The sequence below is a fragment of the Bos mutus genome, chromosome 11, assembly GCF_027580195.1.
Source record: "Bos mutus isolate GX-2022 chromosome 11, NWIPB_WYAK_1.1, whole genome shotgun sequence".
Lineage (NCBI taxonomy): Eukaryota > Metazoa > Chordata > Mammalia > Artiodactyla > Bovidae > Bos > Bos mutus.
Window position 1 is genome coordinate 1,362,263 of NC_091627.1, and position 69,344 is coordinate 1,431,606.

Here is a 69,344-nt window from a genome sequence, read left to right on the forward strand (position 1 = left end):
GTTTTATTTGCTCTCTGGATGAAACCATTTTTCTTGCGTATTTAATATCCTGGAGGAATATTTTTCCCGGCAAATACTCAGAGGGAGACAGCAAATCCATTCTGAAGCCATCAGGTCGTCAGTGTCTCCTGGTGACTCAGAGCACGCATTTGTAGATTTGTTGTCTCCTGCGTCATTAGGAGAAATTAGGATGAGATCGGCCCGTAATTGCAGCTGTAATCACCTAACAATCCTGGTCTGATTGTCCCCGCGCAGATTCCCGCCAAGGAATAAAGTCGGTGGCCTCTTAGGCTGTCTCACTGAAGCTGGGATTTTTCTACGACGAGCCAGCCCCAGGCTCTCTGGCAGAGGACTCTGCACGGCTCCCCCAGAGGTGACTTTGGAGCATGAATGGAGAAGGGCCTCCCACTTCTAAACGATTTAATTGCAGCTCGTCCTGCGGTGGCGGAGGACGTCCAGCTAATGAGGCTGTAATTCAGCTTAGGCATCTCCTACCCGCCCCACCTCGTCAGGGGTCAGGGCATCTGATGAAGGAAACCCAGTCACAGCAACAAGAAAGCAAGAAAGGATTTTTTGGATTATTTTGTCTTGGGCTTGATGAATAAAAACGCCCAAATCTCACAAACATCAGATTTCATTTTCTTGGGCTCCAAAATCAATGCAGACAGACTGCAGCCGCAAAATTAAAAGACGCTTGCTCCTTGGAAGAAAAGATATGACAAAACTAGACAGCATATTAAAAAAGGCAGAGACATTACTTTGCCAGCAAAGGTCTGTGTAGTCAAAGCTATGGTTTCTCCAGTATCATGTACGAATGTGAGAGTTGGACCATAAAGAAGGCTGTGCGCTCAAGAATTGATGCTTTCGAACTGTGGCGCTGGAGAAGACTCTTGAGAGTCCCTTGGACTGCAAGGAGATCCAACCAGTCCATCCTAAAGGAGATCAGTCCTGAATATTCATTGGAAGGACTGATGCTGAAGCTGAAGCTCCAATACTTTGGCCACCAGATGCGAAGAGCTGACTCACTGGAAAAGACCCTGATGTTGGGAAAGATTGAAGGCGGGAGGAGAAGGGGACGACAGATGATGGGATGGTTCGATGGCATCACCAACTCAATGGACATGAGTTTGAGTAAGCTCCAGGAGATCGTGACAGACAGGGAGGCCGGGCGTGCTGCAGTCCATGGGGCTGTGCGGAGTCAGATGCGACTTCACAACTGAACAACGGCAAACCTCACAGAATGTGTTGGGCGTAAGGGACTCAGATGCCGGAAGGAAGCGCAGCCCGGAGTACGGGACGAAGGAAGGACTTAAAGGAACACAGGAGAAGCAATACCCCGTCTGGGGATGGGGAGTGAGAAGCTTCTGGAAGGCGGAACCCTGAGCTGGGGAGGCGAGGACGGATGTGGGGGGCACAGGCGAGGGTGTTGAGGTTAGCCTGGAGGTGGCCTGCTGCGTGGGTCTCACGGGTGGCAGAGGGGGAGGCTGGGGGTGCTGGGGTCAGAGGGGGCCTGAGCCAGGAGGAGGAGGCCTGTCCACCCACAGTGCAGTGTGTGGTCGGGAGCTGAGGGCCCGGTGTGCGCGGAGACCTGGTGCCGGGGCGGGGAGGGTGAAGCGGCCCTGGACCGTTCGAGGCTCCACCCCTCCCCCAGGCTGCCCTGCTGGCCAGCACCCCCACCCTGCACTTTTCCTGGGTCCTCTGACTCTGTCTCTCCCCTCCCCATGGTCCAGGGCCCACCCGATTTCTCACCGGGGTGCTGACCGTGATCCAGGGAAATGCCCAGGAGACCCCGCCAGCAGGTGAGCCCTGGCCAGGGGTCATGCCTGTCCTCCTCGGCGTGTCCCTCACCAGCGGGCTCAGGGGTCGAGCAGTGTGCCTCTGCCCTCCGTCTCATCCCACATTCTCCCGACCACGGACCGGAGCCCAAGGGCATTGCTGTGACCGGCAGGAACTGGCCCCACACCCCTGTGGCCTCCTCGCCCAACCGGCTCCCCGGCTCATCTTGGCGGCTCCAGACTCTGAGGGGCCTTGCAGACAGAGCTGGCCATTCTTGGACACCCTCGTGCCAACTCCGAGGGCACGTCAGCTCCTCCGCTCTCTGGCTCGGGTGCGGTGCCAGCTGGGCCCAGCTTGCGGGGGGCACTGGCTCTTCCCCAGGCCCACACCACTGGCCTGCCGTCCACCCTGCCAAGGAGGCCACGGCTTCGAGCAGAGCAGAGGGCGGGGGCCAGGATGGAAGGCCACCCCTACCTTGACCTCTAGTGCGAAGGCCGCCCTGAACTCCATCTTGTGAAAGGGAGTTCCTTTGACCCATGTCTTCTGTGGACCGTTCAGGTGGCCTGCCAGTGCAGGAGATGTAAGAGACCTGGGTTCCATCCCTGGGTCGGAAGATCCCCTGGAGGAGGGCATGGCAACCCCCTCCAGTGTTTTTGCCTGGAGCATCCCAGGGATGGAGGAGCTACAGTCTGTGGGGTTGCAGAGTCAGACACGCCTGAAGCGGCTCGGCACGCAGGCAGCACGTGCCTCCTCTGGCCACGCGAATCCCCAGGGCACTGCAGAACGCCCCTGTCCTGTGCAGACCTCAGGGTCCCCTCAGAAACGGGGCCCGACCTGGCAGCTACAGGCCTGGCCACGTGACCTGGGCTCCCCTGAGGCGTGAGGGTCTCTGTCTCAGGGGAGTGCAGGTGGGGCTGGCCACTCGTCTCCTGGACCCCCCATCCTCCTAGCAAGCTAACTGGCCAGAGAGGGCCTGGCTTCACCTTTGCCCACTTCTCGGCAGGGTCTTTGCAGACGCCCCCCGCCACATTGGAAGTGGGTGTCTGTCCCAAGTTCCTTCTAGTGGCGGCTTGGAAGAGCCTGTCTGGATGGAGTGGGTGGGACTCCCAGTGGGGCTGTCCTTGGACTGAGACAGGGGTCAGGGGCAGGGACCTCCAGGGCGATTCTTGAATTCCGACCTCTAGCGGGGGCCAGATGCCGAGAGATCCCGTGGGCCTTGTGTCCCAGCCACGCCCTGACCTCCTCCCCCGAGAGGGACACTCGTACTGGAACCCGGCCTCAAAACCCTTCCGAAATGACAAATGAAGCAAACACATCTCCTAATATTTTTATTGTTCCTTAATCGGATGGTACAAAGTTTCCCTCTTTTTTACTTAAAAAATGTACTTTCCGCACACTGCTGCCCACAGGAGCATTTCTTTCCCTTTGGAAACCAGAGTTTCCCGAGAGGAGCCCTTCTCCGTGGTTACACTATTTAAGATAATTTAACGAGAAGAGGGTATTTCCTTTAATGATTATCAACCTCGATCATCTCTACTAGGGAGAACACTGATGTGTGTTTTTTTTTTCTTTTGAGAAACAAAAAACCATCCACTTATTAATCCAAACTACGGCACTGCATTTACAACATTCATGGCATCAGCTAAAGAGATACGTCACCACCTCAAGGGAGCAACAGACGGACACTGCACGATGGGGCTACGGGGTTCGGGGTCCGGACAGCGGGGGTCCACGCGCGCCGGCCGCCGCTCTGGGGCACTAGGCGTGGGTCCACGGGCTTCTCGGAGTCTCAGCACGGTTCATCTAAGACACGACACACGGCTGAGGACGGCGGTGGTGATGAGATGCAGCTACACGAGCCTACGTTGCCCCGCTGTCGCCGAGCACAGCCCGGACGGGGGTGGGGGGCGCTTCAATGAGACACGACACTCACGTCCATCAGGCTGACCACAATCTACGGACAAGTCCATGCTATCCTAACAGTAGGTTGTTCTCGGTGAGAGCTGGCCAACAGTCATCGCCTTATGTCTTGAGTATATTGACCAGAAAGGGGGACCGGGTGGGGCAACCGGGGAGCCCTGGGGCTGTGGTTCCAGCCGTCAATATGGGGGCTTCTTCCCACATCGGGCGCCCTCCGGCTGGAGCTGGAGAAATGTGGGGGCAACGCCTCCCCAGCCCCTCCCCACCCCCGAGACGCAGAGTCCACACTGCTGATGAGTTTTCAAAACGAGCCTTGTTCATCTCACCCACGTTACCCTGGCAGCTGTTCCACAGGAGTTTCCAGGCGGGTGAGGATGCAGAGCCTGGCCCCCCGGGGGCCGGGGCGGGCACTACAGCTCGTCAGACCGGATGACGTGGAAGAGGGTGACGTTGTAGAGGATCTGGTGGCCGTTGTTCCAGGCGTACAGCGCGCGGTCCTTGGGGTTGTAGTCCAGCATGGAGATGTGCGAGTACTTGTTCTGGAAGGGGATGTCGATGTACTCGTAGGTGGAGGCGTTGGTCTGGTAGGCGTAGTGAACCTTGGTGCCGCCCGAGTAGCCGTTGGTGACGTAGAGCGTCCCGCAGATGATGAAGGCCTCGCCGGCGCTGCGCTTTGGGTAGCTGGTGTTCCAGGTCTGCAGGACCTGCAGGGACACCGGGTCCAGCCTGCTGATGACGATGTTGCCGGCGTTCTGGTTGGTGGCGTAGACGGCCCACAGCCCGTTCTCGTCCACCATGAGGTCGATGTCCGAGTGGCCGCCCCAGGCGTAGTGGTACATGTTGTTGTAGCCGGCGTAGTCCAGGCTGCGCGTCTTGAGGATGGTCTCCGTCTTCAGGTCGAACCGGATGACGATGTGACTCTGGAACTTGTTGAAGTAGATGGAGCCGTTGTACACCACCTGCCCTGTGCCGGACCAGGGGTGTGGGAGGCGGTGGGACGTGAAGTTGTCCGTGGTCATGAAGTCCAGCATGGATTTGTACTCGCGGACGAAGCGGTTGTTGTGGTAGCCATCCATGTACCAGACCTGCGGGGACAGCGGACCCGTCAGTGGTGCTGAAGGAGGGGGTCCCCCCACCCCGGGAAGGCACCGCCTCCCAGACTGGGGCTCTGGCGACTCGGCGCCCAGGGCGGGAGTTGGAAGAGAGAGAGCAGACTAAACGAGGTCACGTCCCTCCTCCACACCCACGGGGTCCTTTCGCAGGGGCCGCCTCCCCATAGGGAAGGAGCGTCCAGTCTGGGGAAGGACACTGTGAGTATGGATGTGGGACCCACAGCCTGGCTGTGTGCATGGCCGGCAGGCATCCTCTGCTGTTCCTATTAGGTGGGTGGTGGCAGAACCCACTACAGGCCCCCGAGAGCGTCCATCTGGGTGCCCCCAGGCTGTGGGTTAGCGGGCCATCTGCCTGCTCCCTGCTCTCCCGGGCAAGGGTGCACAGCAGGTGGTCTGCCTCCTCTGGGAAGGCTGGCCCCCATCAGCGCAGGACATCGCCCTCCACAGGATGCTGGGCCGAGGGCACAGCCGCCTGGGCCCGCACGAGGACGCGTGCCCGCAGCACCGGCCAGTCGGTGAGGCTGACCACTCTCAAGGTCACCAGGAAGGGCGACGCTGGGCACCCTGGGGGCACGTGCGTCAGGCCTCTCCTTCCGTGCCGGCCCTCACAGCGGGCCGGACTGACTCACCGGCCCGGTGGGGGGACGTCATTAATTTGGCAGAAGGGATGCTGTGCGTATAGTCACGCCCAGTCCCAGGCAAGTGCCTCTCCCTGAGGAATCTGGGCTTCCCTGGGCTCTGAACGCAATCCAACCACGACAGCACCCCAACGAGGCCCAAGTTAGGGGTTACAGAGGAAGAGCTCTCCCATGATTGCTTAAACGCCAGTTGACTCGAAAAATGTCTAGACTTTGTACAAAACGCTTTAGTCATTTTCAACCAATCTGGGAGCAAATTAGAAAGCAATGCAGTTAGTCAGAGGAAAATCTGCCAGGCTAATGCCATTCCCGGTGCATCTGTCTGGCAATAAGACAGCTGCTTTATCCGTCAAGGGCTCTGCTGGCTGCAGCAGAGATTAAGGATGGGGGAGCTTTCAGACGTGGTTTTACACATGCGTTAAAAATTTAAAAAAACAACAAAAAAACACACCCTTGCTCCTGAGACACCCATTCAACGCTTAGAGACAGATGTGCTTTCTGTTTTTATCAAGATTCAAATACACACAGAGCTGGGTCTCCTCTGAGGCTGTTCATTGTCTTTGGTCTGTAGGAGCAGCCCTCAGTGCTGTGGGTTAGAGGGCACGCGGGGCTGGGTGGGGGTCTGAGAGGGCGCCAGAATTGCACAGATGACAGGTGGGCGCTCCTCTCACACCGCACCTCCTCTTGGTTGCCTCTCAGATGGGGAGCTCACTGCTTCTCTCAAGACTGAGCTCCAGTGACAGCCCCCTCTGCACCTTCTCCTAGCCCCCCTTCACAGCTCTTTGAAGATGCTCCCTTCTCTGCTGCCCCCATGAGTGGTGTGGGACCTGATTGGGTTCATGCGTCCCTGGACCTCTGTCCTGTGGGCAGAGCTGGGTGAAGTCAGCATCCAAGTTTTAAGGACTTTTAAACTATAAAGAAAGCTGAGTGCCAAAGAATTGATGCTTTTGAACTGTGGTGTTGGAGAAGACTCTTGAGAGTCCCTTGGACTGCAAGGAGATCCAACTGGTCCATCTTAAAGGAGATCAGTCCTGAATATTCATTGGAAGGACTGATGCTGAAGCTGAAACTCCAGTACTTTGGCCACCTGATGCGAAGAACTGACTCGTTTGAAAAGACCCTAATGCTGGGAAAGACTGAGGGCAGGAGGAGAAGGGGACGACAGAGGATGAGATGGTTGGATGGCATCACCGACTCAATGGATACGAGTCTGAGTAAACTCTGGGAGTTGGTGGTGGACAGGGAGGCCTGGCGTGTTGCAGTCCACGGGGTCACAAAGAGTCAGACATGACTGAGGACTGAACTGACTGAAAGGCCCTTTCCTCCAATCAGCTGGCCCTCTGGACACAGGGCCCAGGACTGGGCAGATGCAGCTGAGGGCGGGAGGGAGAGTTAGCACAGGCGCCAGATGCTTGCCAGCTAGCTCTCGGCCTGATGGTCTGAAGCCACTGTGAGCCCCTCTGTGTGGAAAGAGAAGCTCATCACGGCCCCCAAAGGCCCTGATGGCAGCAGGTGCCCCACTCCAGTCCTCTGCGTTCACTGCGGTCTCACCTCAGATGCCTTGTCCTCCTCTGCCCGTCCTGCGTCCCCCCGCCCGTCCCGCGTCCCCCGGCCTGTCCTGCATCCCCGCCTGTCCTGCATCCCCACCCATCCCTCATCCCTGCACGTCCTGCATCCCTGCCTGTCCTGTGTCCCCCCGCCCGTCCCGCATCCCTGCACGTCCTGCATCCCTGCCTGTCCTGCGTCCCCCGGCCCGTCCTGCATCCCCACCTGTCCTGCATCCCCGCCTGTCCTGCGTCCCCCCGCCCGTCCCACATCCCCGCCTGTCCTGCATCCCTGCCTGTCCTGCGTCCCCCCGCCCGTCCCGCATCCCCGCCTGTCCCGTCCCCTCCGGGATGCTGCCCAGAACCGCTGAGGCCTGGAACCAGTGTCCTGCACCTGGCTGTGGCCCCTGGGAGCTTTCACACCTGGAACAACCACACAGACCTTGTGGGTGGAGCCGGGTGTGGGCTGGTTACAGCCTCCAGGGGATTCTAACATTTGCAGGGTCCCTGAGACCACCCCTTCCAAACGCCCAGTTTGGAGAGGCCCAGAGGGAAGGGTCTCACCCAGGGTCAGAGGTCAGTCCACCGCACTCGCTGCCCGCCTTCGCTGGGCCACCTCCTCCCAGACCCCCGAGGCCGCCCTCTGAAATGCCCACGTGACCCCACAAATCAGGTTCCGTTTGCAGGCTCCGGTGGGGGGAGACAGCAACCTCCCAGCAGCTCGCTCCCGGGTGTGACCACAGCGCCCGCAGGGTGAACCACCACCACCCAGCAGGATGGCTCGGGCGGACCTGGGGGCTGAGAGCCTCTGGTTCTCCGGGCGCTGGTGACCTCAGGGCCATGCTCCACACAGGCGGAAGCCCCCTGTGCGTGTTGTCCTGCAGGAAGGATGGTGGGGCCCGGGCGAGGAGGCGAGAGCTGAGGGCACACAGGGGTAAGCAGCCAGGGCGACCCCAGGCAAGGGGCACCCAGGGCGGCACTGCAGACAGAAGGGAGGTCCCGGGCGAGTGGGAGGAGGAGCCCCCTCACTGAGGAGTGAGGGGCCCCCTCATTGAGTCTGAGGCCAGCGTGCCCCTCCAGAAGCGCCCCCATCCACGAGGGTCTTCTCTCCAGAAAAAACAAAGCAACCTGCGGATTCTTCCTCGGTAAACACCACGCCTAGAGCAGAGATGCCACACCTAGAGTGGAGGTGGCAACCAGCCCACTTAAAAGATGCTTACTCCTCGGAAGGAAAGCTATGACCAATCTAGACAGCACGTTAAAAAGCAGAGACATCACTTTGTCTAGGAAGGTCCATCTAATCAAAGCTATGGCTTTTCTAGTAGTCATGTATGGACGTGAGAGTTGGGCCATAAAGAAAGCTGAACGTTGAAGAATTGATGCTTTTGAACTGTAGTGCTAGAGAAGACTCTTGAGAGTCCCTTGGTTCTGCAAGGAGATCCAAGCAGTCCATCCTAAAGGAAATCAACACTGAATATCCATTGGGAGGACTGATGCTGAAAGAGAAGCTCCAATACTCTGGCCACCTGATGCGAAGAGCGGACTCTGATGCTGGGAAAGATCGAAGGCGGGAGAAGGGGGTGACAGAGCATGAGATGGTTGGATGGCATCACCGATTCAATGGACATGAATTTGAGCAAACTCCAGAAGATAGTGAAGGACAGGGAAGCCCGGCATGCTGTAGTCCATGGGGTCACAAAGAGTCGGACATGACTTAGTGACTGAACAACAACAACTCTTTTAGTTTTGATACTTAATTCCCATCAGACTGGTTGGTGTATAATTGTTTTGGTAATTAATGATAAGCACAATATCTTTTGACATTTTAAACTGTTTTGAATTATTTCTATAACATTAACTATTCAAGTAATTGTTTTGTTTCCATATCTTAATTTTAAATATTTTGAGATCAAGAATGATGTCTATTTTCTTTCAGTTTCACTGATTGTGATTAATAAATTGACTAATTGATAACTTAAATATATTCTTAAAATGTATAAAGGTAGTATTCAGATGGAAGGCAAGAGATCACATGAAAAGTTTATAGGACGATACTAACCCGCTTGCATTTTTCTTTACATTTAGAACCACAAAAAATAAAAGGTCATGAAACTTACTGGCTGTGACCATAGTTGAAAAAATAAAAAGAAGTATATGGGCCGGTCACTGCTGAGAAAATGGCTGCTTCTGGGCTGGGTGAGGACCACGGGAGCCCAGCACCCGACTGGCACTTAGTAAATGAGCTAACGTGCTTCTAACAGCTCAGCACAAAGGCAGGGGGCAGGAAAGCCCCCTCGAGGGCCCCTGGACAGGGGTCCCAAGGCAATTCCCCACCCCACTGTTAGCCACAGTCTCTCTTATCTCACCCCTGTGGCCTCCTGCACTGAAGCTGACACTGATTTATTTTTTTGGAGTGAGTTATTGGTCTCCTGTGTGTGTGTTTGTGTGTGTGTATGTGTGTGATCAAAATCAGACAGAGAAGGAAAAGATCAAAACACAACGGTGTCCTCCGGATCAATGGCCAGACCTGGGGACGTGTTGCTGTGCGCTGGCGGCTGTGCTGAGCTTACAGCTTGAGGCAGGGCTGCCAACTGCCCAGCGTCATGGAGGGCCCCAGGGCGCCCTGCCAGGAGCTGGTCCCCTCCCTAAGGAGCCGGCTCCCACCAAGGCCTCTTCCCACCTTCCTGCTTGCCCTCCGTCCATCACCAGGGCCCCCCTTCCTGGAGGGTAATCAAACTCATCAAGCAGAAAAGAGATATCTAATTTCCAAAAGCCTCCCTCACCACATTGATGGCTTTGAGAACTGATGTCTTCACGATAAGGGGGCTTCTAGAAGCCTGTGTACTCGCTACCTGAGACAAGATAATTTGACAAGTGCTCACTACAAAAAGAGCCCACTCATGGAAAAAGATCTTGATTGCAGGGAAAGATTGAAGGCAGGAGGAAAAGGGGACGACAGAGGATGAGATGGTTGGATGGCATCACTGACTCAATGGACATGAATTTGAACAAACTCCGGGAGACACTGGAGGACAGAGGAGCCTGGCATGCTGTGGTCCATGGGGTCGAAAGAGTCCGACACAACTGAGCGACTGAACACCACCACAAAAAATAAAACTGACATTGACCTGGGGACCAAGAGGCACATCTGTGGTGTCAGTTGGGGTGGAATCCTCCAGCCTGGGGTTCATCGTCCTCTGCAGCACCAAGGTCATTGGTTCTGGCTCGCGGATCCCAACAAGTCTGCTGGGTCACAGGGTGTGTGTGACCCAGCAGGAGGTGGGGACAGGGCCTTGGAGAGGAGGGTGAGTTGGGAGACAGCCTGAACCTCAGAGGTTAATAAATGGTTGATAAAACCACTAACCAGCCTTTTCTGAGACCTTGGGCAACTCATGTGAGGCTTCTGGCTCTGGTTTTGCCATCAGCAAAGGGGAGACAGATGATATCTGGCTGGAGGGCAGATGCGGGACTCAGCGAGGCCAGGCACGGGAGCGCAGCTGAGGGCTGGGCACAGCTGTCGCTCCGTCCGGGAAGCACTGCTTCCTCTCGCTATTCCAACATGTGCACACGATGTGCTCTGTCGGCCCCTGGCACATGGGACCTGCTCCCGGGGTCTGCCGCCATCACCTATTTTCATGTCGGCATTACTGATATTTCCACGCACATCTGTGACAAGAGCACACTCCTAACCGAATTCAGAACCAAAGTGGCATTTTCGGGGAGGCGGGGGAGGGGAAGAGGATGAAATTGAAGAATAGGGTAACATTCGGCCAATTAAATCGTTTCCTGGTAATTAACTGGTAATTCATTGGCCAATTAAGCTGTTAGAAAACATCCAAGCACCAGCTCCCTGTCACGACTCAGAAAATAAAATGAAAACGAACATCACCCCCAGAATCCCCGACTCGGTCGTTTCCCAGGTTTGCAGCCTGTAGACGGCCCTACCCCCCAGAGCCCCGCGCCTTTGCCCCCAAGGATGAGGTGTGGGAAGGGGCTGCTGGGGAGGTGGTGGGGAAGGTAGAGGTTGTTGAATAAAGAAGATGCACAGGCCACTAGGAAGCGGGAAACGGTCCCTCAGGCGTCTCCCCCAGAAGGAGGACTGTGCCAGAGGCACCGTGCAGATTCTTGACTGAAACAGAAGCCATCACGCCCTCTAAAGGGGGCGGGGTTGTACAGAATCGAAAGGAGCTGGGCCGGGGAGGTAGAGCGTCTAAAGGGGCGGGGCCGGGGAGGTAGAGCGAGTGAAGGGGGCGGGGCCGGGGAGGTAGAGCGTCTAAAGGGGCGGGGCCGGGGAGGTAGCGCGTCTAAAGGGGGAGGGGCCGGGGAGGTAGAGCGTCTAAAGGGGGAGGGGCCGGGGAGGTAGAGCGTCTAAAGGGGCGGGCCGGGAGGTAGAGCGTCTAAAGGGGCGGGGCCGGGGAGGTAGAGCGAGTAAAGGGGAGGGCGGGAGGTAGAGCGTCTATAGGGGGAGGGGCCGGGGAGGTAGAGCGTCTAAAGGGGCGGGGCCGGGGAGGTAGAGCGTCTAAAGGGGCGGGGCCGGGGAGGTAGAGCAAGTAAAGGGGGCGGGGCCAGAGAGGTAGAGCGTCTAAAGGAGGAGGGGCCGGGGAGGTAGAGCGTCCAAAGGGGCCGGGGCCGGGGAGGTACAAAGACCAAGTCTCAAGATTCCTTCCCTTTAAAAATCCTCCAGACCAGGCTCAGGAGCTCACATTTCTAACCTTTCTCAGTCTGCCTGCGGAGACTTGAGGTTTTTTTTAAGTGCTTCTTTTCTAAACGTCTTTTAGGCAAGGGGCTAGATAAGAAAGGCCCCGGGCTGATGGCCGGTTCACTCTGGGTGTCAGCGGTCAGGCTGGTGGACCACCAAAGGACAGGGAAGCCACAGCGCCTCCCCTGCCCTGAGAACCAGAGCCCTGGGCGTGCGGGAGCTCCCTTCGGTGGAAGGCTCCCACACGCTGCGGTTAGGGTCGCCATCCGGGCTGAGCCGGCTGGCGCCACCCTCCCAGCCACCCTTCTGCTCCCCACACCCCGAAGGGACGCCAACCACAGAACTCGGCTGCCCTCCCCCCACCCCCCACACCCCCGCATCCCCATCAAGACAGATGTGGCGCTTGCTCGCCTCTTTCCTTTTATGAGGTTTTTACCCAGGGGGAAGAGTCTAGGAAAAAAAGAGCACGGCTTTTTCCCTAAATCAAAGGAGAACATGAGTTTCTATCAGCCATGAAAGGAATGGCAAATGAAACACAAATGAGGAGTCATTAAAACAAGAAGGCCTGACCACTCTCTTCTCAAGGAGCGTGGGGGCAGGGCTGGGAGTGTGGGAGGTTTCAGCCCAGAGGGCCCCCTTGGCTCCCAGGGGCAGAGCCGCGCCTGCGGAGGGGGTCGCAGGCCTCCCCGTCCCACGCCGTCCCGGCCACGGTCATCCTCACATAGGACCCGCCCTGCAGTCTTTGACTCGGGGTTAGCACTGGGACCTTAGCAAGGGACCCGGGCGGCTCCCTCAAGCCCCCGGAACCCCTGCCCCCTTCCTAAGGGGGCTCATCCACAGATTCCACAGACCCAGGCCCGATGGAGGAGTCACTTACCCTGTTATCACCTTCTGGGGCCAGGGGGTCAGTCATCCAGGAACCAAACCTGGAGCCGGAGGTCTTGATGGTCACAGGGTCACTTATGCCGGTCAGCTTGCCACAGGCTGGAAGAGAGGGCCCAGTGCGGGACGGTGAGTGCCTCGCCCAACGCCCACGCCACCCCGCCCTCGGCTGCGACCAGGTTTGCCTGCCCTGCTCTTCCCAGGACAACCTCAGCCCCAAAGGGCAAAGAGGCCATCCCCTCCCTAAGGCAGAGAGCACCCGAGGCCAGGGCGGGTGGGGAGAGGCAAGTGCAGCCCTCCAGGCCTCAGGCAGGGGTGGGATGCCAGAACTACATCTCTGGGGTGGGGGTTGGCCTTGCTCAGGCGCCGTCTTCTCCTCTGGGAAGTGGGGGCAGCAGCACCTGCACCTCCTAAGGCTGTTGGAGAAAGTCTACCCAAGCCTGGGTGCCAAGTGAAAGGGCCGGACAGTCAGAACCAGACCAGGAGAAGGCTGCTCCTTCCTGCTGGAGGGCCTGTGAGCTTCCCCGCAGGGCTACGGCTCCTTACTGCCTGGAAGAGGCGTCCGGGGCCAGGGGGCTGGAGTGTGAAGGCATTGCCATGACACATGGGGGAGACAGCGCCCTGGGTGTGCCCTGGGCGCCTTCCCGTCACACAGATGGAGGCTGGAGGCTGACCGACTGGCTGGGATGTCCTCGGGGTCACCCTGAAGCTCGGGCAAGGCTGAGCTGAAAGCCCGCACTCCCAGGTGTCCAGCAGAAATACCCCTCCTGCCACCTGGATGCCAACCTGTGCACATGGCCCTGAAGTCTTCAGGAAAAAGTGAACTCAGCTGGCCTCACAAGGACAGAAGGCTCCTGAGCCACCAAAGCCCAGTGGCCCCTGGGCGCAGGCAGCGGCAGGCGCTGCCTGTGGGGTCGTTGCCATTTGCAATGGCCTCCCTTTCCTCCAGGCCCGGCCTGCGTGTGTCCCTGGCTCTGCCCACTCTGCTACACTGCCGCCGTATTAGCAGACGCATAGGTTGGTCTGCCAAGCTCAGAGAACACCCGCGCGTTTTCCGATCGCCTGTGACTTAACCCGGGGGACTGTGGTTTAGCTGGGGGTCGTCCCACCAGGCGAGGCGGGCCCAGCTTCGGGAGCTGGTCCCAGGGAGAGGCCCACGCCCATTGCTGCAGTGTCTGGGGCGCCTCCCACTTTCTCCCTAAAATAAAGCTGGGTGAGTACAGCCATAAACATCACTGAACAAGACTGGAGAGATGGCCCCCCCGCCACCAACACCCCGTCTTGGTGTTGTCCTGACAGCTTGCATCCGGGCGCTGCAGAGGCTGTGGCAGGGATCAGGGGCCGACTGCAAGCAGAAGAAACGCGGCTCTACCCCCAAATTCCGTCAAGTCACGCGGCCCCACTCCCCGGGCTGCTGCCTCTGGCCCAGATTTGAGAAAGGAACTCAACTATTTTTACTTGTCCATCCCTTCCCAGGATCTATTTTGCCTGTTCCCCTTTCAGGAGTAATTCCGAATTTTCCTTTTTAAATACTGTCCTCTCAGGGCCCCGGCCCTCACTGGTGCGGCAGGGAGGCGAGTCTGCAGACAGGCTGGGGTCACTGCAGAGAGCAAGTCGGCCCAGCCCTGTCCACACCCCCATCAGCGGAGTACAGATGGATGTTACATCCAGGTTAGCCCGCGTCTACGGCGCCCAGAAGTGAGGAGAAAGTAAGTGGGTCCTTGGAAGTCTCGAGAGCGAGCGTGGTCTTCCCTGAGAGCCCCAAAGGTCTGGAGTCCTCCCCACTGCTGAGCTGGGACGGTGGTCCCATCGGCCCCTGGAAGAAGTCTCAAGGCACCATGACCGACCCCAGGGCACCACGGTTCTGCCCCGGGGGGATGCCCGCTGGCACTCATTACAGCACGCCTCCCAGCGAGATGTCCCTCTCACCAATGCTCTGCCCCACCTTCACCGGCCACACCCAGCCTGGGACGCGCTCCCCGGAAGGGGACAGACTCCCCCGAAGGGGACGGACAGCCATCCTCTACCACACACTCGGAGGGCGAGCACGGCGGGTGGACACCCAGCACGACTCGTTGCTGGCCCAGGTCTCCGCTCCCCCGCGACTATGCCTGGGCTGAGCCCCCAGCAGGACAGCCAGACCACCCCCTCTTCTTCTGTGGTCACCTACACTGATGCTGCTGCAGGGCCTGCCTCCTTCTGGACCGTACCCACCCTGCCTCCCGACCCAGGTGGGGCCTGCACACCCTGGGGCGTAGACCTGGATGTCTGGGTTTCACCAGCCCGACAGGACACCCCGGGATGCCCGTCCCCCGCAAGGCTCAGCCTGGAGCTGTCCAAAATGAATGAATGAATGAATGAATGACTCGCCTCTCAGGAGCTGAGAGGGATAACTGTGCGCCTGCCAGAGCCCCCCACCTCCCCTGCTTTGCCACTGACCCGGCAGAGGGACGGGTGGACGGGCATAAAGGTAGGCCGCTTCCGAGTGCACCCTCCTTATCTGTCAGGAGGACACCCTCCTCAGAGGCAGGCGTGGGATGAGCCCAGGAACCAGCGGGAGCTCCTAGGAGGATGCCTGTCACGAGTCACGTGCCAAGGACTGCCGTGGCCACAGGCTCACACTGAGACGGCGGCTGAGTCCAGGAGGGGCTGCCCTGGGCGGTCCCGCCGGTCCGGCCCCCGTGGCTGCGGAGAGGGGGAGCCGGCGGTGAGGGCGTCCGTGGCAGCGCAAGCCCCGCTCCGCCCTAGGCAAGGTCTCCCCCGGCCCCTGTGAGGGAGCCTTATAGTCAAGGAGGTGGACGGGCGGAGCAGGGCCCCACTGCCTAGGGGGCCCCGCTTGCCCAGCTCCTGGTTACAGGCTGGCTCTGCTCTCCTCCGGGGCTGCAGGCCGCCGGCCCTGCTTGAGTCACAGAGTTATTTTTGGTTCTCTGTCCAGACTGGTTCTGCCAAGACCTGGGGAACTGACAGGATCTAAAAAAGCCCCACGGCAGAGCCGTGAGGCCGAGCCTTGGCACATTCAGTTCACCGAAGTGTCCCTCACCTGTCAGGAGCGCTCGGGCTTCGGGCAGGGGGTGGGGGGTTGGGAAGGGGACAGGCCTGGGAAGCCAGGGAGGGGCAGCAGGTGCGTCTCAGAGGAGGCTGGTGCAGGGGGCACAGCACCCCCAGCTGGGGCCCCTGAGAGCCAGGATGGTCTGGGGGAGGGGGGTGCCTGTCCCCAGCAGCCCCTCTGCTGAAACCCTCGGGCGCCCACTCTTCCTAGAAGGAGGTCACTTCTGAATATGCGCACGGTCTCTGATGGGCGCCTGAGCAGGCCCAGGGCGCCGTGCCCACCCAGGAGTCGGGCCAGAGGCGAGACTGAGGGGCTGATGGCCGAGAGGCAGGCGGACAGGTCCCCAGACTGCCCACTGGGTCTGTCTCCCCCGGTCCCAGCTTTTATCCCGTCCAGACTGGGAAGAGTGGAGCTGGCCATGCTGGGCCCTCAGACAGACAGGTCCCTGCAGACAGACCACCTGGGCGGGGCCGCCTCCCTGCACAGTGAGACACCCTGAAGTCCCCTCTCAAAGCTCAATGTAAATCCTCGTGTGCTCATTTATCCACTGTCCGTGGCTCCGTCCAGGCCCCTGGGGAGGAGGTAAGGGCCCTCCTTCCCTGCCTCCTTGACTTTTGACTCAGAGGCCTTGAGCACTGGAGGTCCAGGACGGATGGTCTGACTTGGGGGAGCCCTAAAATTAGCTAGTTCCTGTCTTATTTTGGGATTCCCAGGTGGTGCTGGTGGTGAAGAGCCCGCCTGCCAATGCAGGAGATGTAAGAAACTCAGGTTCCATCTCTGGGTCAGGAAGATCCCCTGGAGAAGGGCATGGCACCCACTCCAGTACTCTTGCCTGGAGAATCCCCACGGACAGAGGAGCCTGGCGGGCTACAGTCTAAGGGGTCACAAACAGTTGTACATGACTGAGTGCACATACACGCACCTCTTATCTTACAGACAGGAAAATTCTGGTGCTAACGGGACATGTGGACGAGTGGCTCTGCGATGGATCTCTGCAGCTGGTTTAGCCCCTGAGGCTGCTGACTGCAGGGGCCGGGGTGGCGGGAGGGGGCATGCAGTGAAAGCTCGGGGGCGGGGCTGCCGGGCAGTCCTGCCTCCCCTGCCTGGGAGCCAAAGGACTCCTGAGAGACGCCGAGCCCAGGGTCCAGTTCCTGAAATCAGAGTTTCAGATTCAAGTTCTGGCTGGGCCATTAGGAAAAACACACAGTCCCACTGAGAGAACGATTTAAAAATGGAAACAGAAACCGATGGAACCAGCAGCTCTGGTTTGTTTTTTCCTCCCCTGTGCATGTTCTGGGCTCAGGAATTGTCAGCAACGTGGATGTGAAAAGGAGACACCTAATTAAGAGGACTTTGGGGAAATCGAAGGGGGACCCTCGTCCCCAGTCTCACAGCAGGAGGGTCACCGAGATGCTCTTCACTAGAGCAAGGGGCCTGCAGGCAGAATGAGACCCGGGACAAAGGGCGAGGTGGAGGGGGGCGGGGCGTGGGGTGGGCAGGGGCTGGGGAAGAACTGCTGGCCCCTGAGACGCTGTGTCTCCAGGAGTCCTGCCCGCCCAAGACGGCACTGGTGGGCGGCTGGCTTCCTTGTGCTATGCTCCTAGGCCGGCTCCCAGCAAGGCAGACAGCCTGCTAAGAGGGTACCTACTTGTACCTAAAACAAAGACTAAATGAAGCAGCCACGGGTAGTAGCTGGGCTTTAAGTTGCCGAGCTTGAGTGAAAGCCTAGGGTGTGGCCGAGGTGGCAGCAGAACCTGTGGTCTGTGGTCTGCCCTCCGCCTGCCTCGCTGCCTGTCATCTGTCTCGTTGTCTGTCCCTTGCGACCTCCTCACCTGCCTGTGAGTGCTCCCGCCACCTCCTCCATGCGGGCTCGCGGCACAACCTGTGACGTGAACTGACACAGTGACCCCAGGGCACAGGGACTCCCCTGCTTTTGTTGTACAGATGGAGAGGAGGTTGAAACCAGAAGTGGTCAGTGCCTGGTTGAGCCTCGCAGCCACTGAGTGGCACTTCCTGCCTCAGGACGCCAACAGGCGGGGTCCTCGGTTGCTGCTTCCCTGAATCGCCTGCCAAGCGCTGGTTAGAGGCAGATCCCCACCCCCGCCCCCACTGCCACTGGCTCAGCAGGTCCATCTCCGGGTCAAGGTCTTTCTGAAGAAGGAATTAAGCACAGAAGCGGCCGCACTCCGTGGTGGAGAGCAGGGCTCCCGGGGCCTCTTTGTCCTCTCTCCTCACTCCCAAGAGGGCCATTTCAGCGGCCCGAGGGCAGCCACGTGAAAGCCCCAAGATTGCTAGCCTGAAAAATGAATTCAGCCGGCTTCTAAAAATAGGCCGAGTTTGGAGGGGAAGGCCGCCCGCCTGGGACAGGCAGCCTTCTCCTGGAAAGGCTCCTAGAGTCTCATCAGCGCTCACTTCTCTCTCTGAATTTCCACCTTACTGCTTGATCCGTTCATCAGAAAATGTGGAGGTTTAATCTTGGTTTCTCCCTGGTCTACATGGTCTGTCTACCAGGGAATAAAAACAGTGCTGTGCAGAAATGAGTAACAAGAGAGCCCTCGGGGGAGCGTTTGGAGGGTCTGGAGAGCGGGATGGGAGCGGAGTGCCTTTATAGGTAGGAACCAAAGACACTGTCCACCAGAAGTCATCACACAGCCCTTAACCACTGATAAGCCCGACACCCAGCAACACTTCAAACATTCCTGCTGACTCCTGGACGCTGATATGGGAAGGGCGGGTGCAGACTGTCCAGCCCAGACCCATCCTGAAACTGTCCCAGGCCACCCAGCCCCGGACACACCAGGACTTGGGCATCAGGCACCACATGTGAAAAACGGTAGCACACAATCCCTCACATGACGCAGACGAGTGTACACACCACAGCAGATTCCTCCTAAGGCTCCAGCATCGCTCACCGCCCTCGCTGGGCCTGGGGGACTTTACGAGGGCACCTAGAACAGCCTTAAAAATAACCCAGACGTGGGAACCTGTTCAAACAAAAGGTTGACTCTGTCTCCTTGCCCTTTGAACGTTTTCTGTCTCCGACCTAATAGCACTGGGGTTTGTTTTTTAAAGTACTTGTTCTTTTGGGATGTTTTAAGCTTAAAATAAGGCATTTGCAGTGTGTAGGGGGTAGGGGATGAAAAGAGAATCAAGTGAAAACACCAGATAAAACCTAAAGGAAACTTGTGCATAAAGCAGAATCACGCTGCTGCTGCTGCTAAGTCGCTTCAGTCGTGTCCGACTCTCTGCGACCCCATAGACGGCAGCCCACCAGGCTCCCCTGTCCCTGGGATGCTCCAGGCAAGAACACTGGAGTGGGTTGCCATTGCCTTCTCCAAGAATTATGCTAAATTACTCTAAAAAGTAAACAATAAGAAAATGAACAACCTTTGCGTTAGGAAACAGTGAGTGAGAAGGGCCAGCCGATCTTTCCTAAGAAAACCTAAAAATAGAACTGGGATTTAAAATGTGCTATTTCAGAATGGACTCCGACGTGGACATGTTAAGATTTGCTAAATTAACCAGAAAGTTGATAAGGTGATGGGTTATCCACCACAAACAAGACTCGGAAGGAGCCCAGGGGCCACTGGCTCCCAGCCCCGCCCCCTCCAGTTGCTAGAGGGACTCCCTTGCTTGTTATGAATGGCAAGCCTTCCGCCTTGACGTGATGGAATTTTCCACATGGTTTGGTTTCTCAGGGAGCTTTGTCAGCCCTCTCCTGAAAGCTGGAGGGGATGAGATGTGCTTCCAGCTCTATGAAACTCGTGTCTTAAAAAGCCACCCAATACACAGGGACACAAGCGCACACGCACGCGTGCACACACACACACACACACACTCACTCTTCAGATGCTATGTAACATCTAATACCAATTTTCCAGATGTGCAACTCAGTGGGGTCTGTGAGGTGGCCTCTGCACGGGATTGGACAAGGCCCTAGGGCGGGCGCGGCCTACACTCCTCAGCTACCTGTCCAGGCAACCCTACCCAGGAGCCCTAGTCCAGCCGTCGCTCAGGAAGCCAGGCGGGCGCTGTGTAGTTCAGCACCACTGCTTGAGCCTGAGTGCGCCAGCGGCAGGTGGGCGGTGCGGCAACCCTACCCAGGAGCCCTAGTCCAGCCGTCGCTCGGGAAAGCCGGGCGGGCGCTGTGTAGTTCAGCACCACTGCTTGAGCCTGAGTGCGCCAGCGGCAGGTGGGCGGTGCGGCAACCCTACCCAGGAGCCCTAGTCCAGCCGTCGCTCGGGAAGCCGGGCGGGCGCTGTCCAGTTCAGCACCACTGCCTGAGCCTGAGTGCGCCAGCGGCAGGTGGGCGGTGCAGCGCCCGCCCGCAGGGTTCTGGGCCTACCTAGTTTTTGCATGCACGCACGGAGCCTTTCTTCAAGATTGGACACTCTGCTCTGCAGTTCATCGTAGTCATAGGCGCCAATTTCCTCTTGCAGCTCGTTAAGCACTGCCGTCAGATTCTGGACCTCCTCCTTAAACTGCAATACCAATTTGGCATCGGCCTTGTACTCCTCCAACACAGGTATCAAAGGCCTAAGTTCATCCATTTTCGCTTTTATCGCCTGCAAGGTTAAAATAAGCTGGGTTCAGTGCGATGCGTGCAAAAACTTCTAACACCCTGCCTTGGCCTGGCTTCTCCCTAGGTGAGGGAAAATGTCCACACTCCCGCTTTCTTTATAGTTTGATTTATTCTGGTCCACAGGAGTTAGAAGAGTATATTAAACAGTCTTCAGAACACCAACATATTTGGGAAAGGTCTTTATTGTCAGTTTAGAATGCAACATCTTAAGGTTACATGCTTTAAGTCACATACACAAAGTATCTCTTTTTTTGTTTGTTTTTGTTTTTTCAAAAAATGCATTGACAAGGGTTCAAACTATTCATGAAATGCATCTACAGTCACATGCAAAAGAGATCCTGGTTGTGTTCAAGGTTCCTTAGGGGCATGGTGCTAAGTAACGGGAAATAATAGTAAAAATGCAGGGTGCAAAAAAGCTCTCTGGCCCTCTGTCATGGTTACATGGGAGTGGACTGCTTCTTCAGTCTGCAGCATTGAAAAAACTCTTTTAAGTTAGCCCTGCAAGCAAGAAAATGAAAACTGTTGAAGAACTAGCTTACTAGCCTGCCTGAAACAGATAGCCATTAACAGACAAATATTTTCACCCTTACTTAAAAAAAAATCACGCTTCAAGGCTAGAGTCAGTCCAGACAAACTGCTTTCACAGTCATGTAAGTACCCTCACAGCAATTGCTGCCGCAAGTGTTCAAGGCAATTGAAGTGTGGTCAGAAGCAAGGGCAGCCTGTCTCCCCGCCAGAGCCATAGGATTCAGTATCTGGGAACCAGGAGAGCACGCTTGCAAAGAGGAGCCAGCCCATGGATGCTGAAGACATCCCTAGAGGAATCTGAGTCTACCCCCGGGAAGAGAGTGCTGGCCTTATGAGGAGAGACACAAGCTCTTTTGGGTCAGGCAGGTCAAAATTTCTTTCTGAGATAATTCATGGTGACATGTCAGAAGCAAGGACAGGTCCACCTGAGTCCAGCAAGAGAGACTGGCTCATTTCGCCTCAACAGGATAAAGCTGCTATTATTTCATTTATCATATAGATTTATAACTTCATTAGCTTGCCATTTCGTCTATATAATGTATGGCTTTTACAAGAGAATTAGTTCTTGCTGCACACAGGGAGAGCATCAAAGGAAAACATTAGCATAAAAAGGCCGGAAGACCCAGAGCATCAGCAGTTTGCAGTCCAGCGGGGCTGTGTAATTTGACCCGTTCATTTACATCTGGGCTTGGTTTCTAATTAACATGCATGTATGCCTTAATTAAGGTGCATATCATTTGTCAATTTAATGATTTTGAAGCTGAGTAAACTCTAGGTGTATATATACATATTTGTACATATGTATATATAATTTTAGGTCAAACCAACTCTGGCTTTAACAGTGGAGTTATGTGGAGAAAACAAAGACTAACCGGGAGGTGAGAAAGATGCTGGTGTCTCTCTGCCTTCCTGCACATCTACAGTGAGCCTGGTTGCCGCTAAATTAGGTCAGATGTGAAGAACTGCCCTGAGCAATCCCTGCTCAGAAATGGCTCTAATCAATTAAGCTAATCCTTGGCTAATGTGATTCACCTGCAGCAGCTGTGGGTCGGGAAGGACCAATCACGTCCCTTCCCAGCTAATCTGTGACTTGGCTGGAGAAGCTGGGGCCTGGGGTCCTGGCCTGGGAAGCTAATAGGTGTGAAAACCACATCTCAACTCTGCCCCTTTCAAGGTGAATTTCCGCCAAACCAGGGCAAGGGCAGGTGGCCTCTCTACTTCCAAGGAAGGCTGCCATTGGCAAGAAAAAGAGCAATCCTTGCTGGGCTCCTCCCTGGCTTCAAACTGCTATTCTGGAGGGAAAGTGGGAGCAGGAGCGGGAATCACAGTCTCAGAGGAGGGGAGTGGGGGAAGGAGAAGGGGAGGGGAGAAAAGGCGGGAGGGTAGAGATGGGGGAGGGGAGAGATGGAGGGAGGGAGAGATGGAGGAGGGGAGAGATGGAGGGAGGGGAGAGATGGAGGGAGGGGAGAGACGGGGAGGGAGAGATGGGGGAGGGGAGAGATGGAAGGGGGGAGGGGAGAGATGGAAGGGGGAGAGAAGGGGGGAGGGGAGGAATGGGGGAGGGGAGAGATGGAAGGGGGAGGGGAGAGATGGAAGGGGGAGGGGAGAGATGGAAGGGGGAGGGGAGAGATGGAAGGAGGAGAGAAGGGGGGAGGGGAGGAATGGGGAGGGGAGACGGAAGGGGAGGGAGAGATGGAAGGGGAGGAGAGACGGAAGGGGAGAAGGGGGAGGGGAGAGATGGGGAGGGGGAGGGGTGGAAGAGGGAGGAGAAGGGGGGAGGGGAAGGAGGGGGGAGGGGAGGCGCAGGAGCCACACACGTACCTTGAACTGCCTGGCCAGGTGCTGCTTGTGGCTCTCCTCCACCTGTCTGAACTTGGACTCCAGCCCTTTCATCTGGTTCTCCATCTTCTCCACGTACTGCAAGTCCCTCTGGGTCCGCCGGTCCAGGACCTCTATGGACTGCGACATGTTCTGCACCTGTCAAAAAGGCAACAAGCAGGTTCAGGGAAGGAGCGAGCGGCAGGTGCCCGGAGATTGTGTTTGCCTCCTAACAGAGACAGCACCGGGAGCCAGAGGCGGCCTGTGCGTGACTTACTAGTTTATCACCAGTGTCGGGCTGTTATGAGCAAGAACCCTTGAACAGAGCAAACAGTCTGGTCAACGTTTCCTCTGCCATCTTCCAGGATGTGTTCTTACAACCAGGCTGCAGGGACCTCTGGCTCCCTGTTGGTCAAAGCTCCAGGCTTATGGCTTTGGGTGGCCTTTTCCTTCGGGGGGGACAGGCAATTCCGTCTATTCTGAGGGATGAATTGCATCACGCACAAACGCCAAGAAACATGAACGGCGTGGCGGGGCTCCTCTACCTCCGGGCACAGCTCCCTCCCCTAAACCTCGCCGGGTGTCTCGCTGAGAGGGCTGAGGGCACAGAGCGGTGCTCGGGGAGCAGGGGACGGGCTCCCTGCTTCCGCATCTCACACGCCGTCCATCACACCCCACAGTATCACAGGCAGATGACTGCTCTGCAAACATGCACGTTCAGAACACAGTCAGGAATCAATCACTCAGCAAATGAAGAATTGCTGTTCTACATCTTTACAGGCAGATCTGAATTGAGTCTAGTCTCAAGATGAAACTTTAATATTCAACAGGGTTCCAGAGAGCTCAAAAGAAAAACAGTTTTAGAGCAGCTACCTGCCAGTGCGTTCTATTTTCAGGAAACGGGCTTGCCCTTCTGTGCCCAGGCATTCAGGGTGGTGGGGAGGAGGAAAGAGGTGCACAGTGGCTGTCTGGGTCACCTCCTCAGAATTGAATCCAATCACTAGCGGGAAGATAACTCCATAATCGCAAATCTTTATTTCTGATTTTCTTTTTTTTCCTGAATTTGCAGATACCCTCCCTTTTTGGAACAAAATTGTTTTGGGTGTGAGGCTCAGCTTTGCCTGGTCAGTAAAAGAAGAGATGATACTGCAGTCCCCCCACCAAATAAAAGACCAAGAGGCTTCTCAGTAGGAAAAACTGATGCTGCTCAACTTGGTGCTGAAGAATGCCCGGGTTCTATGGTTTGTTACTAGACAGTAATACACATGAATTCGGTTTAAAATTTCAGGTTTATAATATACAGCATGTAGGTGACTATGACTCCCTCTGACCCTTTCTCTTTGGATGCTTCAGGGGAAACTCAAATATATTTGCTCTATTACCTCAGGTCTTCCTGTCCCCCATCTCCCCCTGCTCCAATGGTTTGTTCTGTCTCTTTAGGTAACTGTGGACTTCTGAGAAAATTTGTATTTCCTTTATCCTTCCAGGCCCAGCCCAAATGCCACCTCCTCCAGGGAGGCTTCCTTGATGTGCCAGCCAGAAGTGGCCACACACCACTTGGAAACACCGTCGCCTTGCTGGCACCAGGCCTGCACAGCAGCCACCCACATCCCTGTCTCAACCACCAGGAGGGAGGTGGAAGGGCCTCGTTCACACCTGTTACCCACACACGGTCTGGCCCCTGAGGCACAGCCATAGTGGGAGGAAGGAACAGAAACGGCAGCTGCAGTCAAGACCCCTTTTCCCCCTCCCTCTCCTGGGTGGACTCCTGAAGCCACAGCAGAACCCACAAGGCTGCTGACTAGACTCTGCTGCACAGAAATGGCTGGGCCCTCGCTGGCTTCAGCCTGGTCTTCTCAGGGGTCCACACGCAGCCCTCCCGGCTGTTCAAATGCCAGAGAAGGATGCTGTTAATGAATTTTTGTGTGTGTTAGTCGGTCAGTCATGTCTGACTCTTTGCGACCCCACGGACTGTAGCCTGCCAGGCTCCTCTGTCCATGGAATTCCCCAGGCAAGAATACTGGAGTGGATTGCCATTCCCTTCTCCAGAGGAACTTCCCAACCCAGGGATCGAACCTGGGTCTCCTGCATCACAGGCAGATTCTTTACCATTTGAGCTACAGGGAAGTCCTGTTTTAATGAATTTAAATGGTTTAAAATCAAATTTTAAATTTAGGAAACACATTTTAAAGATGCCAAGCTACTCATCTGCCCTATAGAGCCCCCCCACCCTCCGCCAGTCCTTCCCAGGCTGGGCGAGCGCCTCCCTTTCCCTCCAATCAGAGCAGATAATCAAGCCCCAGATGGCAGTCAGGCCCCTGGGTCTCAGACCTGCAGCCTGGAGGCCCTCCGCCGAGCACAAGCATCCTCCTCCTTGTAGGATGTGCCCCCAGAAGCCAGCTGAGGAGCTGAAGTTCGCACAGCTGCCAACGGCACAGGGCACCCCTTCCCCGCCCTGCCTAAGGTGGCCACAGGTGCTGAGACGGGCAGGGCGGCAGCAACTGAGGGGCAGACGCCCCGGGCCTGGAGGGGACCCCGCCCACTAGTGTTAATGGGACGTTTCTTGGTTTCAGGCACTGGGCTATGGATCTCATCTGATCTTTACAAAACCCTGGGAGGCAGGCTCTAGTTCAAGTCTCATTACAGAGGAGAGCAAGGCTCAGAGAAGTTAAGTGACTTGGCAACTGTCGCACAGCAGACAGCCAGCAGGCAAGGCCTGGACCGGCTGCAGAGCCCACGCTTTCAAATTCTGGGCCTTGAGCGTCTTCACAGACGACAGAGCCCAAGGCTCTAATGCGGGGGGCGGGGGGCTGCGATCAGGGGACACTGGGGCCAGGCTCCTCTGAGACTGCAGGCCTCAGCAAAGCAGCAGCAAGGCTCCCCTTTTGGAAGCTCCTGGGGTGGGTTTTAACAGGACCCCAGCCCCAGGGAGAGAACAGATGCTCAGAAAGAAAGAGGAGGAGGGTGGCAGGCCCCCCCACACCGAGGATGGCTTCTGCTTCAGAGCACAGTGCCCGCCAGGGTGTAAAATCGGGCTCTAAATTTTTCAGCAGTTGTGCTGGGCGGATGCGGGCAGGAAGGTGCCTCCGAGGCCAGGGTTCCTAGCAGGGCTCGAGGGGCCGCCCGCCAGCCCCCGAGGCCCCTCCGAGCTCCACTCCCTCCTCCACAATCATGAATAATTAAAGGCCCAATTAGGCTCTGGTCTAGTTTGCTGGTAATAAATGTGTGTGAAACCTGTTACACGCATTTTTCTTTAATTCTTTTACAGTGATTTCCTGGCGTGGCTGAAGATGGTGGAGCAAAGTGCATGGGGTCCTCGAGGGCCATCCTCCTGCCCTGGGCGGGGCGCCGAGGCCCCTCCCCAGCCCCTTCCAGAGGGCAGAGCTCCAGGAAGCCCCCACCCTGCCCTTCTGATTTCCAGAGAGGGCCTGCTTTGCCGGAACCTGTGTGAGGGGCTGCAGATGTGCTGGGCCTGCGCTGAACTGGACAGACTGGGTGGGCTGCTGGGCCTCCAGTCCCCCCAAGGAGGGCCTGCCCCCAGGGCAGGCCCAGCGCCCTCCAGGGCAGTCCCCCGCGCCCTCCAGGGCAGGCCCCCGCGCCCCTCCTCCACAGCCTGTGCTGCTCGGCTGATGGAGGAGTCACGGCTTTCCTGAGGCATGTGGCGTATGTGTGTATAAGTGAGCACTCGCATGTGATGTGTGTATGACGTATGTATACATGTGTGTCTGTGCGGTGCATGTGCGTGTGTTTACGTGTGATGTGTGTAAGGTGTGTGTCCTTGTGAGGTGTGCATGTGACCGTGTGTATGTGTGTTTGTGTGTATGTGTGTGGGGTGTGTGTATATGAGTGCGTTTATGAGTGTGTGCATTTCCATGTGGTGTCTATGTGTATTTGTGTGCAGTTGTACACATATGTATGTGTGTGCTGTGTGCGTGTGGTGAGCGAGGGGTCCTGAGGTGCCGCATGCCGTCTCCCTGGGGAGGGTGGAGATGGAGCAGAAGGGCTGCCCTCTGCCCCCGCTCCCAGGAGCTCCCGGGAAACCTGGCGCTCAGGTTCTGAGACCCCAGGCTCCCGTGTGGACTGTCCCGGGAGGCGGGATGGCCGTGATCTGGGGCACCGGCCTCCGTGGGAGGCAGGGGGTGCTGGCTGGGCTCAGAGCTGGTGCCCCTGCCCGCCGGCTGCCAACCTTGGGATAGTCAGCCCGCCACCCTGGACCCAGATTCCACGCCTTGAAATGGGGTGAAACCCTCAAGCAGCTTCACCGGCTCTTGTCAGGCGCAACTGAAAGAGCAGATTAAACCCACACGTGCTGCTCCCCGGGGGGTCACGAAGGTGATGACTTAATCCACTTTTGCAGCAGGAAGGCATCCACAGGAGCGATCACCTCCTGGCCATCACTCAGTCCAACCACCCAGAAGCAGGGAAAAGCCCCCACCGCGGCCCTGCTCCCGGGGGCACGGGAGCACTCCAGGTGTGGCTCGGGGAAAGCTCTGGCCCTCTGGACCCCAGGCTGTGGTCGTGAGCCCGAGACAGTGGTGTGGGAGAGAGGCCCGCACGCCCCCTCGCTCCGCACACGTGGCTCCGGGCAGAGATGCTCCCCCCACTCCAGGCAGCCCGGGGGAGTCTCCTCCGTCCCTCCCTCCCTCCATTTCATCCATTCACCAATATTCCCAGCGGGCCATGCTGGGGGAGAGCCAGGCCTCGGAGCTGGGAGGCACTCTGCAGGCTTGCCACGCCTTGCTGCCAGCTTGGGGGCACACACACACAGACACACACAGAGCCACGCGCCCCCAAGACTCACCTTCTCCAGTAGCTGCCTCAGCTGTTTCGTGCGGGCATCCCGTGAGCACATGGTCTGCTGGGGGGCGACCACTGTGCAGATACACCTGCCCTCACTGTCCTGGGCAGAGCTGTACACCTGCCAGCTCTCCTCAGGGTTGGTGGGCAGCACCTGGGGGCAGGGGGCGAGGGAGAGGGAGGGAGAGAAAGTGAGACCATGGAACATCGCACCGGGCATGACCATCCACGCCCAGCCCCCAGGAAAGGGCAGAAAAAAAGCAGTCCAAAGACAGCTGCTGACCGCGGGGTGGGGGGCACATGGGGGAGGAACCCAGACGCTCTCCCATCAGGATCCCAGGGCTGGAAGGGAGTCTAATAGGCATGGCTCTTTCAAACATATTTTTTAATTCAAGGGATTTTTAAACTTAGGGGATGGTTAGAGTTTTGGCATCTGACCCAGCTGACAGGTTCGGTGGAAGGGAGGGGTGAGCAGAGGCTGTGAGCTGGGTGAGGAGCGAGGCAGGGAAGCAAGCGGCTGGTTGAGTCACAGCCGCACATAATTCAGAAATAAGATCTCCTCCCGTAAGGCCAGCAGGGGTGGCTGGTGCAGTCGCGCTCCGCTGCTCCCCGAAGCTGGGGAGGAACAGCCAGGATCCAGCTGCCTGTTAGCCCGGAGCTGGGATGACCCCAGGCCCCGGCCGTGTCCACCGCCTGCCTAGTGAAGGCCCCTGAGGGGACGCTGGGCTTCCACCCAACACAGGCTGCCGCCCACGAGCCATTTGGCAGATGTCGCCAAGTTGCTGGTGACACGCTGTGCAGGGGTCACACCCAGCCTCAGCCCTAGGCGTGCCCAGCACCCTCACCACACCTGAGCTGCACACGGCTGCTGACACGCAGACATGGCTGGTATCACCTTGCAGCCCAGCTCAGGTGGTCCCGACCGCCAGGTACCCGGGGTGGACACTACCGTCTGAAAACTCCCCCTGAGCACAGGTCTTGCAGCCTGCCGGGTGGCCGCAGGTCACCTCCCTTCTATTTTTAGCGTGGGGATGGGAAGAAGTTGGGTGGACGGAGTCCAGGGTACAAACATTGCATTTCATTCATTTCCAGCCCCAGGGGCACAGGACCCCGGGGCAGGAACAAAGTCATCAGCAAGGAGGCGGCTGCACGCAGTCCTCAGAAGGGCAGGTGAGGTGAACGGGTGCCGGTGGCAGAAGCGGTCACCGGGAGACCCCTTACAGCCCGGCGCCCTTCACAGCCGAGGGATCGGAGCGCGAGAGGGGCGCGTGTCCTTCAGCTCTCCTTTCCGGAGGGGGAGCCGGCCTGGGGCGCGCCCCGTCCTCCGCCCGCCCGCTCCCGCCGCCGCCTGAGTCCGCCGAGCCCAGGGGCGGCCCGCCGCTCGTCCCCTCCCCCAGGGCACCGAGAAGGGACGAGAAGCGCCTGGGGAGGCAGGGCGGGAGGGGGCGCGGAGGGCGAAGCGCGAGTCCCGCGGCTGCGCACCCCCCACCCCCGGGCCCCGACCGGCCCCTTTGCACCCTCCGCCGAGGGGACCCGGGGACCTCTGCCTGCGCTGGGGAGAAAGGCGCCTCGGGACTCCGAGGGCTGGAGCTCCTAGCCCGGCCGCCCGGCCGCCCGGGCCCCACTCCGCCGGTCCAGTCCGGCTTTTGCCAAGTGGGGCGGGCTCAGCTCCGAGCCCAGACTGGACCCGGCCGGACGGGGGCCACCGCGTCTCCCACTGAGTTGCTGAGTGACCTTGGACAAGTCCTCAAGACCCCTGCCTCAGTTTCCAAACCTTGTCAACAAGGGCATATTAGTTGAGTGTGGACTCCTAGCCTTTCGAGTCCCCGGCAGGTTCCCGGGAGGCCCCCGCGAGGGGACCGGACCGAGGCGGGAAGCGCCACACAAGAAGGGCCCGCGACCGGCGGAGTGGCCGAGGCTGCGGGCGCGGGGAGCAGGGTCGCTACCGCGGCGCGCAGGAGCCGCGCGGGCCCCGCGCGTGCCCTTGCCCCTGCGCCCTGCTCCCCGCGCGGCGCCCGCTCGCCCGGGGCTCGGGAGCGGGAGGGAGCTGGGAGGAGGCCCGGCAGGGCGGGCGGCGGGCGCACTTACGCCGGTGCTGCGATCGAGCGTCCCGCCGCTGGCCGCCGAGAGCTTGGTGGTGTTGAGGCCCACCAGCGAGGGCAGCGTCTGGGACATCCAGTTGGTGATCATGGCCATGGTGCTGAGCACAACCCCGATCTTGAGCAGCGGCACCGACATCGCGCCGGGAACGCCTCCTGCGCCCGCGCCCCGCTGGCGCCGGCTCCGCGCCCCGGGCAGCCTTCAGGCGGCGGGCACCGCGGCGGGCAGGGGCGCCCGGCCGTGTCCCCGCGCCCCCTCCGCCCGCCGCCGCCCGCCCGCCGCCGCCGCCGTCACCCCGCGCGCCCAGGCCATAGCCGCGCCGCTCCGGGCGCCCGGGAGAGTGGCCGCCTCGCCGCTGCCCGCCGTCCGCTGCCGCCCGCCCGCCGCCGGGAAGGGCCGCCGGCTCCGGCTCCGGCTCCGGCTCTGAGTGCCGCGCGAGCTGCGCGCGGGGGCCGCGGCCAGGAGGCGGGGACACGGCCGGGCGGCGGCCGACGCAATCTGCCCAGGAAATGGGTGGATTTTTCCTCTCCACTCCGGCTCCCCGCCGCCCCCTGGCTGCTGGCAGCGAGGTCTGCAGAGCCCCGTCGACCGCGAGGAAAGACAGACCACCGCCCCCAAGTCATCAAAATCCGTCCTCAAACACGGCGGCCTCGGCGCACGGGTTGGGCGGGCCTCCGCTTTTCCATCCTCAAGGCCGCCGGCCAGCTAGGCCCGGGCACCGCTCTGAGACCCCACCCGCCGACCCACCCAGCCAGGTCTCTCTTAGCCCGGCTGCTGGGGACCTGCTAGGTGGTGGCTCCAGGCCCCCTCCAGCCCCGCAGCCCCTCGAAGCCCAGCAGAAACCCAGACAGCCGAACTCTTGGCTCCAAACGCAGCTCCTGGTGGGGGTCTCCAGCCCCGGTGCTGGCGGAGAGGGCCAAGGGGAGCAGAGAGGCCCCTCTGGGAGTCCAGGGCAGCTGGCACCCCGCAGGCCTTTGCTGGCAGCCCTGGCACTGCCCAGTGCGGGCTCCCGGGTCAGCCTGTGAGGGGTGTGGGCATGCGGCGGCAGGGCAGGAGCTGGGCGTGGGTTGGGGGCTCAGGCCTCCGAGCGGGGTTGCCTACGCGGCCCCACCCGGGGTGAGTGTGGTCCAGGTGGTGGGCCAGGGGCGCGTTTCCTCACTGGCTCCTCCTTGGGGTTGTGGGGTGGGGGCAGCTGGTGCCCAGGCAGAGGGGCAGAGGGGCACGGCAGGCTGGCACAACTCCCCAGCCCTTGGCAACATCCATGCCAGGACATGTGAAGTCCCCTCTGAAGCACAAGCGTGACTGGGTCATACATCTTAACAGAGCTTTAGAGTTTGCAGGCAGCTTCTGACGGAGAAGAAAGGTGCCCCTCCGGGCCCCCAGCTAAGCCTCCCTGCCGTGTGGGGAGGACAGCGCCCCACACCACTGTCTGCGTGGAAATCGATCTCCCTTCCGGGCGGGCCAGAAGGGCGGACAGAGGCGGGAAGGGGCTGGCTTCCCGGGCCACCGGGGAGGGACACTGCCTTCCCGGGCTCCACTCTCTGCTCCCAGGGACAGAGGACTCTAACAGCCAGGACGGCCCTGGCCTGGGCGCGGGTGCGAGACCCATGAGCCAAAAGGGCGCCTTGGGCTTGTTTTTCTGCTTAAAGCCAGGATCTGAGGCAGCCTTCGGGTGGCAGGCAGAGAATTTCAAGAGTTGGGGAAGGGCGCCATCTCCCAGTGGCGGCGGGTACTGCAGGCTCTGCGGGCGTCCAGGCCGCCAGCGCAGCGGCCAGGTGAGGGGGCGCCGTCCCCCACACCCGCCTCCTTTCTCATTCAGTGAACGTTCAACACCGATTTAGGGCCAAGAGCTGTGTCGACCCAAATCATTCACACCCCTCTTCCCGCTGCAGAAGGACACGCACCCCCGCTTTGTTGGGACCCTGCAGATCCCACCCGAGGCTGGTGTCTGCAAAACCCTGACGCGAGCTGTCGGGAAGCAGCAGGCTCTTATCACCTCCTGTGTGCATGACCCCGGATCAGAGCCGGGACGCGCGGTGCAGCCGCTGTAACCCCCAGCTCAGAAACACCACCAGCGCGGCGGAGCAGACTCCCAGCACCGTGCAGGAACAAAAACCTCCCAACCGGCCAACCGACCAAGACAGGCAGCTCAGAGGGTTGCTCCGTGTTCAGATTCTGCAGCCAGACACCCTAGGTGTGGGCAGCCTGGGTTCTCTGCCCCTGACTGGTTGTGTGACCTCAGCCAAGGTAATTAGCCCTCCCATAACTCAGTTTCCCCATCTGTAAAGGGCATATTAGCAGGGTGTATGAGGCTTCAGTGAGTCAGCGCAAGAGCAGACGTGGCAGCCAGGAGGGTGCCCACCCTCGTCACGCCCGCTTTGCAGAAGACCCAGTGCTCGGAGGGGACCCTCAGTGGGGCAACTGACACATGGGCGTGGGATGAGCTGGGATTTGACGCCCCCAGACACCCCACCGCGTCTCCTAAGAGCTGCTTTTAGCTAAAGACCACCCACAAGAGATGCCGTTGGTACAGACACACGAATACGGAGGAAGTGCTGCTGGATGTGGAAACAACTCCCAACACCCAGAGCTGTTCTAGGAAGGTGAGCGCCAAACGTGCAGACATAGAAAATGAAAAAGAAAAAAAAACCCTCTTCTGATCTTGAAGAACTTCTGATCTGATTTTGTGGCAGTAATGTCCCAGGGGATTTACAATGGGTACTCTAAATTAGAAGAGAGTCAGCCTGGCTGGGCTGTTCAGTGGAGGAAATGAAATCCAGGTCATTTGCTCCAATGGAGCCAAGTCCTGCTGGTATTAGACGCCCCCAGGGTTGAGGGGCCAGCCCGCCCCGCTCCCCCGGCCCGGGGCTCTCCCAGATGCACCAGAGGGCAGGCAATTAGGGCCAGCCGGGAGACCCGAAACCCCCTTATCATGTTTCTCCTAAGCCTGCAGTCCTGAAGGGGAGCCTGAGGCGTCCATGGCATCCCCATAAGCATGGCTGACAAGAGTCCTTTAAAAAGCGCTGGGTCACTCACACCTGCTGTCAAATGGGGCCGCACCCTGGAATTCCTACAGCTCCCTGGGAACTCAGCGGACCCCCCGGAGCTCAGAGCACTGAGAGGGACGGGAGGAAAGCTGACTCACACCCACTGGACGCCCTTAAGTCCTGGCCACCATCTCATCACCGGTCAGCTCGCTATACAGAATCGGACAGACGCACTGCTCCCGCCTCCCCTCCCAGAGGCTGTGGACGCAGCTGGCTCCCCCGAGGGGACCCTGTACTGCTGCTCAGAGCCGCACCTGTGCTTCTGTAACCGACACCATGTGGCTCTCACCACTGGGAGGGTCAGGGCAGGTCACTCCCTTCTAATCCCCCACCCAGCTCCTCTCCAGTGTCCGGGATCTGTGATTCAGGAGGAGAGACGACCGCTTTTAATGCATTTGGAAAGGGTCACGTGAGAAGCCTCGGCAAGTGTAATTTGATTTAGAAGCTACACAGCACTTCCAAAAGCACACTGAGGCTTGTTGAAGGATGGAGGCATACGGATTAAAGGCTCCGTGGCACTGGCCAAAGCCGAGTGTTCTTCCTACACGGCTCTCCTTGGAGCCAGGGCTCACTTACATTTGCAGCCCTGAACAGCCGTCTTTGGACTAAGGAGCGGGTACCGCACCCCAGACACCCTTACACGAAGCAAGTGACTCACAGAATCCTTACAGTTGCCCTCGGGATGGTGCCAAGGCAGCTCAGCTTTACAGAGGAGGCGTTTGGGGCTTAGAAAGATGACAAGACCTGCCCAAGGTCACATGAGGAGCCCCTCTCCCAGGGTCAGGCTCAAAGACACGGTCCGCCTCCGCCCCTCAGATGTCACGGTGTTTGGGGCCGTCTGAGACCACCAGCTGGGTGGCTGATGAACAGCGGACATTTCCTGCTTACAGTTCTGGAGCCGGATGTCCGAAATCAAAGCGCCACGTGGTCACGGTCCAGTGCGGGCCGCCTCCCCGCGTCCTCACGTGGCGGGAGGGGTGAGGGGCTCTCGAGCTTTGTCAGGAGGGGCCGATCCCATTCAGGAGGGCAGAGCAACTCCTGAAGTCCCCATCTCCTTGTGCCATCACTTCTGGGGGTGAGTATCTCAACATATGCGATTTGGTGGGTGGTGGGGGGCGGGGGACACAAGCATTCAGACCGTGGCCCGAGCCACGTGACACCCCTCGAGGTGCAGGAGTACCGTGTCTTTGTGGCCACAGATACCTGCCAAGTGTGCCATTCCACGGGCACGACGCCCCGCTGTTCCTGCCAGAGCCCGGCTGGGCTCCGGGCAGCTAAGCCCGAGGGAGTGCGGGGAGCTCTGCCCGCTCCCCGGCCCCTGCGGGGCCTGCAGGCTGGGTCATCTGTCCTCACGCCAGCCCGTCCCAGCCTTGACCTTGGTGGGCTCCGTGCAAAGGCACCGGCAGATGGGAAACAAGGATCCCCGGGCCTCCCGGCTCTGCAGGTGGGGACCGGCGTTACATAACACTGAACGCGCCCTCCTGCCTCCAAGCCTGTCCTCCTTATAAGGGGCATTCGGCAGGCAGGGTCCAGGTTGCAGACAGAGTCCCCCCAATGGCCGCGGGGTGAGGGAGCGTGTCGGGCAGGCGCCTCTGATCACCTCCCTTCCACGGACAGGAAACAGGCCCATGGGGCTCACGAGGACTTACAGGGCCCGGGGCCAGCCTCCCGTGCTCCAAGGCAGACCCCAGAGGACAGTGTGGAGGCCTTTCTGCTATTTAAGAACATCCGTATTTCCATCAGCTATTTGCTTGTGGCTGGGGGTGGGGGCGCAGAGAAGGAGGGGGAGAGAGAGAGAGAAGGGGAGGGGAGGCAGGGGACAGCAGGGGCGCGGAGCCTCTCTGCTCTGTCCACCCTGCCTTCCTCCTGCTCTCCTGGGAGCTCTGGGGGCGGCAGGACCTGGCCTTCCGCTGCTGGAGGAGGCCACCCTCCCAGCAGCCGCGAGGGACCACCGTGGGGGACCACCATGGACCGTCCTTCCTCTGCTGCCTGCTCAAGCCCGCGTTCCCGCTCTACTGTCAGGACACACAGCTTTTAGACCCCAAGCGGGGGCCACCTCCGCGAGGGCGAGCAGGGCTGTCGGCTGCCCTGGCTGCCCGCAGAGCCAGCCGCCCCAGGCCCACCCTGGGCTGCCCACAACCTCTGCTCCCGCTCAGGAAAGTCCCACGCTCCTTACAGACCCATCGCCTCAGGCCGTCGGCCCAGACGGGGATGGAAGCCACGGCCCCACCTTGTCTGAGGCCCCGCAGCAGAAGTGGGGCCAGGTCCCGGGAGAGGCCTGTGAGAGACGGGGGGCTCAGAGGGCGCCGGGGTCGGGGCTAGGCTCCGGGGCCGCAGACAACTCCGGGTCCCCCTTCCCAGGCAGGGCCCTGTCACACCTAGCTGAGGGCAGCCTGGCTTCTTCTGAGTAAGTAACTGACCCTGGCGTGAATTAGAGTGATGTCGTTGTGAGGACGTCTAAGAGGCAACTCTGGGGTCCGCCTGGGAACGCAGGAAACACCCCAGGATGTAACACTCGCTCGGAGCAGAGGACTCCCTGCAGGTGGATTCCAGAAGCTTCCGCGCACGGCCTCTCCCGGGAGCACACGCCCCGCTCTGCACCCCTCACCAGCGTCTCAGCCCAACCACAGCCCCTGCCTGTGGAGCCTGGGCTTGGCTTCAGAAACCGTAGCCCCTCTGCTGACGGGTGGAGTTGGCCTGAGAAATCCCTCGAGCTGATTACAGGGGGACTCAGCCAGTGCCCTCTCCCCAGGGGCCACGCGCCACTGGCTCCGGCCGTGCAGAGTCGCCTGGCAAGGTTCAGGGGCTGCCCAGGGCGGGGCGGGGCGGGGCGCACGCCCACCCATCACCAAGCAGAAGGGTTCACAACCCTTTCTCAGGGTCCCACTGTGCTGTCAGATTTATAACCAGCTCACGGAGGGAAGAGTAAAGTCGTCTATAATATTTATGGACACACCTCTGTTCTTTCTTTGACCTTCAGTCCCTCAAAGCATCATGTGAAGCCAGTGGGGGTGACCTTCTCTCCAGAGCCCCCGTGAGGGCTGGGTGCGCCTGGGGACACCGGGGCTGGGGGGTTTAAGCTCCCGGAGGGTGTGCTCACTATGCTGCGTGGACTGAACACCCTAGACGAGCATCTCCAAGGTGAGCGTGCCCCCGAGACAGAGCCTGGGGCTTCGGCACCTTCCCTCCTCTGCCCTGGACTCCTTGGTGGAGACGCTTCTTACTCACCCCCTCTTACTGACGGTCTGCTTTTAAATGCCGTGGCCTGAACGTCAGGAACACGCAGGCCAAGCCCCCACTGCTGAGACCTGGGCAAGGAGACGGGGAGCCCACGTCTTCTAAACGTCTCCATTGCACACTGCCAGCTGGCGTTTGTCCTGGGGTTTAACTGGGTGCAGGAGAAGGGGGGACCTGTAGGCAAGGAGGAGCCCCCTTCCTGCGGCTGTGCTGTGAAAGTGAAAAGTGAAGGTCGCTCAGTCGCATCTGACTCTTTGCAATCCCATGGACCACACAGTCCATGGAGTTCTCCAGGCCAGAATACTGGAGTGGGTAGCCTTTCCCTTCTCAAGGGGATCTTCCCAACCGAGGGATCGAACCCAGGTCTCCCGCATTGCAGGCGGATTCTTTACCAGCTGAGCCCTCAGGGAAGTGCTGTCTTCCCCCCAAATTACAAATCATACCAAATGTAACAAACAGTGTGACCGGGTGTCGGGGCCGGTTCGGAGGTTCAGAGGGGACACACGCTAAGAAGGGCCGTATCCTGTTTCTTACTCCCTGGAGCTCAGTCCCTGCGCAGACGCTCACAGAGTCAGGCAGTGCACGGCTCCCTGCGTGAAGCCTCCCTTTAGGCGGGAGAGAGCTGAGGTGATGACCAGTGCTCCCTCGAAGGCGCCCTCCCCTCCCGGGATGAAGGGCTTGCTGGCTCTCTCCAGCTCAGGGGCGGGAAGCAGCTGACCCCCGCGGGCCCTGGTTCACAAAGCTCCAGGTTCAGAGCGGGCTGAGCGCTGGGCCACACAGTTAGAGACCCGGCTTTCAAACCCTCTCCAAAGGCCACGGGAGCTGGCCTGACAGTGCCCCTCCTTGCTGGTTCTCAGCGATGCCATTTCCCTGCTCTTGTGTTTCTCTCTCTGTCGTAACAAGAACATGAACTCGGGTGTCCGGCAGACTTGGGCCGCATCCAGGGTCTGTCACCTACGCGCTGGGCCACTGGGCAGGTGACTCACCGCCCGCGACCCGCCCCTCGGCCTCCTCATCTGGAGACTGCGGACAGTAGCCCAGGGCGCTGAGGCTTAGGCCCCGCGGTGGGGAGGGGCCGGCGCTCAGCGACACGCAGGGACATTAACCCTCACAATTGGTTCCCCCCTAGTGCCTTCAGCTCCCGGCCAAGTTTCTGACATGTAATCATCTGAAAAAATGAAGACGGTGCATCTCTCTGGTGCAGTTTCTATTCCCTTATCTGAGCCGCCCTGGGAGGGACCTCAGGCTGCTGCCCTGGGGGTGAAGCGTCTGCGGGGCGCCCCCAGAGCCGAGAACAGCTTCTGTCCCCACTGCCCCGCCCTCAGCGGCCTGCATCTAATTCGGTTTAGCCAGTAATTAGTTTTGTATGACTTTACACCCAGTGTTAATACTGATTACAGGCCCCGATAACTCTGGTGATAAATACAACCCAAGGCAGAACATCACCTTTCTTTCCACTGGGGAAGGCTGGAGTCGGTGGGACGAGGGACACACTGCTTTCAGAGAGGAAGCAGCTGCCTCACGACGGGGATTTACAGCCCCGCCCCCGGGTGTCACAGAGGGTGTCCCAGGGCCTTTCTGCCCAGAGACGAGGGCACCTCCTGGGCAGCCTCTGGGCAGCCCCCGAGGCAGTGGCCAAGCTCGCTGCAGAGACGAAGTCAACTGCACGCATTCTGAGCCCAGCTGTCCTGAACCCCCCACCCCCTGGACCACTAACCCCAGCACAAGTGGACCAAAGAGCTGGGGAGTGAGGGCCTGGGGCAGGTGGACAGGACGTCAGTGGGATCGCTGAGCCCCGGCTCCGACTCAAGCAGGTGACAGAAATCATGCTTCTGTCTGAACGGACAGCTTTATTCTTGTTCGGTTTGTTCAGGGCAGTGGGTTGGGGTCTTCAGTCTGGCTGGATATGAGGAGGAGAGAACAGGTTTGAAGAGAGAGGGCCCTCAGTGGTCAGCTCCACGTCGGCCCCGCTGTGACGCCTGCCTGCCGGCTCACAGGACCCATCCCCCACCCCGCCCCGGGGACCACTCACGCCTCTTTTTGGATGCTGAGACCTGCACGCAGCTCCCCAGGCTCCGGACAAGCGTCACCAGTCACTCTGTAAAGCCTGGGGGCCCCTGAGGGCCTGGGGACGGCTGGCGCTACGAGGTGCCGCGTGCGCCTTTCACAGCTGGAACCCCCACCCCAAGGGGTCAGGGCCTGTCATTCTGAAAGGCCACGCCCGGCCTGGGGACTAATGAAAAGGGATCCACTTCACCCCAGAGATAAAGCTAATCCTTCAACGCTCCTTTGCTGAACGCCGAGGCTCTGGGCCCGTCTGCGTGCTGTGGCCTCTGTGTGCAGCGCCCCTCGCCCACCTGTGCCTCCCCATCTCCCTGCCCGGGCTCAGCAGGTGCAAATGGTATCCCTTCTCCAAAGCACGCTCAGCTCCCTCCACTCCGACCCCAGCGTCCTCGGGCCTCTCGAACAAGCCGGCTTGGCAGTGTCTCAGTCCCCCACTAAGCACCGTGGCCCGTGTGCCAGACGGCCAGGCCTGGACTCAGCATCGCCCGCCCAGGCGTGCCAGTGTCAAGCCTGACCAGCTGGTATCAGAGAGCTGCACAAGCAGGAAAGGAGGACAGGACCGGAGCGGGGTTAGCAAGGGAGGCATCTTCGAGCCTCACCAGGTTTCATGCTCTTCTTTTAAAAGGGTGGACGTTCAGGCTGAAGCTCAGAGCCCTTCTCAAGATCACCAGAGAGTGGCTGGTGGGGCTGGGAGGGGAGGGGCAGCTCAGCCCAGGGTCACTGTCAAGAGCTGCCCTCCTCTTCTGGGCCATGCCACACGGGGGCCATGTGCTTCTTGCAAGGGAAGGTGAGCTGGGCTGGGGTGGGCAGGGTGCCTCCGCCAAGATGCAGATCCAGTTCTGCATTCTGCTGGGAAGCTCTGGTGGTGCTTCTCAAGGAGCTGCAAACGCCAGCCTCGTCCTAAAAACTACAGCACGAGACCCAGTCAAGCGTCTTTCCGTCTGGGGACAGAGTTCATCTGGGCCCATGAGCCTGGCGCGTAGTAGGCCATCGATCACTAGCTGGTGTTCGACTGAGTGGCTCATCGTAAGCGCGCTGTTGGGAGAACAGATGGCCCGGCCATGTGCGCTCCACCCGCCCCCGCCCGTCTGCCTGAATCCTTCAAGCAGCGTCCGTGAAGTGCAGGTGACACCCACGTGGTTCTGACTTGTTCCCATTCGGACAGGCCCTAATCCATAAACACAGCGGCCCTGGAACCTCGTGTCCACATTCTTCGAAAGGCCCCTGAGATGGAGGGTGCGGCCGTGGGGGCAGCTTATTTGAAGCGGGAGAGGAAGAGGGCGGGGGGAGACGGAGCCCACCCAGGCCGGTCACCACTGCCCTGCCCTCCTTGTCCCGAAGCCCAGAGGTGATCACCCATCACACGTGCAGGGACCATCGTTCCTGACGCCAGGCAGTGTGGCTTCCCAGAGTCGGATCCCTTTGGGATCAAGAAGCAAGGGTCTTGGGTAGGGGTGTCTCCAAGGAGCTCTCAGACTCACAGCAGCCGTGTACCACACCTACCCCCAAACCCAGTCCCTGCCTTAGAGGTCTGACGAAGGAGAGAGGCGCCTGGCCTGACCCCAAAGAAGCCCACCTGGGTGGGACCAGGGCAGCCGGGGTCTCTGGAGCGGGTGGCCAAGCCAGCCACCGTCTGACAGCTTCACAGACGTGGACCAGTTAGAGTGATCTCTGCCAGTTGGGCCTCGGCTCTAAAATCCCATTACCATTAGGGATACTAGGCTTCTGACGGAAGATTCTCACAGCACAGACTCAGAGGCAGCCGGGAGGGTAGGGCCCTGCCCGTCGGCTGTGCTGAGGGAGGCATTCCCTTGAGGGATCCTACAGCTCCGCTCCGCAAACAGGAAGCTTCCAAAGAAAACAACATCATTTCCCTTCCTGGCCTGGAGGCCTCAGGGAGCTGACCAGGGTCCTGAAGGGATGGTGTGGCTGCAGGAGTGTGTGCAGGGGCTGGCCACACTCGGATGTCCATTACTGACAGCGTGGACGGGTGAGGGCTCTCGCCACCCAGACAAAGCTTCCAACCCAAGCTAGACCAAAAGTTTCTTCCAAGAACAGGGGATCTTTAAAAAGACTGATAAGTGAACCTTTGGAGGAGGGCTGGGAATGGAGACTCAGGGAGCCTGGAGGTGAGGAGGCCAGTAGGGCTTGAAGGGCCCGAGGGTGGTCACTTCCAGGGCACCCAGACCAGCCGTCTCCTCCCCGAGATGTCTAAATTAGGTACATGCTTCCTGGCTCCTTTCTGCCGTGTGTGCTCGTGTGTGTGGAGTGGGAGCGTGTGTGAGCGTGGGCACGTGCACTCATACAGTGTCCACCCACAGAGCCCGAGTCTGCCCCTCGGCCAGGCCATCCCTGCAGCCAAGAAAACTCACCCGGAGACCGGGTGGACCCTCTCCAGGGGGCACGGCTGATTGCCTGCGGGGCACCAGCAGGGTCTCCCGCGGCTGGGGCTGGGGCTGGGGCTGGGCCGCATGCACTTCCCACAGAGCCAGGGAGCCGGCAAGTGCTTCCCGGCGAAAACAAGGGCCGCTTATTCCAGAGCCTTCTCTCCTGTGATCCACCTCTCACCCTCTCTTCTCTCCTTTGTTTCCTCTTTTATTCTGGGAGGGAGGGAGGCGCAGAGGCAGGAGGGAAGAGAGGAGGGTTGGGGGCAGCTGGTGCCTGGGGCCAAGCTCCTGGCAGCACCCCCCCAACCTCCCGGACTCGCAGCTGCAAAGAGCATCTCCCGGCTCAGACCGTGGCACAGTGGCACCGTGGAAAGGGCATTTTAATGTCACTCTGAGCGGCCTGGCTCCTGAAGCTGGCAGCCTCTTGCCAACACCCCGGTGCCAAAGTGACACCCAGCCCGGCACCCCAGACCCGCCAGCTGCCAAAGTGACACCCTGCCCGGCGCCCCAGACCCGCCAGCTCTCAGATGCATTTGAAAATGGAGAATGCCAGCCAGAGACAGGCTCTCTATTCATACATTGTTCAGGGATGGTCAGTCCACTTAAAATGCCCAGCGGTCCTCACACACGCTTGCCACTCACTTCATGCCGCGCATGTGGCCACAACCTCCCCCACTCAAACCTCCACATGGAGCCCACAATGCACCCCAGCCTCAGACACGGCGGCTTGTCCTCCCTGGTCTGGTCTCCCCGGCACCATGCCCACCGCCAGCTCGGGAGCCCCAAGGGCAGCAACTGTAGCCAGAGGCAGGGATGCAGGGGCGGGAGTTGGGTCACATCCACCTCCGAGCTCCCCGAGCTCAGAGCTCAGACCGCCTGCTCGGTCTTCCTCCCGGATGACAATAGCTGCCAAACGGCCCCCTCCACTGCCCTTTGAACTTCTCAGCAGGGAGTGGGCAGCCAGGGCGCCCAGGAGGAAGGGGTCAGGGCCGAGGGTCCTGGGGGACACAGCAGCAGTCTGGGGCCAGCCTGCACCCCTTCCTGCACGCCGGGTGCAGCTGGTCCCCTCCCCAATCCCGCGGCCGCGCCCGGGCCAGGGGGGCGCCGGGCTGTGCGGAGCGGCTCCCCGACTTTGCCGGGCCCCGGGCCGGGCGGGCGCCTCGCACGCAGGGAGGAAAATGGCGTTGGATGCACGTACTTGGGTGAGTTCGGTGCCCATCAGGACGAGGAACAGGAGGCTGAGGAGCTTCCGGGCCGGTTGCATGTCTCGAGGCCGCCTCCGACGTCCTGGCGTGCGGGGAGCCCTGGGTGCTCGGCGGCCGGCGGCTGCGTGGACGCGGACGCGTTCCCTGTCTGCGGGCTCCGCGGCGGCGCCCGGCCGTGTCCCCGCGCCTTCAGCACCCGGAGCAGGCGGCGCGCGGGGTCTGCTGCGCGGAGCCTCCGCTCTGCATCTCCGGCGCGTCGAGCGGCTCCGCGGTCGCCGGGCGGGGCGGGCCGCCCCTCCGCCCCTCCTCGGCCCCTCCTCCTGACGGCCCCGCGCCCGCAGAGCTCGGGCGCGCGGCTGGGCGGCCCGGGTGCCAAAAGTTTGCGGGGAAGGGGCGGGGGCGGGGAGGCGCAGGGGGACCCGCGCGCCACGCTCACGCGCGGGGGTGGGGAGGGCGGCGGCGGGGAAGCCGGGACAGGATGTGACATCAAGCAGGCGGGAGAAATTTAACTGGAAGGGAAAACTCCACCCTGGCTGGCCCAGCGGCGTGGCTCTAGGCCCCTGGCCTCTGGGATCCGGGCCCCCCTGGACTCAAAGAGTGGACGCAGAGCAGGGAGGGGCGCAGGCCGAGGATGGAAAGGCTGGCCATCTCCCGGAGGTGTCCTTGGAGGCCACTCCTCGGTGAGATAAACTGAGGCTCTGAGCCGGGAGGGGGATGGACTCAGAGCTCGAGATGGGTCCCGTACTCCTCGCAGGTCTCCTTCCTGTCCTTCCGGGGTGCCTAGCAAGAGATCAAAGAGGGAGCAGATGGCGCCCACAGGGGCTTCTGCCCCACGTGGGCCTCTTGGCTGAGGGTCTGTCCTTGTGTTCCTGGATCATATGCATACATGGGGGCGGGCGTGCACAGGCGTGTGCGTCCCCACTGGGTGTGTGCACGTGTGCTCAGATGGAAACAGACCCGACTCTGCCTCCCCAGGATGCCTTCGCTGAACCAGGAGCCTAGGAGAGCTCGGTGGGCCTCCAGACCCCGGAGCAGGCCCGCTGTCCTACCCAGAGGCGTGGACTCACCCTCCAGCTGGGAGGAGATGCGCTTTCTTCCTTGCCCCTCTCTGTGTCAGCCCCACGCTCTCCTTTCCCATGCACTCCCAGCCCAGACCCAAGTCTTAGACCCCACAGTCTCCATCATATGCCCCATTTGAGGCGAGACGTCCCTAAGCACCGCTGTTTTCTGAGAAGCTACACTGGTAATAGGTATTAAGAAACCTCCCTCTTATCTCTTTCTCAGTGTTTAGTCTTTGGAAAGTAAACTCTGTGAAGGAAATATCTACCAGCCGTTAATCATAGAATGCAGAGCGCCAAGGGGTGGAGCAGTCCGGGCCTCTTACATCACAGGTGGGGAAGCTGGAGCCTGGGGGCGTAACTCACACGGGATCCCCAGAGCGGGAGATCCGGGAGCAAGACTGTTGTTTCTCAGTCGCTCAGTCGTGTCCATCTCCTTGTGACCCCATGCACTGCAACGCACTAGGCTTCCCTGTCCTTCGCTATCTCTTGAGTTGGCTCAAACTCATGCCCATTGAGTCAGTGATGCTATCTAACATCTTATTCTCTGCCACCCCCTTCTCCTCCCACCTTGAATCTTTCCCAGCGTCAGGGTCTTCTCCAATGAGTTGACTCTTCACATCAGGTGGCCAAAGTATTGGAGCTTCAGCTTTAGCATCAGTCCTTCCAATGAATATTCAGCATTGATTTCCTTTAGGATCGACTGGTTTGATCTTGCAGTCCACAGGACTCTTTAAGAGTCTTCTCCAGCACCACAGTTTGAAAGTATCCATTCTTTGGTGCTCAGCCCTCTTTATGGCCCAACTCGCACATCGTCCCTGACTCCTGGAAAAACCATAGCTTTGACTAGACGGACCTTTGTCTGCAAGGTGACGTTGCAGATCAAGGCATCCGTGCACGCAAAGTTGCTTCACTTATGTCTGACTCTTTGTGACTCCATGGACTGTAGCCCACCAGGGTCCTCTGTCCGTGGAATTCTCTAAGCAAGAATACTGCAGTGGAAATATATATTTTACTATATTCAGTTTTTACAGGTAAAATGATCCTGTGATATACCAAAACCATCGGATTGTATACTCTAAGTGGGTGAATTGTGTGGTTTGTGAATTATATCTTAAGAAAGTTGTTTTAAAGAGTTACACAGACTCATTATTTTTATTGCTTGAAAAGCTAACACAGAAAGAAGAACATAGCAGGAGAGACAGAAGCCTGGGGCCCAGGACGCGCGGGGCTGGGGCCAGGTGGGGGTGATGCAGACGTTCCTGTGCGTGCGGAGGAAGTACTGGGAACAAGTGTTGGGTCTTGTCCCCTAAAACCAAATCTGACTTCTGGCCATGGGGGTCACCCTTCCGTGCCCACGCGTTCTGCAGGGGCAGCAATGAGGCGGCCCCTACGCCAGCTGCTAACAGTGAGAGAGCCGTGGCCTCAGGAAGTACCCAGGACGTGCCAGGCCCACAGACCGAAGGCAGAGGGCAGATGAGCAGAGCTGATGTCACCCCCACGCGCTTTGCAACTTGGAAATCCTAGCTTGTCCTTGAACCTGACAGGCTGGGAAGACGAAATCAAACTGAAATGTTGCTAAGTAAAAGCTCGTTTATCTTCACGGCACGAGCTAGGATCTCCTGGAAGAACCCTGTGATACGGAGGAAGGAAGCATCTCTGCATTTCAGGGCTTGGTTTGCATCGTCAGGGTTTATCATATTCTTATTCCCTCCTGCAAACCGAGTCCCCTTACAGTCGGGGCTTGTTCTCGTCCAGTGCCCACCCCGGCGCCCCCAGCAGCCCTTCCTCAGTTCTCTGCTCCCGACCACGGCTTTGGGGTTGGCCAAAGCTGGGCTGAAAGGTGGCCACAGCTCTGCTGACCAGCTTAGACTCCAGTCTTCTCACCCAGCGACTTTCCCGCCTGGCAGCCCGTGAAGCCCCCAGAGCAGCGGCTGCAGGTAGAGTCAGGCTGGGGGCTCTGTCTGTGTGTCTGGCAGTCGGAGCAGCCTCTTGCCCGCTTGTGCCAGCCCTGAGCCCCTTCAGCTGGTGCAGCAGGTCCCAGGCACCCCCTCTCCTGCCGTTCATCCTGATGGAACTCGGGCCTGAGCTCAGAAGGAACTGACTTCCCGCCGAGACTCCTCAGGACGCCGCCACATCGATGGGGCTCGCGCTCCTTTAAGACAGGCCTCCTCCTCCCTCTGCCAGGCTCCTTAGAAGGTGACAGAGTGGTTGCCTAGGCAACGGCACTGCCTCTCCCCCCTCCTCCCTGCAAATTTCCTAGCAGGTGGGGCCCAGCCCACGCAAGCTGTCCAGCCTCCGTGCTCAGAGCTGTGGGCTGTCTGCTGCCCCTTCGTCCCCCCAACCCAGACCTCCACCCTCCCTTCTCAGCCTCCCTGGGTGCCCACTGTCCTTGTTGAACTGACCCTCACGGATGGCAGGTGTTGACCGAGACCTACTGTGTGACAGGCCTGTTCAGACAGGGCTGGTCTCTGGCTTCAGACACCAGCGGGCACTCACTGGTTAGCCCTTGGACCGGGTGGCTGGCTTCTAATATTGGGAAGTCGTCTGGGCAGGAGAGGTAGCCGGTCCTGGATGCGAGGCAGTGTCAGGGTGGAAGTGGGGAGCACGCAGATGACCCCTTTCTCATCCCTGCGGTGTGCCCAGCTGTGCCGGGGCTTATATGGCTCCTCAGGAAGCCCCAGGCCTTGTGGGAGGTGACGGTCACTCTGCCGCTGACCATCCAGGAGCCAGTGGCACTAAGACCCCCACTCCCTTGGCTGCAGCCCCGGCTATGCCCCCCGCCCCTGCCTCCCCTCCCCTCTGCCCAGCTGGGCTTCTGGGAACCATCCTTGGAGCCACTCTCGGCCCTCAGCCTCCTGCCTGTCCCCATCCTGCCTGCTCCAGGACGGCTCCTGGGACTATTCGGACAGTTCTCGTGAATTCGTGACCTCCCCCCAAGGGTGCCTGGCACTCCCAGGGGTCCCGCCTCAGCCCCTCTCCAGCTCAGACTCTCCCACCTGCTCTCACCAGCGTGGTCCCCTCCTCACACAGACTTCACTGTGCGTGGGGCTCCCACCTGGAGGTCCACGTCCGGGGTGAGGCTTGCTCTGTCCGGGGGATGGTCTGCTTCCAGCCCCGCCCTTCACCTGCCATTCCCACGGGCACCGAAGGGCGGCCATGTGCTCCCACTTACTGAGGGCGCCCTTTCCCTTTCTTCCCTCCCGCATCGCCCCCCTCTCAGTCCCCTTCACAGAAACAGGCTCTTCACTCCCTGTGTCCTGGTCTCTCCTGGCCCCCAGCTCAGGGCGCCAAACCCAGCTGCTTAACGAGGGCTTTCATCTCATGTGGAGATGTCAGCGGCACCCCAGAGTGGTTGGTGCTCCGCCCCCCGGATCCCACCCTCCCTCTGGACCTGCCGCCCACTCCCCATGGCCCTCACCGGGCCCTCTGTGGTCCTCCCCATCTTCCTGCCTCCCGAAGGTCTCTGCCGGGTGCTTGCTCCAGGCCATGGCAACAACCACACGTCTGTGACGCCCTCAGACTCCTCCTTGAACCCCGGACTGGAAGCCGGCTCCCAGCCTGACAGCTCCCCGGCTGCTTAGTGAGAGTGGCCCTGACACAGCTCTGGGGGCCCCGAACGTCCCAGCCCACAGTCTCCCCTGTTCCTGGGAGCAGCAGCCGCGCCCCGTTCCTGCCGCTCAGACTAACTTGCCAGGAGCAATGCCGGCCTCGCCCCCGGGGGCTCCAGGGTCCTTCCTGGCTTTCAGTTGCTGGTTGTTGGTGGCCTGAGCTCCTTGGCTTGTAGCCGCATCGTCTCCGAGGCCCGCATCCTCACTCTCTCTGCTCTGTCTTCACCTCCCCTTCCCCTCTGTGGCTGCGAATCTCCCCTGGGTCCCTCCTTCAGGGACACACTGCATCACGGGCCACCTGGATAGTCCAGAATGTCTCCCCGCGGCAAGATCCTTACCTTGATCCCAGTTCCAAAACACCTTTTCCGTATGAAGTAACGTTGGCAGGGATGGTTAGGGCGTGGATGTCTTATGCAGCCTAGAGCAGGGACAGAAAACAAGCGAATGAAGAGCTGGGTAAATGTTGCCTGTGGTGGGTACTGTGGGGGTAAGGGCCAGGATGCTCTGGGGAGGGCCTTTGGGAGGGAGGCGGCCAGGCAAGCCCCCTGAGGAGCCCGTGGGGTGGGAGACAGCATCCGGTGGTGGCTTTGGGGGAGGGGAGAGACATCGGGTGCGGACAGAGGGAGCAGGGGCTGGAGATGGACCGCAGGGGCGGGAGCTGGCAGGACCATGCCCGCCGCGGAGATGCTTTTAGAGTCTGTTCTGACGGGGCGGCCAGGCTTGGGGGCCGGGAGGTGACCGGGTCTGGGTGCATTTGGAGAGCTCTGCCTCCCTGTGGAGGAGGGAGGTGGGCGGGGGTCAAAGTGGGACCCCCGAGGCTGTTGCCCTGGGCTGGCTAAAGGATCGCCTGCCGATGATTGGGCTTGGCTGAAGGGGACGCGTAAGGCATGGATGGACGCGTGGATGGACAGGACCTGCTGACCGCTGGGTGTGGGGCTGGGGAGCCAAGGGTGGTTTAGAAGCTGGCTTGGGGCTCTGGGTGAGAGGCCTGGGAGGAGATGCTGGGTGTGGGGGGCGCTGAGTCGGAGGCTGGGGTGGGCTGCCCCGGGGTCCAATGGGCAGAGGAGACAGGGCTGCTGGGACAAGCAGAGGGAACCGGGGTGAAGCCAGATGGGCGGTCCCCTCCCCGAGGCCAGGGCGCGCTGCTGCTGCTGTGGGGTTGGGTCCAGCTCAGCGCCCCTGCTCCTCACCTGACTGTCCTGCCAGGCCCCTAGCCCGGGCCTGCCTGGCTCCCGTGGAGGGGTTCCCCCCTGGTAGCCCACCCAGCGCCCAGCTTTCCTCCTGGTCAGAGAAGAGCCGGGGGCAGTGCAGTTGTTAAAGCCGCTGTGCTTCACTGTCCTGGGGCCGCGTGCATTGAAGTGCGTTTTCACTGTATCCTTATCTGTCCTGAATATTCATTGGAAGGAGTGATGCTGATGGGGAGACAGTGGAAACAGTGTCAGACTTTATTTTTTCGGGCTCCAAAATCACTGCAGATGGTGACTGCAGCCATGAAATTAAAAGACGCTTACTCCTTGGAAGGAAAGTTATGACCAACCTAGACAGCATATTAAAAAGCAGAGACATTACTTTGCCAACAAAGGTCCATCTAGTCAAGGCTATGGTTTTTCCAGTGGTCATGTATGGATGTGAGAGTTGGACTGTGAAGAAAGCTGAGCGCCGAAGAATTGATGCTTTTGAACTGTGGTGTTGGAGAAGACTCTTGAGAGTCCTTTGGACTGCAAGGAGATCCAACCAGTCCATCCTAAAGGAGATCAGTCCTGAATATTCACTGGAAGGACTGATGCTGAAGCTGAAACTCCAGTACTTTGGGCACTTGATGCGAAGAGCTGACTCATTTGAAAAGACCCTGATGCTGGGAAAGATTGAAGGCAGGAGGAGAAGGGGACGACAGAGGATGAGATGGTTGGATTGCATCACTGAGTCGATGGACATGAGTTTGAGTGAACTCTGGGAGTTGGTGATAGACAGGGAGGCCTAGCGTGCTGCGATTCATGGGGTCACAAAGATTCCGAGATGACTGAGCGACTGAATGGAACTGAACTGAACTGATGTTGAAGCTGATGCTCTAATACTTTGGCCATGTGATGCGAAGACCTGACTCACTGGAAAAGACCCTGATGCTGGGAAAGATTGAAGGCAGGAGGAGAAGGGGACGACAGAGGATGAGATGGATGTGATCACCAACTCAATGGGCATGAGTTTGAGTAAACTCCAGTAATTGGTGATGGACAGGGAGGCCTGGTGTGCTGCAGTCCATGGGGTCGAAAAGAGTTGGACACGACTGAGCGACTGAACTGAGCTGAACTGACGTTTAAGCCGCGCTCCTTCCACCTTTTCAGTGGGAGGAAACTGAGTCTGCAGACGCCCAGCGCGGCCCCAGGTGCCTGCAGAGCTTCCCGGCGCGGCTCGGCCTCCTGACCCTCTTGTCCCCCACACTGCCCTGCTGGGATCCGGTCAGCACCTTCCTACACTCCCTCCAAACACTGTCAATGTCCTTCCCAACTCCACCCTTGCGTCCAGGAGCCATCGGGACACAAGGAGGCCCAAGAGCTGCTGCTTGCCAAGCAGTGAGCACAGGCCAGACTGGGGCAACTCGCTGTTTTTGTCTGCTGCTGTGGCCTCGTTTCACACGTGGGGAGACTGAGGCAGGAAACGGGGGATCACTGCCTCAAAGCCAGGACCCTCAGGATCCAGAGTTTGCCCCCTCTGCCTGGCTGCCCCGCGTCCGTGTCTGCAGAGACACTCTCAGACACACTCTCGAATCTGCAGCTTCACCTGATTGTCTGGCTCCCCCGGGTGCAATTTGAGAACAAAGACAGCAAAGGAAGCAAGCAGGCCGGCGAAGCTCGTGATTTAGAGAAACGGCGAAACGAAACAAGGCACCTCCGCTTCCGTGGGCTCTCCCACCAGCACTTTGTCAGCAATGATACCAAACTGAGACCGTCTGAAGCTCAGCGCCCGACTGCTGTCTAGGGAAGGTCTTCCCAGGGGACTTCTGGCCATGGTGATGCGTGGAGGCCAAGCGGGCAGCTAACGCCTTGACCTCTGGGACCACTTCCAAAAGCCTTTGTTTCTCGTAAGAAAGCAGGGCTGCCAGAAGTCGTGGTGGGAACTGAGATGGAACAGGGGTGCTTTCGGGGCTTGCCAGGTGCTGGCCCCGGCGCGCGGCTCATCAGGGCTTCCGGGGCCGTCTGTGTCCTGAGTGACGGATCCCCGGCACCAGCATCGCCTTTTCCTGGGGCTTGCCCGGAGGGCACAGCTTGGAGAAGTGGGACAGGGCGACCCCCTGAGCCCCAGGGTGAGGGTCGCGCGTCCGTGCTCCTGTGCGGACAGGGCAAGCAACTGTCTCAGCCCCAGGGAGAGACTGGGCCGCTTCTTTTCCGGTCTGCAGGCGCTTACGTCGCTGTTTCCATCTCCAATAACTAGACCCTCCAGGAAATGGTGCAGTGGGGCCCTGAGAGCAGGAATCCCCGCCTCATTCCCAGCGTATGGGGAAACCTCCACCACCTCTGAGCAGGACGTGGGCGTAGATTTCACGTACCCACCCTGTGTTGCTCTATCTGAGGTCCCTGAGAGTTTTGTTATGATTGGATCTTTATTTTGTCAAATGCTTTTTTCCTGTATCTATTACAATGATCCTGTGGGTGTTGTTCTTTATTCTGTTAATATGGTAAATTACATTGATTGATTTTTGAGTGCTAAACCATTCTTGTATTTTGAGATAAACCCTACTTAATTGTAATGCATTGTCCTTTTCAAATGTTGCTAGATTTCCCGAGGGTGCTTATATTTTGTTAAGGACTTTCCTGTCCACAATCATGAGAAATACTGGTTCACAGTTTTATTTTTCTCGCAATGCCGTTGTCTGATTTTATTTCAGAATTATACTGGCCTCAAAAAGCAAGTTGAAAAGTTTTCCCTCTTCTTGTGTTATCTGAAAGGATTAGTGTAAATCTGATGTTACATCTTTTTGAAAGTTTGATGGAATTCAGCAGGGAAGCGTTCCTGGCCTGGAATTTTCCTGGTGGGAAGGTTTGTTTGCTTTTATTTTAAAAAACTAATTTTAAAAGATAACTATAGAAATATTCAAATTTTCTCCTTGATCGAGTGTAAATCTGGGTAAGCAGTATTTCTGGAGGAATTTGTCCTTTTAACCAAAGTTGTTGGATTTTTCAGCGTACGTTCCCTCATGACATTCCTTTTTTTGCAGTATTCACTCATTCCATTTGCTTATTTGGCTGCACCTGCCCTCAGCGCCGGCACGTGGGGCCCCGTCGCACCACTGCAGCGCGTGAACTCTCAGCTGGGGCGCGTGGGGTCTAGTTCCCCGACAGGGATCAAACCCGGCCCCCGGGACTGGGGGTGTGGAGTGCTAGCCACTGGACCACCAGGGAAGCCCCACGACACTCTTTCTCTAGTTTTAATGTTATTTAATATATTAGCATAAAGCTCCTCACTGTCTTCTTCTCTTGAAGACCTGAAGCAGCACCCATCGTTCTGATCCTGACATGGCGACTTGTGCGTTTATTCTCATTTTAAGGGGTCGGTCTCACTAGACTTTTGTCGGTTGTTTGATCTTCTTGAAGAGTAGCGTTTGGTTGTGTTAACTGCCCCTGTTTCTTGCTGGCTTCTTGTTTCTCTGATTTCTTTCCTTATCTTTGCCTCTTCTCCCTTTTGTTTACTCCGGGTTGGTTTTGCTCTTCTTTTAGTCTGAGGTAGACCCCTAGGGCACGGACTGTAGTCTTAACTCACCTCTGTTACAGCCCTTTAAAGGCATACGTTTTCCTCAAAGCACGGCTTTACCTGCAGCCCATAAACTGTCGTAAGCTGCCTCTTCATCATCGTTCAGTGAGAACTATTTCCCACATGGTTCAGTGTGAATGAAGCATTTGCCACTTCTCACTGTGATTTCTTCCCTGAGCATGGACTACTCAGATGTTGTTGATATCCATATGTTTGGGAGTTTCTTAGATATCTTACTATTTCTTGATTTCTAATTCAATTCAACAATGATCAGGAAGGGATTCCCTGGGGACTCAGTGGTAAAGAATCTGCTTGCCAATGCAGGAGACACGGGTTTGATCCCTGGGTTGAAAAGAGTCCCTGGAGAAGGAAATGGAAATGCACTCCAGTGTTCTTGCCTGGGAAATCCCATGGACAGAGGAGCCTGGTGGGTACAATCCATGGGGTCGCAAAAGAGTCAGACACGACTTAGTGACTAAAAACAGCAACAACGGTCAGGAAACATGCTCTGACTGACACCGGTTCTTTGACGTTTGGTTTACCCGCTGTGTGGCTCAGAACATTGCCTGTCTTGGGAAGCAGACCGTGTGCACTTAGGAAAAAAACATGCATTTTTCTTTGTTGGGCAAAGTGTTTGATACATATCAACTGTGTCACGTGATAGACAGTGTTGTTCAGGTCCAGGTTTTTATTGATTTTTTTCCCTCCATCTTTTCTATCAGTTGTTGGCAGAGGAGCATTAAAACACTTTACTGCGGTCACGGAATTGTACTTTTCCTTCAGTTCTGCAGGTGTTCGTCTCGTGTGTTTCGAGGCTGTTACTAGGTGGACACGCACTCACGATTGTTTTTCTTCCTGATGAACTGGCCCTTTGATCTTTATGATAAAGATATCCATCTTCCCCTTGTGCCCACACTCTGTCTTGGTGTCTATTTTATCTGATAGTAATAAAGCTCCTGCAGCTTCTTACTTGTATTCTACGCATGGGATACATGTTTTCATCCATTGACTTTCAACCTCTTTTTGTCTTTTTCAAAGTACTTCTCTTATCAACAGTATAGAGTTGGGTGGGTCTTGTTTTTCAAAGAAATCCATTCTGATACTTGTAATTAGAGTACTTACTCTATTCATATTCATGTGTATTGTTTTATATTTTTCTGTTTTCCTCTTCTTTGTTTGTTATTATTGTTCCTTTCTTACTTTCTTTTGGATTATTTGACTATTTAAAAAATAATTCCATTATAATTAACCTTTGGGCTTTTGAGTTGCACATCTTTGCATTGTTATTTTAGTGACTGTTTAGGGGTTATGATATAAACGTGCTAATTTTTCACTGTCTATGTGGGCTACTATTGTGCCACTTTACAACACTGTAGATCCATCCGCACTCTCATTGTTTGTGGTACTGTTGTCAAGAGTATTACTTCATATGCTCTATAAACCCCAAAGACAGTGTCTATTTTTCCTTTAACCAGTCACGTGTATTTTAAAGAAATTAAGGGGAAAATAGTCACTTGTGAGAGTTGGACCGTAAAGAAGGCAGAGCACTAAAGAGTGGATGCCTTCGAACTGTGATGTTGGAGAAGACTCTTGAGAGTCCCTTAGACAGTAAGGAGATCAAACCAGTCAATCTTAAAGGAAATCAGCCTTAATACTCATTGGAAGGACTGATGCTAAAGCTCCAGTATTTTGGTCATCTGATGCAAATAGCTGACTTGTTGGAAAAGTCTCTGATGCTGGGAAAGATTGAAGGCAGAAGGGGATGAGGGCATCGGAGGATGAGATGGCTGGACGGCATCACCAATGCAATGGATGTGAACTTGGGCAAACTCCGGGAGAGGGAGAGGGACAGGGAGGCCTGGCGTGCCACAGTCCATGGGGTCGTAAAGAGTCGGACACGACCTGGCAGCTGAACAACAGTCACTTTACACTGAGTGGCCTGATACTTGCCATTTCCGATGAGCGTCATCCGTTCCCAAAGGTTCACATTTCCACCCGGTATCATTACGATCTGCCTGAGGAACTCCCTTCAGCGGTCCTTGTGGTTTAGCATCTGGAGAAGGGTGTTCTTCGTTGTAAAGACCATGTCCTTATTCTTCACTGTTGAAGCCACTCTGGTCGGATGCAAACATCTCGGCTGAGAGGGTTTTCTTTAAGGATGCCTTCTGGGATGCCACTTATTTCCTTAGTGGCTTTTCTCTCTCTCCTTGGTGTTGGGTGATTGCTATCATTCCATATTCAAATTTGCTGATTCTTTCATCTGCTACCTCCAAGCTGTTAATTAAGCCCATCTGGAAAATTTTTTAATGTCTGATGCTTTATTTTTCAGCTCTAAACTTTCCACTTGGATTTGTCTGCATTTTCTGTTTCTCTGCCAGGTGTTCTCTCTGTTTCTTGTGATGGCATTTCCCTTCCCTCTTGGACATAGTTAAAAATGATTGCCCTTGCCCACTGATGCACGTTTGGTCCGTCTCTGGATCTTTTCCTTGTAAATATATCAAATTTTCCTGATTTTTCTTCACTGAATGCCTTTGGAAACTACTATTGCCTTGTTCTGGGACTTTGGATTCTGTTGGGTGGCTCTGAAGGGGTGGTATTTTTAAGGCAATTTACTTGGTTAGACCCAAACTATGAACTCTGTCACGCCTGTGGATGACTAAGGCTAAATTTCAGTTCATCCGCTCTTCTTCGGCTCCGTGGGTATGTTTCAGGGTCCAGTCGGGGTCCCAGGTTGAGCCTATGTGGAGGATTTGGGCTCCCCTTCCTGGATGTTCTTTTCTGGGCTACTCTCTCTTGCCTGGGCTCCTTCCTGAGGTTCCCCCAGGAGGACAGCGGATTTTCCCCTCAGAGCGCCAGTTGCTTGGCCCGGCCCTGTGGTCACAGCTGCGGAAACCCAGGACTCACCCGCCACGCTCGCTGCCTCCCGCTCTTACTTCTAGCCCCATCCTATATTTGCCTGCTTATGTCTGTTCCTCAGTGCTCTCAGCGAACTGGTTTGTATTTTGTCCACCATTTACAGTTGCTTTTTGCTGGAGGGCTGGTTTATTAGGAGCGTCTCTCTCCTGGAAATGAAACCCTGGAAGTCGTTCCTTACTTTTAGAATCATTTACCAACCAGAGAACCAAAGAAAGAGAGCCTGTTTTATTTTCAAATGCAGCCGGTCCCTTTACAGCTACCAGGCCAAACTTTATCTTCTCTTTCTCCTCTGGCATGTTATTGCAGGCCTCCAGAAGGAGCTGGGTGGTGCTTTGAATATTCTCTCTGGAGACGCCTCAGGTAACTCACTGAGATCAGTAAGCTTAATTCTGATTTTCTGGGCAACAGAGGCGCCAAGCTTTCTGTCCAGCATAACGAGGCTCCAAGCCCCCAAGGGCAGTCACTGACTTTCCTGAAACTCCCACTGTCAGCCTCCTCCTGGTCCCCTAGATGTCCGCTAATGCCACCACGCACCTTTCGTCTTGACCAACAGTCTCCTCTAAGCTTTTCTAGCTTCTTGCCACCTGGAGTCTAAGCCAGCAGCATGTGTTCTGGGCTTTGGTCATGGCCGTAGGTTTTGGTCATGGCAGCCCACCCCCCGACTCTGCTCCACCACCCCACTGCCCGTCATGCTTCATAACTCTCTCCAAACCTAGTGCTTAAGCAGTGACAGTTATTTACTTTGCTCACGAGTCTGCCCTTTCCACAGGGCTCAGAGGGACCTCAGCGTTGGTGGCTGAAGGCTGGAGATGACTTGAGTGCTGGGGGCTGGACTCACCTGCAGCCTATCACTGGCTGTCAGCTGGGGCCACAGCTGGGGCTGCTGGCCGGAGAGTCTGCACGTGGCCGGTCCAGGGGCTGTCCGGCCTCCTCCCAATACGGCGGCCGGGGCCGAAAGAGGCTGTGCGTGAGGACAGTGTGGAGGAAGTGCGTGGCCTCTCTGTGGCCGGGCGTCCTTTCCTCTGTTGGTGGAGGCGCCACGAAGTGGGCCCAGGTTCAAGGAGAGGGGACACGAGCTTGGCCGCGAGATGAGAGGAGGGCCGCCATCACAGTGCAGAAAGAGCGTGGGAGACGGATGCAGACGACCGGCTGCGTTTTGGAAAGTGCAGCCTGCCGCGGGGAGTGTCTGGCCAATGAGTGAATGTAAATACTTATCAATGAGGAGGAGACCATCCTGTCTTCTGCTTTTAAGGGCTCTGAATGGACTGAAACCACTGATTTTCTCAACACCCATTCTGTTGGCTGCACTGTGTTGGGAACTGTTTAAGGTTCCCGGTCGGTGAGTAACAGTTACAGCCGTTGTCATGATACAAAGCAGGGTTTACATAGTAATGGTCACGTGCCAGGCCCTCTCAAGGGCTTTGCGGATATTAACCCATCTAGTCTCCCATCTGCGACTTGTATCTGACAAAGACAAGCACACGTCCCAGGATGAGGTCTGAAGATCATGCCCCGATGAGAGGGAACCGCGTGGGCCGGGATGCTCACTTCTCCCGTCGCCGTCTGGCCCTCCAGCTCCTCCCTCCTCACCGCCTGATGACTGCGCCCCTGGGTGATCTGCGGACCCTGGGCATGACGGGGTCCCGCGTTACAGCGGGAGCTGGTGCTGGGGAAGAGGTGTCAGGGGGCCAGGACCTCCCCAGAGGTGAGGGGCACAGGACAGGCGAGCAGGGGTCTGAAGGCAGCAGAGCCAGGGCCCTGGGCAGTCACCTGGCTGACTATCCGGTGAGTCCCTCCAGCTCTGGACTCTGCTGTGGTTCAGGACGACAGAGCCCGGCTCTTTGCACGTCCGCTGTGAGTCATGGGTCAGCCTCCACGTCCAGCCCCTGCCCCTGAGTCTCCTGCCTTGGAACGAATGGAAGGTGGCCCTGTCCTCTATGAGGCATTGGCCTCTGGGTTCTGGGCACCCCCCACCTGGCAGATATTGCCTGTGTCCTGCCCAGCTCTGTGGCCACTGCGCCCTGGGGAGGGTTTCCGGCTTCCTGCTCACAGGCAGTTTTCACCTGGTTGTCTCACCCTGGCCCACAAACCAGCAGTAAAGGCGGTCGTGGGTGGCGGGGCAGCATGGGGGCATGCCTTCAGGGCTGGTAGTGCCCGCCACAGACCAGGGGGCCCCAGGAGGACTCTTCTTCCCGCTGGGCTGTCATGGACAACATGCGGAGGAGACGTTTTTGGACAGAACTGACATTCCTGGAAATGAATGAATGAGCACAGCATCCCCCCGTGGACTCTCATAAGGGGAGGGTGAGCTGCACCAAGATGGAGGTGGACACAGAGGTGGGGATGGGGCTGGGGGAGGCACAGATCTCCTGTCTGCAGACAGTGCTGCCAACCGGCGTTCGGACGCACGCCTCCCCAGCACGCAGGGTCCAAGGCCTTGTTCGGGGCGGGGCAGTGGGTTTGAGTAACACACTGTTCTGTCGCAGAGGAAAAGCCTCGATTGAACCGCTCGATTCTCTCAGCAGGGGCCGGGCCATTGGTTCGCATTTGCTGAACAGGGAGGATTTATTCTTTAAACAGACGGCACTCTGCACGGGGCCCTCCCTGCCGGCCAGGGGCTGCTGGAGGAGACATGGGTGTCCTGCATCTCGAGGTCAGCGGGCTCCTCTCCCCGTCCTTTCCCGGGGCACCATTCTCCTCCGGCAGCCTCCAGCCCTCCAAGGAGCAGAATAAAACAGGCCCATTAATTAATTACCCATCCAGGCAAATTGGGGAACGTGACAGGTGAAACCAGAACATTCCGTACTTAGTCCAGTTCCTGGTGAAGCTGGTTTTCAGGGCTCAGCGTGGGGTCCAGGGCCGTGGAGACGTGAGACGGCCGTTCCTCGGGAGCAGCACTAAGGCGGTGAAGCAGGCTCGGGCTGGCTCATTGGCGTCTGCGTCTCTCGGGGTCGGTCTGCCTCTGGATCTGGGACAGGGAGTCCAGACAGCAGGACGGAGTGGCCTCCCTCGGGGCCCAGAGGCGCTCCTGGCCCAGGCAGACCCTGCTGTGCCTTTCACGGAGCTTTTGGGTCACATGGGGGCCTGGAGTGGGGCAGGCAGCCTGCAAGGGGAGCTGGCCTCCGGGTCGTGCAGGAGCCCGCCTGGCCAGGGAGCCCAGGGAGCCCTCGGGGCAGAGAAGCTCACTGCCCTCTCCCTCTCCCCTGACCTCTGAAGCCTGCTCTGAAGCCAGGGGCAAGGGAAGCTCTTTGGGGGGGCGCACCCCTGTTCTCACTCCCGCTTGCCCCTGTGGCCAGCCCAGTGCACGGGGGGAGGGTCTCACCTGAGAAGCAATAGGGATGGTCCCTCACGCCACCCCTTCCCCCGGGGTCCAGGCGACCATGACCCCAGGATGCTGGTGGCGAAAGCCCAGCCCAGTATAAGCTCTGGGAAAGCCCAGGGCCCCAGAGTCCAAAAAGCAGCTCTGTGCTTACACAGCGCAGGGCATTCAGCTCGTGGCCGCCCTGGATGACAGCTGACAGAGGCTGAATGGCCCCTGTATCCTTGGCTCTCAGCTCAGCGGGCAGGCGGCGGCCAGCTGCACACAGCCCCAGGCCCCGCGTCCCCTCTCGCCCACCCGCCCTGGGGCCCGGGGCCAGGGCAGCCTCCGTGCCTGCAGGCCTAACCCTGGTGCCACCCGCTCCCCACCACACACAGCGAAGCCTGCGTCTCTGCCACGCGACGCGCTCCAGTGGTGAGAGGCCAAAGTGGACACTGTCTAGTCCCCGGGCCCTGCTGACCCCACTCCGTTCCTCTGCCCCTTTTACCCCCAACCGATTCCAAAGAGCGTCCGACTCCGGCTCCCTCCCTGTTTCCCCCACCTGCACCCAGCAGGCCCCACCCCTATGGTCAGTTCCTGCTGGCATCTTACTCCATTTGGCAGCATTTAGAACTGCCCACGGCCACCTGATGCAAAGAACTGACTCACTGGAAAAGACCCTGATGCTGGGAAACAGTGAAGGCGGGAGGAGAAGGGGACGACAGGATGAGATGGCTGGATGGCATCACCGACTCAATGGACATGAATTTGAGTGAACTCTGGGAGTTGGGGATGGACAGGGAGGCCTGGTGTGCTGCGGTCCACGGGGTCGCAGAGTCGGACACGACTGAGCGACTGAAGTGGACTGGACGGAACTGCTGGCCCCTCTGAACGTCCGGCCTTCTCCGGCTCCCTGGCTTTCCAGGCGGGTTCCCCTGCCTTTTCTGTTTCTCTCTCTCCCGTCCTGTCCTCTGCCCGAGCATCTGTCTGTGTCTTTGCCTCGTCTCCAGGCCTTCGACACCACGAGGTCGTGAGCACCATCCCGGGCTTGTCTCTCCGGATGGCCTGTCTAGCTCCACCTCCTGGCCTGGGCCCTCTCAGGGGGCCGTGCTCCATCCCCCAGCTATTCAGCCTCACATCGGGGCCTTGTTCTCGCTGTGCCTCTCCCCGCATCCAGCCTGGCACCATGTCCAGTGGCTCTGCATCATGAAGTGCTGCAATCCACGGCTCTGTGGCTCCACGACCCACGTGGCCGTGTGGACGGACGGCTCCGCAAGGGGTTGTGGGGGAGGCGGGTGTTGGGGCCCACGTAGCCTCCAGGGCCTTGCACTCGGCTTGCTGCTCTGTTGTTGCAATTTGGGGTTCTGCATGATTTTTGAGGGTCCCTCCTTGCGTTTTTACTGGCCCTGGGTCCTCTAAGCGAGGTGGGTGTGCCCACGTGCCTGCAGAGATGTGCCCTCCTCCTTCTTGACTCTTTCAGGGCCTCCTGCTGCCTGGCCCTGTCCCATCCAGGCCCCGTGCAGGGTCAGAGTGGTCCTGTCTGCCCAGCCCGTGCCCTGCTTCTCCCGCTGCTGAGGGAAAGTGCTGGGCTGCCCCAGGCTTTGCTCTGCTGCTTCCTCTGCCCAGAGTGCCCTCCGCCACCGAAAGTGAAAGTGAAGTCGCTCAGTGAAGTCGCTACCCCATGGACTGTAGCCCACCAGGCCCCTCCGTCCATGGAATTCTCCAGGCAAGAGTACTGGAGTGGGTAGCCATTCCCTTCTCCAGGGAATCTTCCTGACCCAGGGATGGAACCTGGGTCTCCTGCATTGCAGGCAGGTTCTTTACGTCTGAGCCACCCGGGAAGCCCTCTCCCACCCCTGGGCTCCCATCGAATGTCCCTTCCTCCATGACACTCACTTAAGAGTTATGCTTGTCCTCCCAGCGGTCCCTGACTTCCCTGACATGAGTCACAGCATTTGACATCAGTGACAATCTGACGTGCCTGCTGGGCTGGAAAACAGCCCCCGAGCTGCCCACATCCGAATGTCTGGAACAGTGAGTGCCACCTCTTACGGCAAAAAGGACTTTGTAGATGCAGGAAGGATCTTGAGATGGGAGACGGTGTGAGCACAATGGTCTCCTGGGAGGAGTCGGGTTGATGTCAGAGGGTGCCGGATGTTGGAGGGCCTCACCAGACCCTGAAAAGTCTGGGAGCGACTCTCCTGGAGCCTCTGCAGAGACCCAGCCCTGCCCACACCTTGGCCTTAGCCTGACGAGACACACCCCAGACTTCTGTCCTCCAGGGCCGTAAGAGAACAAACGTGTGTGCTTACAAGCCGCCGACGTAGTGGCGATTGTTACGGCAGGAAGCTGGCAGACCGTGTATTTTACTGTTTGTTTATCCTCTTTTCTCCACGGCAGAGCAAACTCAATAAAGACAGGAGCTCCTCTCTGTCTTGTTCCTGGTTATGTGCCTGGCGGCTAGAAGGCCTGGATCTTGGTAAGGACTCAAGAAAACCTTTCTGTCATTCAGAGGAGAAATGCAAATGTCCCTTAAACACATGAAGAGATGCTCAGCCGCATTTACCGTCCGAGTGAGAGACACCAACGACAGTGGTAAGGAGACACCCTTTCCCAGTCACCGGGTTGAACAGTTCTGAAAGTGTGACTGCCTGCTCTCCTGGTGGGACCGTGGGCGAGCTGGCATCCGCACTGGTTGCTGGCAGGAATGTGTTCGAGTTTTAATGGGGTGCCCCAAATAGAGACCGCAGTCCTGACTCCTGATCCCTGGGGATGTGTCCCCAGTGGGCCTTCACAGAGGTGTTCAAGATGAGATCCCTAGGGTGGCCGCAGTCCTACATGACTGTTTCCTTTTAAGAAGAGGAGAGAGACCCCAGGAAGGAGTTGCCAGGCGATGGTGGAGGCAGAGACTGGAGTCTCATGTCTACAAGCTAAGGAGCGCCAAGGGTCACTGGCAATGCCAGAACCTGGAAGAGATAAGGCGAGATTCTCCCCCACACATTTCAGAGAGTGCGGGGCCCTGCCCACACCTTGATGGCGGCATTCCACAGAACTGCAAGAGAAGGTGCCGCTGCTGTCTTAAGCTGCCCGGCTTGTGGTCCTTTCTTCCGGCCGCCCCAGGAAAGAGTGTAAAACAACATCCCTGTGGAGGGAAGTCTGGCGGGATGCAATCAAGGTCCACTAGCAGGAATACAAAATGCTGTCGGCGCCGAACTGCCCGTTAAGGAAAGGGGAATAAGATGCAGAACAGGCGTTTAAAAATAAATCAAGGCGTCCCTTCACTGCGACCCGGCAGGGCCAATGGGACATGTCGGAAGCAAAGAAGACAGGTGGAGAAAAAAAGGTGTGTGGAGGCCACCTTTAAGCTAAGCAAAGGGGCTGTGAATACAGATAATGTAGCAAATGCACACACTTACCATTACCGTTCCTCACATTCTGGAACGTGCACGGGTGAGTTCTAAAACCTGGGGAAATGGTTGTTTCCTGCGAGGGGGGGTTGGAACGGGAGGGGCTGGTGGAGGGGAGCTGGTCGTCCCTGCTCACGCCCTCCCGTGAGCTATTTCAGGAAACCTGGGAACTCTGTGTGCACCTGGCCAGCTGCATCTTGTGTGTCCTTCTGATGAGCAAAAAGGCAAAGCGATCAAACTCCTCCTGGCTTCTCTGCTGTCAGTGAGAGTATTGACGCTGTTATTCTGAAAATATTAGATGTGTGTGTCGCAGAAGCACACGCTCAGAGTGGGACAAGCAGTTAAGATGAAGACAATCGATGCGAGAGAAAAAGCCACAGTCAACGAAATAAACTACATAAAAACCAGTGATGTCGTGGTGCATTTTCTCGTGCGTGTGAGTGAGAAGGCCTGGAGACAATGACCACGTCGTGCACCCTGCATGTGATCCGTGTGGACCGTGTTCCCAGCAGTAGGACTCAGGGTTCTCTGGGCTGGTCCTGTGTGGGGGCCAGAACCGTACAAGCTGACCCTGGGGCATCTCGTGAGGCCACAGGCAAGTGACGCATCGAGACAGCTGGGCTTCTGCTCAAAGGGCCTTGAGTCACACTGAGAAAAAGACCATTTTTAACTACAGCTGTCTTTTTTTATAAATCCTCTGCGGGAGGCACATTTGTCCACCCGCCCTCCATGGCTGCGCCGCCTTGCCTCTGGGAGTGACCCTGAGCAGGGACTGAAGCTGCTGCCCTTGGGGAAGGCGCCTGGGAGAGAGACGCTGGCTCAGTGGCGAGAGACATTCAGTGGAGGTTTCCTGCAAGCTGGAGAGAAGCGTCTCAGCCAGCAGAACCCATCCTGGGGGGCTGGGAAGAGCTTCCAGAGGACAGAGGTGGGGCCCACGGGCATCAGCGGGAACACGCTGTCTCAGCTCAGTGGTGTGCGGGCTGCAAGAAAGGGACCCATGTGTTTCTGCGGCTGCACAGGGCGGGCAGGTTTTTCGAAGGAATTGCTTATGAATAATGAATGCCGACTTTTCCAGTTTTACGCGATGAAAGTATTTTTCAGTCTGTCCTCTTTCACCATCCTGTTTGTTGAAGTAGCTGCAGACTTTTAAAGGCATGCGAATCCGTAGCTCCCTGGTGGGTGCATTTTTCGTTACACTTACGGGGAGGGCAACGGCTGCCAGCGCTTTACAGCTTTAGAGAAAGGACGCTCGCCAGCACCGCATGCACCTCTGCTGCCCACTGTGGGTGTGCACAGCCCCGTGTGCTCCCTGCACAAAACGAGGTGCCAGGCAAAATCTGGTGAGCCCCGAATAGCCGGGTAACCTGAGAAAAATACCATCTGTAAATGCTGGAGTCTTGGCCGGAGTCTTGCGTACCCAGGGGAAGGGTCAGCCGTATTCTGAGTTTTCATGGAAATCCAATCCAAGGTGAGTGGCTGAGCCCAGCGGAAGACGCGGTCTTATCTAAATGAAAGTCAGCCTGGGCTCCAGGTACCTTCAGGATTGGCTCCTGAGGGAAGGACCTTGAGACAAAAGCCTGCAGGCTCACCCTGGAATGTGATGGCAGTCCCCCGTCTTGGGGGCTCTCGGACCCTCCCATGAGCCATGCACTTGGCTTCTGTCTCGGACCCATCACCTCCAAGGTGATGGCGTTCACCGAGGCTTTTCACCTGCTCGCCTGCTGTCTGTTCTGCTGGAAGAAACACACCTGGGAGAACCGGGCTCTGGGCAGCAGGAGCCAGCCCCAAATGTGAGGATCCACCCGGGATGTGGCAGCTCTGTGACCCGGGGGCCTGGAGCACGTGGTCAGCGTGACTCTGTGTCGACTGAGCCTGTGCGTCTGGAGGCTGCGGTCTGGCTCTGCTGTGGCCAGAGGCTCCCAGGCATGTCGGGAGTGGGTGCATCTGGGGTCCGCCCCGGGGACTGAGACACACACCCCACAGGGCACCCTGGCCCCCCGCTCTTCTCTTCTGGCTGCCACCTGGGGAGGCTGAGCTACGGAACAGACTCGGGGGTCGAGGGAGGCAGTCAGGGAGCTCTCACACCCTTGAGGACCTTCCCGGAAACTTCTGATCTTAACTCTGGGTTGTGAGTCTCGGGGGAGCTGCTACTGTTCTCCATGGGGTCCGAGCCCGCAGGTGGGGCACTCCTGGGCTGTGGCCTGTTGGTGGCATGGGTGGCTCCATCTGCGTGTGTCCCCGCTTTCCCCAGGGACCCTGGGAAAGGGTGAGAATAGCGGCCTCCGGAGATTTATCCTGCTGCTGCTGCTGCTGCTAAGTCGCTTTAGTCGTGAGAAAGTTGCAAATGCTGCCATCTGACCACAGTCCTCGTGACCTGTCCACAGAGAGGAGGGGAGGGCGGAGGCGGCTGGATGGCACCCTGGAATCTCCTCGTGAGCCCCAGAGGACCATGCCACTCTGGTTCTGAGAGTAAAACCCTAGGATCAGAATGGTGATCCATCTACCTACACATAGAACTCATTCATGGGAGTTCTGACCTACTTCTGATCACCAGGCCCTGCAGGGGAGCAGATGGGCCAGGCCGGGGCCCTCAGCCCTCACAGGGGCCCTCAGCTCTCATGGGGGCCCTCAGCTCTCACGGGGGCCCTCAGCCCTCACGGGGGCCGTATCCGCTTCTTGCGCATTTCCCAGGGGCCATATCCAAGGGACCACGGAGCTGGTTCTGGGGCAGCTCAGGTCGGATCTTCTCGGGTTCACCCTTGAGAACACGGTGAAGACTGTGTCACCGGCAGAGGCCATGGAGAAGGAGGACCAAGATCCCGAGACATTCAGAGGGATGCATGGATGTCCATCTGGTCCACGGATCAGATGCAGGGCGTGTGGGAATCGGGACCCACAGGTGCCCGTTGGAGGTCAGCTTTGTGCAAGCTGAAAATTGATTCCTGAGAGGTGGATGAAGTTGTTTTGGAAGCAAAGCATTTTTAAAAGGACACTGGATGTAGAGGCCCCCACTGAGTCAATGATGGGACAATCTGGGCATAAAAGTAACAACTGCAGCAGATTGAAAGACATTAAGTGTGCTGAAACTTCAGGAGCTCAGCTTCCGCTGAGAAAATCCATTCTGGGGGCCGGGAGGACTCAGGGTGAATCCCAGGGATGGTCAAGCATCCTTCTTCCCTTCCCTGTGGAGGCCTCTTGGTGGGAAGCTCTTCCTTCCTTGGGGGACAGTCCCCCAGCTCAGAAACTCAGGGCAGGGGTGAGGGCAGTCCCTGTATAAACCCCCTGTGAATTGGCAAAGGGACAGAGACCCCACTGGTCAGCACAGCTGGGACCCTCGAGAGAATCTGCAAGGACAGGTGAGGCCCCCTGAGAAGGGACAGAGGCCTTGTGTGCGCCTCCCCACCTTCCAGGGTGGTGGGGTGCCCACTCCCCAGGAGCAGGGCTTTGCATAAAGTGAGACTGGCCGTGTGCTGAGAGCTGCTGCGCCCGGGCCATGAGTCCGTGGACGTTCATCAGACTGTTTCTATTTGACACGTTTGAAAAATTTCATAATGAGAGTCTTCTTTCATTAAAATTTGGAATGAATAAATATGAGCCTTGAACGAATGACCTTATCGGCTTCTCACGTTTCTTCCTCTGCTCGGCCTGGCCCCGGGTCGGAGTCTGGCTCCCCTTGCACTGTGGCCCATGCCCCAGACGGGATCTGACACCGACCCTGAGCAGAGCACCCAGAGGCCAGTGCCCTCCCCGCCCCATTCCCTCCCCAAGGCTGGCAAAGAACTCCAGCCCTCCCCTCTCCGGCAGCTCTGACTCGGGTGAGGGGGCTGAGTTCACGTCCCAGCCATGGACTGTTTCTTGACCTTGAGCCACGATGCCTCCTGAGGGTCACCTGCTCGTCGCTCAGAACTGCCTGGTGAGTTAGGGCTTAGGAAGCACCTAGAACAGTGCCTGGTATGGAGTGGGTGCTCAGGAGGATTAACTGCTGAGGCCTCACAGAGACCACATGAGAGTGCATATGTGTGTGTGTACGTGTGCACGTGAGTGCATGCATGTGTACAAGTGCGTGCAAGCACATGTGCACGTGCGTGTGTGCATGTGTGTGTGTGCGTGTGTGTGTATGTGAGTGTGCACGTGTATTGTGCATATGTGTGCCTGTGTGTATGCGTGTGTGTGTAGCTCTGGTTGCCATCCCCCCCGACTCCTTGCCTTCCCAGACCAGCTGCCTGGTGCCATCTGCTCAGTGTGGTCTGGGGTGGGATGGAACCTTTGAGGTTTACATGAAGGGGCTTGAGGCCCATGTTTAGATTAGAATCTCAGAATCCTGAGAGCCGGCTAGGCTCCCAGGGCTACCAGACCCCTCCTCCAACCCTCCCTGGCTAGCATCCCCCTGCAGCATCCTTCCCGACCCCAGAGGGCCTTCCTGGCAAGGGGGCGCAGCATCGCATGGCCCCAGGGTCCACAAGGCACTAGGGGCATTCTTGTCCAAGCCGGAAGCCCACAGTCAGGGCCGCAGAAGACTGGCCGGCTCTGAAGGGCGAGGGAGTCTAAGTCCTGGGATGTGAGAAGACCAAACACGCCCTAGGGGTGCCGCCGGATGACTCAGGACACCGTGCGTGCACGTGTGTGCACACGTGTGTGTCCAGGCCATGTGTGTACGTGTGTGCGGGCATGAGCACCTAGTTTGTGTTGTATCCCACAACCGTGTGTGTGTGTGAGCATGGCATGCCTGAGTGTGTGTGTGTGCACGCGCGTGTGTGCATCTCCTGGGGGAGAGGGCAGAGCAGCCGCAGCTCCTCGCTTCCCCACAGCGCCGGCTCCCACGCTGGGTCAGCTAGAGCTGCCCTGGTCCTTTCACTCCGTCCTTTCTCTGTGCTCCCAGGTGGCACACGAAGCGCGATGAACACGCCAGACTCCTGGGCAGAGAGGGGCCCCTGGGAAGCCACCTAGGCCGAGGGCCAGGCCGCCCAAGGCAGGTGCCCTAGAGCTCATGTCAAAGGCAGACTTGCCCACACCCGGGGGATGGGGAGCACGGGGCTTCGGGCACAACCTGCTCCAGAGGCAGGTAGCGTCTCATCTTCCCTCACGCCTACCTCACGCTATGTCTCCCTCCGCCTACCCAGCCTGAGCGGGGCCAGGCGGCCAGCAGAGCTGATTAATGTCCACCAGGCAAATGGAAGCTGGGTGGTTTGCAAATCAGGGTCAACTAATTCATTTATTGATCAAAGAGCTGTCTCTTTTCCTCCCATCAAAGAGCCTCCCCTTGTCCTAAAAAGTCAGCCCAGGGCCCCCTGGCGGAAAGTGAGCTCCATTCTGCCAGTGGGCCCCTGCCCACGTGGGGTGGGCTCCCCCAGCTTCTGGCTCTGAAGTTCTAGGCTGGCTTTGCGATGGTCTGGCTCTGGCTGCCCAAAACCCCAGAGGTGGATTTGCTCCCTTGTTTGCAAAGCAGAGCTTCTGCTCTCTGCAGCCCTCCTTCCCAGTGCTCTTGAGGGTCTTCCCGGGACCCCTTTTAACAACCGAGCCCCCCCAGGAGGAATCACCAGCCATCAACCGAGCCCCCCAGGAGGAATCACCAGCCATCAACCGAGCCCCCCAGGAGGAATCACCAGCCATCAACCGAGCCCCCCAGGAGGAATCACCAGCCATGCCCCACGGGGACCACTGGCTAGTCCCCACACACGCTGCCTCTCATTCATTCATTGCCCTCTCACCCACCCATCATTCGTTCACTCGCTCACAGATGTGTTTGACAAGATTGAGGGCGTCCTTGGCGAGAAATGAGGTGTCCCCTCCAGACCAGAGTGGGACCTGGCTTGGGTCACACCAGCCACAAGACGTGGAGTACAAACTTAGCCTCTCTGTCCCAAATTTCCTCATCCTTACATGGGAATCATCGCAAAATAGAAAGTTATTATTTTCCCATTTTTGAGAACTAAAGGAATCAGTGTGATAACACCTAAAATGCTAACACAGACATGTGGATAACTATTATCCAAAAAAAAGGCAGCAAACGACGAGAGTCAGGCAGCACGTGGAGAAACGAGGTCGCTGGTGCCCTGCGCAGATGCGACGGTGCAGCTGCTGCGGGGAAGCATGGGGCTTCCTCAGAAACCACCGCGCGATCCTGGAAGCTCACTTCTGAGTTGCAGCAGGGTCTTGAGCGAATACGTGCACACCCGTGTCTACAGCGGCCTTATTCCCCGCCGCTAAAAGGTGGAAGCAGCCCAAGGGTCTGTCAGGGAACGAGCGGGTGAACGAGATGTGGTCCATCTGTATGCTGGGATACATTCAACTGAAAAAGGGAAGGAAACCCCGAGCCAGATCAGAGCGTGGATAAGCCCCGAGGCCATTGTGCTGCGTGAAATAGTCAGCCTCAGAAAAACAAAGACTGTAGGATCCACGGATATGAAGAGTCCAGAAGAGGCAGGTCAACAGAGACAGGAAGGAGGTGGGAGGCGGGGAGCTGGGGGAGGGGATGGGGGTCAGTGTTTCGAGGGACAGAGTGTCAGTGCGGGGACGGGAGACAGCTCTGGAGACGACGGTGGTGGTGGCTGAATGAGCTTGATGCCCGAGCTGTGCATGTAAACGTGGTCACGATGGCGGGCTCACGTTCGTTAGGTACCTTTTATGACAGTCAGAGTGCAGGCGGTCTGGTGGGGGGTGCATCTCAGCGAGTGAGATCTAGGAACGTTCTTACCAGTGAGAAGGGAGAGGGTCAGCCCCGCGGGGCAGCCCCGGGCCGGCCACCTGGAGCAGGGCGAGCGCGCGTGAGCCTGGAGGACCTCATTCTTGGAGGAGCACCTTGCGTTCCTGCCAAAGCCACTTGGAGAAAGAAACGCCTGTTTATTGGCACCTTCATTTCACACAAACGAAGATTCTAACGTGTTAGTAACCCAGTTCCCAAGTAAATTATCCTTTTCTACAAGGATCTTGCTCTTTTCTGGCCAGATTTCACCCCAAAATGGCCTGCTACCTTCATCTTCTTTATTAATAGCTCAGCAACCCCAGCCTGCCTGCCGTGTGCCCAGCTGGGCCCAGGGGGTCTGAGGATGGGGGAAGACCCTCCAAGCCGCGTGGGGAGGCTGCCCCGGGCAGGTTGACGTGCAGCCCCCTGCGCCTTCCCCCCTGGTCCTGAGAGGCGTCCTCCCCGCTGTGGGGTCTGTGGGGTGTGGGTCATGCTCACCAGACCGCTGCAGGCCTTTCGTGCCGTTTCCAAAGGGCTGTCACCTCTCAGGAGTCTGCTCCTGGCAGGAGGGTTTCACGGAAGGGAGTCAGGGACGTAGTCTTCTAGAAGCTTCTGGAAGGGTAGTGAAGGTGATGGGAGGTGGGCCTGGCTCTCAGCACAGGGAGGGAACCTGGCTCCAGGGGCCCCTCGGAGTGACAGGCGCCAGTCTTTGGAGTAAAAGCGCAGCAAAGCGGGGAGATGTGGGAGCAGGAGGGATCCAGGGGCCTGGAGCGCCGCCCGCCTGCTCCCCAGGGTGGAGGCTGGCTCAGCGTCCCGCCCCTGGTGGGTCCTGAGGGGACGTGGGGGCAAACGTGGTCACCTGTGGGGGGTCAGACTTGGCACATTAAGTGTCTTTGCACACGGAAAAGTGCCCACATCCACCCACAGGCATGAGCACAGGTGCGTGCGCGCGCACACACACACACACACACACACACGCCTGAGGGCGAGGTGCGGGCAGCGTGCGGCTGGGGCTGTTGATTTGAGGTCATGAGCAGCAGAGTTGAATCTGAGGTTTGAGCAGCCTCAGGGCTCAGGCTCAACCCCACCCCCCAGGTGCCGCAGAAGCCCAGGAGGAGGGGTGAGAAGGTTCCAGAAACCCCCACCCGCTCCGAGTCGTCAGGCAGCCCTCTTGGGGGTGGATCAAGGCCCGTTTTGTGGACACACATGCCCCAGGGGCTCCGTGTGGGTCTGCAGGAGGCGGCTCTTGGGGCTCTGGGGCCCACAGCCCCTCATCAGTGGGTACCCAGGACACTTCAACCTTTTTTGCTGCCGCGTGGATGCTGTGAGGCCGTGTGCCGGGTGGGGGGCACACGCAGGTGACCTGCCAGGCCGGGGGCAGACCTGCGGGTGGCCAGTGCTCCTCGGGAGCCAGCTCAGCACCTCTCCCCCAGGATCCCTTCTGCAGAAGGAGGGCAGCGAGGCAGGAAGCCTCCTTTCCCCAACCCCGAGACGGTCCTCGGTGTGAGGTGGCCCAGGAGTGGGGTCAGGCAGGCCTAACCTCCCACCTCCCTCAGCCCTCCCTGTGCCCCCCACGTGGTACCTGTCCCAAAAGCTGTGGAGGCCAAGTGGGCCCCTGGCCCGCATATCAGCGAGGACAGAGACGCAGGTTCGAGGTTCCCTCTGGCTATCACCGAAAAGCTGATGCTTTTGAACTATGGTGTTGGAGAAGACTCTTCAGAGTCTCTTGGATTGCAAGGAGGTCAACCAGTCCATCCTAAAGGAGATCAGTCCTGAATATTCATTGGAAGGACTGATGCTGAAGCTGAAACTCCAATACTTTGGCCACCTGATATGAAGAACTGACTCATTTGAAAAGACCCTGATGCTGGGAAAAATTGAAGGCAGGAGGAGAAGGGGACGACAGAGGATGAGATGGTTGGATGGCATCACCAACTCAATGGACATGAGTTTGAGTAGACTCCGGGAGTTGGTGATAGACAGGGAAGCCTGGTATGCTGCAGTCCATGGGGTCGCAAAGAACTGGACACGATTGAGTGACTGAACTGGACTGAACTGACTGACCACCTCTAATCTCTTCTCATCCCTATAATTTGCCTTTTGCAGAATTTTGCATCAAATTAATTATACAAATCATTTTGCATGAAAAGGACTCCTGTGGACAGTGATCTCTGGTCCCTGCAGCTCCCAGCACATGGCTGGCTGCCGAACAGACACCTGCTCACCACAGGCAAAGCTCCC

At 58.2% G+C, this 69,344-nt stretch overlaps 1 protein-coding gene across 2 annotated transcripts; it reads right to left on the reverse strand.

Moving 5' to 3' along the window:
- Positions 1 to 3,087: 3,087 nt before the first annotated feature.
- Positions 3,088 to 41,788, reverse strand: OLFM1 (olfactomedin 1). Of its 2 annotated transcripts, none has more exons than XM_070378674.1 (6): positions 41,379 to 41,788; positions 27,350 to 27,499; positions 22,552 to 22,707; positions 19,966 to 20,185; positions 12,567 to 12,673; positions 3,088 to 4,781 (listed from the first exon to the last, which is right to left on the reverse strand). In XM_070378674.1, the coding sequence occupies exons 1-6, from the start codon at positions 41,442 to 41,444 to the stop codon at positions 4,107 to 4,109; spliced, it is 1,374 nt and encodes a 457-aa protein (XP_070234775.1). In that variant the 5' UTR covers positions 41,445 to 41,788; the 3' UTR covers positions 3,088 to 4,106. The 2 variants fall into 2 exon arrangements, with proteins under 2 accessions (XP_070234775.1, XP_070234774.1); XM_070378673.1 differs by lacking the exon at positions 41,379 to 41,788 and adding an exon at positions 29,434 to 29,889.
- Positions 41,789 to 69,344: the final 27,556 nt, after the last annotated feature.

Bases quoted from the DNA above. Each gene is read 5' to 3' on its own strand.
- OLFM1 (XM_070378673.1), bottom strand. From the start codon at position 29,583: ATGTCGGTGCCGCTGCTCAAGATCGGGGTTGTGCTCAGCACCATGGCC. The intron at 27,500-29,433 runs GTAAGTGCGCCC...CCCTGCCCCCAG, and splicing joins CGCTCGATCGCAGCACCGGC to GTGCTGCCCACCAACCCTGA. The intron at 20,186-22,551 runs GTACGTGTGTGG...TTAACCTTGCAG, and splicing joins ACCTGGCCAGGCAGTTCAAG to GCGATAAAAGCGAAAATGGA.